The following is a 72,089-nucleotide window of genomic DNA, read 5'->3' on the forward strand; positions in this document are numbered from 1 at the left end:
ACATTACGATTGGTGAAGTTGTTGAAATGTGAGGATTTCATCTGAAACTATTTTCTTAGTTCATCTCAGTTTCAGTCGGAGAAGAAAAAGGTTTTAGCTGACAGGGCAATCCTTCCCATGAGTGGGGAATGAATTGATAAAATGAAAAAATAATAATCAGAAAAAACTGTCTTTGTTTGATCATGGGATTGTATGAGGGCTTGTGAGTTGTCTCGGATTCATTGTTGGACGTGATTATCACTAATGCGTGTATCACAGCAAAAAGTCCATGGGCATAGTAAACACCATAAATACCTGAGCGAAATATTTTTAGATATGGGTTCCACCAAATGTAAATGGCCTGCAAATCTTAAGGTAAGAAAAGTGTCGTAACTGTAAGGCACAGATGAGAAAAAATGAGAAGTACGGATGTTAAGCGTAAGACGTACTAGAGAGGTTGGAACGGGAATACAACTGATAGGGAAATGAAGTACGAGCCCTAAAGAGCAAGGCGTATAGTATCAAAACTAATGCGTGAGCAAAAGTTACGGAGGCCACGAAAAACCCCCCGTGGAGGAAACGTGGTTGCGACCAAGGATACTAAACGAGGGCGCACTCCCTGGCTCCTTGCTCAGACATGAAGGATAAAATGACCGTATGGAGAAAATTAAAAGCGTAAAACAATGAGCAAGCGGGATAAATGAAGCCTTTTAACGCCTGCTAACAAATCTGAGGCGTGAAGTTGGTACAAGATTTGCCTGTTTGGAAAAAAGGCGTCGAGAAAAAACTGGGGTACAAAACGTCGAACTATACGAGATGACATACAAAATGTAACGAAATTCCAAAAAATACTGAAATGTAGGAACTGCTAGATGCGGCCGTTTACGAACATTCAATAATTGAGAATAAACATCGTAATGGGATATATGAGACATATGGAGTGACAGTACAAAACTATATGGGTTATCTGACCAAGAAAATCTAGATACTGGGACGTTCACGAAAAAGAAACTGTGCAAAAGGAAAATGTAATCTTTGCTGTATAGATGGGCTAAAACAAAGCGGTTAAATGCCGAGAGAGGTAGAAGCTAATAGCTTGGACTCTAAATCAATTTGCACGTATTTATTGCGAGCCTTATCGGAGCTCCATCTACCCTGCCTAGAAATCAAAAAAGTAGGAACGTGAGCATTGAATGCGGCTGTAGCGCCGCCGGACCTCATACTGTGAAGCCCGTACCTTGAGATGTCGTGCACGAAAGGCTTAATGGCATCCAATATGATCTCGCGAGTGCGAGAGTAACTTAAAGGATGAGAGGTGGGAATCAGGCCGCGCTTGGAGACCTGCAACCTACGAAGAGCTGGGAGGGGACAATCTAGAGGATCACCGAGAGCGGCAAAATAGCGCTCCGCTACGCGAACTGGACAGGTGTCCTTGCCTGTCCTGGCGATGACTATGTCGCTACCTTGTCTGAATTGATCCGATTTCGAACTTGGTAGGTGGATACTAAGACATTCCTGCGAGAAGGTGCAGCTTTTTCGAGATACCTTTTTGAGATCGTCAAAACGCAGGAATCCGGCGTAGGAGATAAAGGAAATGAACGGGATCCGGAGATCCGCCAAAGACGCGTTGGCTTGGCCGTGCACTTTCCAGATTTCTCGCAAAATATGGGGAGATGACGGTAACTTGCGTGAGGTTGGAGAAGAATGTAGGCGCTTGAAACCCTGAAGGGCAGTCTTGACCATGGGATCGTCGGTGGGCGACGGAAAACCTGCTAAACTGTGAATCCACTTGATGGCGGCTATTGTTGGGTCTGCGACGGACTTGGGACCGGTAGCTGCCAGGTGCGCCAGGTAGAGGGAAAGGTGAAAGGGGGCGACCGGGAAAGCTGGAATGCTTGGATGCGAGGTTGTCCAAGCCTCCCATTTTCTCCAATACGTGAGATAGAGCCTTGTGGTGGAATCGGCTTTGGAAGATGCGAGGAGTGCTGGAAGATCTACGGCTGCCAGACGTTGCAGGGCTGGATCGTGTAAGGAAGCGGTGTACTTAGCTCATTCGCCTGTGAAATCAAGAAGGAAAAAAGAACGACAGACCAGCAACCTTGCTTGGGAACAATCTTGCGGAATATAAAAATAGCATAAATGTGATGATCAACATGATCAAAGCAAACTTGTAAAAATATCAGTATACTAAAGTATATGGAAGACAAACATTAAGTGCAAGGGAGGGGTATGCTGGGTGGGAGTGATGGTGGAATGCTCGACCGAGAATGAAGACTGAAAGGCTAACTAGGAGAATATATAAGCAGGCGAGGAGGAGAATGCGAACAATATTACGCAACAAAAAAAAAATGCGCAACAGAAGGAAGAGGTATGCGCTCACTAGCGAAAATAAATTCCACTTTCTCTCTCCGTTACCGCTACGCTCTCACTCCGAAAGAAAGTTCATTTATTTTCTATATCTCGCTCATACACGCATACGGATGACACACGCACAGACATAATGAAATCATGACGCGTGAAAACGTTGAATTTTGTGAACACCCTGCAATTGGGTTGAGCATACCACGCGCTCTCGAGAAACGCCAAAGAAAGTACGGAAGGGGAAGACATGCAAATTCCGAAGGACGTAACTTCAAGATAGTAAAACTCTGAGAACTGTGGCACCAGAAAAGGATGTGCTTTATGAACAGTTGATGCTCTCAAATCGGCATCGGCCAATATTAATCTGGCTCTCAACATTTCGCTAAGTGCGAAAATGGACCAAAATATTCCATAAAACAGAACAAAAAGTTCTCCCGTTCGGCGCTCAAATGGGCCGTGTAAATAAGGAAGCGTAATGTGTTCCGTTAAACGATCAAAATGATCGTTGCTATTCGGCTCTCAAAAGGAAGCAATAAAATCGAAATCAAAGGATCGGAAATTATTCGAGTCTGTCAACGCTTCTGAAATTTTAGGTGCATGCTGCGCAGTAACCTAATTCGGAGGAACAAAAACCGCGCCTGGTTCTTCTAGGCGGAATCCTAAAGTTGAACCTCAGTGCCAAGGAGAGGAAAGAAGGCTTTTCGCAAAATACGGTAGAGTCCCCCAAGGAAGGGGGAGTGAATGATACACTCAATAGCCTCCAATCGTAACCAACAGAGGATTTCATTTGGTGTGTTGTGTTTTGTGTATAAATTTGTGAATCTAATCTTAGATGTTTGCACATAATAAGAAATAATACAGGTGAACATAAAACGAAGTTATTATTGTTATCATTATTATCATTATTTATTCGACATTTGCAATACAATACAAGTGATAACAGATAAACAAACAAAGCAAACAAATTACTTTAAGGATACAAGATGTCAAGTTTTCCCTGATGGTGAGCTTATGCAGGCATATGAGGTTGTTTAGTTTTTCGTGGCGATGTGCAGCAAGCTTTGCTGCGAAACGACAAGTTTGTAGAGACTTTCGATCGTACGCGATATTTTCGTCTACAGAAAACCACATTCTTCTCCGACAGAAACTTTGATGAACTGAAAAAATAGTTTCAGATGAAATTTTCATATTTAAACAACTTCACCAATCATAATATCGGTGAAAACCGTGAAAAAGGAGTTGCGTTTCGCTCGTATGAATCCGTTGCCACTGTGCTATAAAACAACTGACAGGAATAATACATTTAGTTTGTTTGTTTTGTTTTGTTTTTTTTTTTGGTGTGGGGGGGGGGGTGATCAGAAGTCTCTGAGTTCCTAATCTCTGGATTTTTTATTTTTAAATCTTCTTCTGTCGAACAGAAAAAAAAAAAGATAGAGCTAAGTTAGTGCTATATGAAGACTTTAATGACTGAAATGTCATGTCTGAATATGGCGGATATACAGGGTGCCCTGATAGGGGGGGGGGGGGTGGAGTGGGGTAGGACCATGCAGTAGGAGGCGGAATTTTCACACTTTCAGCATCTTCTTAAAAAAAAGAAGCTATGACAGATTTTCGTCAAACGTGGGAGATAGCATCCCCAGGGTAATAGAATCCAACTTTGTTAGAAGGGGCAACAAGTGGGGGGGGGGGGGGGAGGGGGGAAGGGGGAAGGGGGAGGGGGGAGGGGGGAGGGTTGGGGTGAGACGAAGGCCTGAATTTTAGGGGAATGTTTATGGAAATAAAAGTTTCATTTTAACTAGAAATGAACGAGATGATACGGTGATTTAGTTGTAAGTTATATTTTATGCATGTATAGACTTAAGTTAGCTTTGGCAGATGAGGAGATGCCTAAGGAGGGGGGGGGGGGCAGGACGGAGGCGTAATTTTCACATTTTCAGCTTCTTTTTGAAAACTTAGGACGCATCCCTGGGGTTAATAGAATCCCACTTCAGCTTTTAAGAATAAGAAATCTTTTCTACAGAAGTGATTGAGCTATATTAAGGTAAATTTCACATTTGTAGCTTCTTTTTTAAACCCGTACAGCAGATATTCGCAAACTTGGTAGGTAGGGTATTCAAATTCATGGAATTTTTCCGTCGAGATGTTTTCATTGCAACTGATTGACAAATTGCCCTATATCGACGTAAAAGCACTGAATTGTTCAGTGTTTAGTAGTAGCAATGATAAAAAAAAAAAATCATGGGCGTACATACTCGAGCAGGATTCGAACCTACGACCTCCTGATCTCCTATTGAGATCTCCCAGACATCAGGAGGTCGTAGGTTCGAATCCTGCTCGAGTATTTACGCCCTTGATTTTTTTTTTATCATTGCTACTACTAAACACTGAACAATTCAGTGCTTTTACGTAGATGTAGGGCAAGTTGTCAATCAGTTGCAAAGGTAGGGTTTTTATCGGATGATAGGACCTCGTTTTGTTTAAATGAGCACCGCTTACCCCTAAGATGGGAGGAGGTGAAGCCCCCCCCCCCCCCCCATCTTAGACCCTTGAACGGGGCCAAGACGAGAGGGTGGGGTCGTTCAGGTAGAATTAAAAATTTTAGCTATAACCTACACATGACAGAATGAGACATTTTCTGAACAACCACCAGTGATACAACATAATGATTTTATCACATTTTAGAAGGTAGGCCTACATTGATGAAATATCAAGTCTGCGTATAATGGATGGCGGCAGGAGTGTCGGCCCTCCTCATAGTCCCCACTTTTTTGGGTGGGGGGAGGGAGGGGAAGGAGGAAATTGGGCTTGTTGCCCCTTCGAACAAAGTTGGATTCTATTACCCTATAAAGGGATGTTACCTCCAACGTTTGGTGAAAATCCGTCATAGATTTTTCAACACGATGCAGAAAATGTAGAAAATCCCTCCTACCCTTCACCCCTCCCCCGATCAGGGCAGCACTGAATCCGCCATAATCGAACATGAAATTTCAGCCATTAACGTCTTCATAGCTCTACCTTTTGCATTTTTGAATTTTAATTTTGAATTACTGAAACTGCACTTGTCTTACCCTTGAGACACAGTGAACAGTTCCAGCTGTTTATTTTCATAATTTCACATCACATCTGTATACATGTAGGGCCTACACTTAACAAAAAAGAACAAAAATAGAAACGAGCAATTAGCAAAATACCGTCAAAATATGATATAAGGTTGGTCATTACAAGAAAGTGTCTCAGCATATTATGTATACATAAAAGACAATTCTCTATAACATGTGAAATACGAAAGAACCGCAAAAGTAAAGCTTGTAACTTCGTGTTCCGGGGGAAAAAGTATCGATGTAAATTCGTTTTACAATGGAGATAGGACACAAAGTACTAATGACGAAACTATAATTGAAAGCTAAAACAGCAAGGTGCAAAGAGCAGAAGAAGTAAAAGAAAAGAGAAAGAAAAGAAAAAAGAGAAAAGGAAGGGAATAAGTGCTGATTGATAAAAGACAGCATGAAAATACACTGGTATACGAGCATGACCTATACAACGAGTTCAAAGTATGAGTGATAGCGCAGTAATTATATGGGAGCATAAACACATAAAAGCTGAAACCAGAGGTATAAAGCAAACGTACACTTCAAATTGATCCCCCATGCATTGAAAGAGAATAATGTAAAATAACAGGTTACATAATTCTAATCAGGCAAGTTATACTCATTAAGTAACATTAATTTGATTTTTTGTTTGAAATATAAAAGAGAGAAGAACATTTGACTACATCTGCGGGAAGATCATTCCAGAATTTGGGTCCGGTGAAAGCAATTGTTTTTTTGAGCACTTGGTGTATACATTGTGTAGAATATGATTATAAATTTGTTAGACTAATCTTAGATGTTTGCATAATAAGAAAAAAAAGAAAATTAGAACGAAGTATGTAGCGCAATGGTCTGGTCATAAATAATAAACAAATTCAAAACAGAGTCTCTATAATTATATAGAATTGCTGAATAGGTTTGGAAATGAGAACGGCCTACATTGAATGATTTACCAGTTCCATCCCCCCCCCCCCCCCCCCCCCCCAAGAAAAGCTTTGATTGGTACTATTCTCCCTGTTGTCCTGGTACAGTGACAAAGGAAACGCAACTCCTTTCTCACGGTTTTCACCGACATTATGATTGGTGAAGTTGTTGAAATTCGAGGATTTCATCTAAAACTATTTTCTTAGTTCATATCAGTTTCAGTCGGAGAAGAAAAAGGTTTTCAGTAGATGGAAATATCGCATAATTACGGTAGGAAGTCTCTACAAACTTGTCGTTTCGCAGCAGAGCACGTCGCTACAAAGAGTTACACGCCATGTGCCTGCTGGATAGTTTGATGAGGTGCGTAGCATATCGTAGGTCGTAGCCAAGGTGTAGTCTTCTTCATCTAGACGCTGAATAATACCGAACCGTACCACTGATTTATGTGTCTAAATAAAGTGGCCGTTGGGGGCGGTCTTCAATATCCCGTCGCTCGTTGCAATGGAAAATGGAAAAACGAATATCGAACCGATATCCTGTTTTCCATTTCCTATTTTTTGAAAAGTTCAGAAAATAGGAATTTGAGTCATTTTTTGACATTTCATCATAATGACACGTGAAAAACAGAATTTAAGAGCAAATCCATTATCCTGTGTTTCATTTTCAGTTGAAAATAGGATATTGATATTTTATTCATTTTTCCGTTGGAATAGGCGACAAGCGACGGGATTTCCACGCAATATTCGATTTTTCGACACCAGTTTTCGACCGGTCACTGAATGGTACTTTAATACCCTGATTGTCATGTTCCTAGCTGTCTGGCATATTGAAAGAGCATCTTCAATTATTGTTTGAATGAATGGCCGCAATCAGTCAAAGAGTTCAGCAATATGAGGAAATTTCACTCTTTTTTTTTTCATTGAAGGTATACCGAAGTAAGTTTATGATAATTTCCCATGAACAACAATTGTGTTAGAGTTTTACATGAAAGCAGCATGCCTTAATTTACTGCGATTGATACTATAAATGCCCACTTTTAAGTTAGGCGAAATAGATACGGTAAAACTCTAAAATCGGCGTCAGTGTACTGCTCGGAGGATTTGATTGTGACTAACAAATCGTTAATATTATCTACCATTTTATGTGATGACCCGGACCTTGAACGAAGGGTTTTTGCATTGTTCGTGTCGCGGTTTGGAAATAAATATAATCATTTGTATGGGATTACATCTTTATATGCGTGTCTGTGTGTGTGTGTGTGTGTGTGTGTGTGTGTGTGCGTGCGTGTGTACACATGTATTCGTCCATATGCATACATGACTGTGTGTAGGTGTGTGTATGTGTGTATCCATATGGAACTTTATAAAGGGAAGGGGAGAAAGAGCAAAAAAGTAGACGTCTGCCTAAACATGTTCAGATTCTCGATGTTTGGAAAGATGCACGTGACTAGCGAGTGTTGATTGCGTGGTTGCGGCAGGCAGAGGGCGGTGTTTGTTTCATTTAAGAAGCCTAAGCCACGATGACAACCACCCCCTTTCAAATGCCAGGACTGAAGTGGGATAAGTTGATATATTTGAAAGAGGAGAGACAATGAATTTTTCGTGTATGTAATAATATAATTTGGTGATTAAACGCACGTGTCTGACAGGAATTACGTACAGGAGAGACGCCTGTAATGTCAGATTAAAGAAATTTCATACATGCATTGCGTCTTCAAAAATTTGTTTCATCTGCCAGCTTCACGTTCATTTATAAGTGGCCAGAAATACACAGAGATAATTCAAGTGGGAGTGTTCTGAGGCTTGTATGATACTATAGAAATGTTTCAGTATCTGAACGGATTCAAGTTAGCCAGGTGCCCTTCTGTAGTGCCATGAAAATATAATTATCTTATTGGTATAGCCATATGGGGTGGGGGGGGGGGTAGAGAAGTAAAGAAAGTAGAACAATGGGTGAAACGAGTGCTGATAAGTGGTAACAAGCATTTTGGCAGTTCACCAAAAAGGCATGTTGACGCTAAGTTCACACGCATTCATGTTGAAAGGTTAACTTTCTGATCGACCATTCCTGATTATCTGTCCATCTAAAAACCACCGGAGCTAGAGATTGATCCTCTCGCAGACCTTTCCCCAGTGTGAAGCTGGGCAGACACACGAACTGCAGTCTGAAGGATTCTGGTACCCGCCATTCTGGCAGGCGATCTTGCTGCCGGCGCATCGATCTCTGCATTTGTACATAAGGTTGACGAGTTTCAAGTCGTAGAAACTTGGTTCCGTTCTCCATTCGATCACGTGTTGTGGGTTAGCGTTGACGGTGATGGTTGGTAAAGAGTAATGTTTTGAAAATGCCTGAAAAATTAATGAAACCGAACAAATAAAAGCTTGACAAATGACACCACACGACAAGCATTTATGAACTCTTTTAATTCCCTGAATTAAGACAAATTTGACAAAGGAAGGTTGATGTTGAAAGTGGATAACGTTGTACACCTTGTAATTGTAAAAGAATGTTTCACGGATGCTTATAGCCTACTTGCATGGTGATAAATCATAATGACGCTAAAGATTCTAACTCCTGTGAAACCGACGGAAAGCTGATAGTGAGACTGGGTAAAGAAGGTTGTGCATGAATACAATAAAGACTCTATTATATCAAACAATTCAATGGCTGCATGGGTTTCATCGATACTTAACAATCTAGCGAACTTGACATTGACAACTGAGGCAGGGGTTCCACTCACCATTATGAAAATAATCATAGCAATTAACACGTATACATTCAGAGATCTCCCTGATACGAGTTCGCTCATAAGTAAATGAATTTAGCACAGGTAGATATGAATAGATTCGGAGAGAGCCAGTCTTCACTGATCACATCGAAGTTTCAGAATCATGGCCACGTTAATGATGTGTGATATCACAGGGGTGTGCATGTGTGTGTGTGTGTGTGTGTGTGTGTGTTTGTCCGTCCGTTTGTATGTCTGTCTATCTGTCTGTTTGCTTGTATGTGTGTCTGTGTCTTTTTCAGTGTAAGCCCTAATTCTTTTGTTATTTGTGCCCAACCAAATTACTCTGTTACAGCAGTACGGTACCAGTTTATGATATCGCCTTTGTATTATTTGAATGGTAATGAATAAAAATACCATTGAAAAAAGTGTATGTGTGTGTTTTGAATGTAAGGATGAGTGAGGATACAGCAATGAAAATTGCACACGTGTAATCCATCCTGTGTTTGAAAACTGTGCATTTTCAGTTGACTGCTCCAGCATAATATATGATTTTCATATCAAACGAATAGCAAAACTTGAGAAAGAAACCATAGCCCCTGACATTGAGGTGAAATTAGCAACACTCACACAAAGTCAAACAACTTTGCCCGCCATTCTCGCAGAAATAACGGCAATTTGCAGTTGACTTCAGTTTGTTCTCTCCTTTTGCTATCCGTTTCCTATTTCGAAACAAATTCGAAAATAATCGATTCATCACACCATATACATATTACTTACATTAGATGGATAATGCATGATAGAATCCAAGTCGTAAGGTACTGCTCCCGCCAACGTCTGATCGTAGAGATATGGCGCCCTGACCACGCCGAATGATTGCACGAGATTCACGTGATCGGCGATGTTTTCCCAGTGGATAGTAATGTACTTGTCGCGCTCCGGTGTCTGATGCTGGTGGCGTAGGCCTATGGCGTGACCGAGTTCGTGAACCAGAGTGTAAGTCTGTGTGGAAAATAGAGAGTTCAGATAATAGAGAGTATTTTCTCACTACCCTCATCTGTCTCATTAACGGTCAATCTCTCTCTCTCTCTTTCATCCACGTAAATATTAGTATAAGCACCGAATATTCAGTGATTTAGTATAGAAGCCATAAAAAAATCATGTTCATGCATTCTCGGATTGAAATAAAAACGACTCAACGCAAGAATTCTCTCTCTACTCAGTTTCGTGGATTAAGAGCCCAGTCGACGTATGAGCGGCAAGCTGCTAGTGTTGTGCTAGTCTTTTGTAAATTAATATGACAGTAAAACGTTAACATTGCTCTTACTTTTCCAATGTTTCCGAGAGTCTGGCTTTTGTTTCATGATTGCATTTCTGAATGAATATGTCTAAAGGAATAAATCTTTCTAAATGAGGGATTGAAATTCGACCCTATGTTAGGGTTTGCTTTATTGAAGAGCATGAAATAAAACATGTAGAACTTGTAGAATGGTAGGTTTTTTTTAAGATCACGATTGGACTTAAAGTTAGCAAGTTTGATATTTCAAGATTCACATGCTTGCACATATTGACATTAGTACCAACATATTCAAATTAGATGAGGTAACAATGTCGTGATCCCACGTGTCTCCCATCTGCCCATGGACCTACAAAGTAATCACAAAATATCCCTTTTTGACATGAAATAAGGAAACGGTATCCTTTGCATTAAGCTTTTGTGGTTTTGGAATAAACGAACAATGATGAATTTGGGGGTAAGGTTTGTAGTTGCCAAATAATCAACAAAGACATGATTTTATAATTATGATTTTTTTTCCTTCTTGGAACGAGACTATAACGGTTAATTTTGTCACCCGTCCAACAACGTCAACAACTACAAAAAGCAAAAGAAAATTACATTTACCCATTCTGGGCAGGCCGATACGAGATGACGACCTTTGACCCTCCTCCCTAAAAATGACGTGCAGACTTGGCGCTTCTCGAGAAACAGACGGTCTGAGTGGCCAAGCCGGGTAGCCAGACCCGCATTAAACGGAACGAAGCGTATGCACGTACCCTCCTCCCAAACGGCCATACCGCGAAAAATTTCTTGTAACTCTTTCTCTGTAAAAGGGAACATGAATTAATGGATACTGAATGTGTTTAAACAGTGGCGGATCCAGGAGGGAGCGCACCGGGCGCGCCCTGTCCCCTTTATTTTTTGTCAAAACAAAAGAAATACAAAGAAAAAATGGGAGGGGGGCGTGCGCGCCCCCCCTTTTTTTAAAGGGATCGTATAGTTTTGGTTGGGACCTAATTTCAGGTTTCTAACATTTTGGGATGAGATAATGAGAAACCACTTATGAAATATGAAAAAGCATGTAATCATACAAGGAATTCAATGTTTATTTGATGAAAATTGGTTTTGAAATGGCTGAGATATCAAAAAAGAGCGATTCTAATAATGTGTGGGACCCACACTTCATTACGATCGCTTTGTTTTACTTTGTTTTTTGATGTTCAATTATTCCAAACCCGATTTTCATCAAATAAACTTTGAATTCCTCTTAAAATTGTATGTTCTGTACTATATCATAAGTGTTTCTTGGTATCTCGCAAAAAGTTAAAAGCCCAATTATCATCTTCACCGATACTGTACCATCCCTTTAATTTTGTAAAGGCGCCCCCTCTACAGAAATCCTGGATCCGCCCCTGTCAAACGTCTCTCTATTGTGACGTGTTTCGCATCGATCCCTGCACATGCCCGTATTTTCACTTGGAACCAAGATAGTCAATGTTTGTACCGCTTACTTGGGCCTCTTTCTTTAGTCACTGAAAAAACGAAAACGCGGGAAACATAAAAATTGATTACTTATGAACAAAGACAGTGTCATGTTTAATGTTACCTTTAAATTCAGAGAGGAATAAATGTCCGTAAACAGCTACGTATTTCAACTGTCGAGTAGATTGTAATAGAACAATATGACACATGAGGTTCCAGATATTCACTATAAATGTGTAGAGCGGAACGATATCACTCTTACTGTGCAGGCTGTGTGGCTGTTACATGAACAAGGAGACATTTAAACTAATATTTGGCACGAATTTGACCAGAAGTCAGAGACAAGGGTATTGTCGTCGGTTTTGCTCATTTTGCCAAGATTTGGGAAGGCAACTAGTGATTGGCGTTGTTCCATTCATTGTTTGTGCACAGTAGAGCTTTCGTGTTGCCACAGCATCTCTATATCAGGGAGAAGTTTACCAAATAATAATCATGACTCTTGTTTAATACCTATGCAGACGTTCATATACCTACACCTACCTGTTGAAGACTCTTTCATTCTCTCTCTCTCTCTCTCTCTCTTTCTCTCTTCTCTCTCTGTATATAATATGTACACTCAGCAAAAAAAAAAAAGAAAGTAAACACTTTTCATTCGAGTTCATATTTTTCATAGAAGATTTTGATGACACTCCATGTATATACCATATTAAAGATAATTTAATTGCCTATCAATCTAGTAGGACAATATAAAGGGATACTTTACGCATAAGTAAACACATTCATTTTTGTCCTCAAAGGCACAAATTACAAAGTAAAAATTGCAAAAATTGAGTTTTTTTTTTCTTCATTTGCAAATGCCCTTCAAGGTGACAATGACCAGTTTAACACAATGAGAGACTTTAATTAAATAGCAAAAATAAGTTTCCATTCTCTTTACCCCTTTATAACCTTAAACAAAATTAAAGTGGGAAATTAAAAGGGAAAAATAATAATTTTCTGTCACCTCAAACTTCATATGACATAGGGAGTATAATAAGGACACAAAGATTAAATGAACAGATATCTTTATTTCATTCATTCAATTTAGCAATTTGATAATTCATGAGACAAATTCAAGAACCAAATACTATTCAAAATTTTCTTACTTTGAGAAATCAATTCAAATTCCTACCTTTTTTGTTTTGTTAATATTGCTTCTTCTCTCATTTCTTTTGAATTTAGATTTGACCAAAGATTCTTCGTTTTCCTCCTTTATTTTTAGCCTTTATTAAACTCTTGGGGTTCAAAAATATTATAAAGATCAAAGTGGTTTTTTTTTTCAACTTAAGGTATGTTTTTTATTGTGTTAAATTTGTCTTTTGTTCTTATTGTCACATGAGAGAGCACTTACGCATGAATGACAACTTGTTCATTTTTGAAATTTTTACTTTTGTTCCATAGAAGAAAAAAAGGTGTTCACTCATGCGTAAAGTTTTCCTTTTTATTACCCTATCAGGTTGATAGCCAATTGAATTACCTTTCACATAGTACATAATACATCAACTTTTAGCCGAGTGGTCTATGAGAAATATAAACTTGAAAAAGTGTTTACTTTTCTTGCTGGGTGTGGATATATGTATATGTGTGTGTGTGTGTGTGTGTGTGTGAGCGATAAGGTTTAGCGCGGATTTGTTCAACCGTGAAGAATACGGTCGAAGAATATCAAGTAGCCACTATTATTACTATTATTATTGTTATAATAATAATAATAATAATAATTATTATTATTATTATTATTATTATTATTGTTATTATTATTATTATTATTATTATTATTATTATTATCATTATTATAATTATTATTATTATCATTATCATTATCATTTTGGAACAACACAAGGGAGCACGTGCATTTTGACCGAGTAATAAAAGTACAGGGAAGGTCCACTGAACTTGTTACACAAGGTATGGAAATAAAAACACAATTGAAAAATCAATATTGACATTCCTTCCAAGAATCGTTCAAATCAAAGAAAGAGAGAAGGCGAAGGGAGGGAGAGAATTATGTAGATAACCTTACCATCGTATGTGTTTGTCGTTTCGAAAGGAATGATACCCTGAGGCCAGAAATAACGTGGATTGATTGCTTTCCTCTTTCTCCTTCCAGACTTTATGCGGAAAGAGCTGTGGTAAAGGCCAGCGCCTTCATAAGGTAGACTGAAGTCCATGTCCTGTAATACAAAATACAGCACCCGATAGTAAGCAATTACTGTTCGATCAGATTTTTCATAGTCAATAAGACTAAGAATTGTCTACTGTAATACTGCATGCTCATTAGTGTATTCAGTGGGTATACACAGAACATAGTGCGCTGTTCTTACTTTGATTACTTACTTCTGATTACGACGTGCAAAAGAATAGTGACTAAAGGACGGTGAAATTAGTTGTCCCATGAAAACATGTGCAAAAAGTATAAAAGTCCATAACTTTTCATTTGCTATGAGATTTTCAATGAAATTTCTACTTTTCTGTTTGGTTGAGTTAATTCAATTTATTAAAGTCAATTTAGTGCATTGCACCTGAAAGCAGTCGGTGAATATGGTAGTCTTTGAAGGTATGCCCACGTATAGATTCCTCAAATAGCAAACTAGGAACGCAAGGATTGGAGAGACCAATGAATGGTGCTGTGAAACAACTCTAGTGCGAAAAAAAAAACTGACTCCTCAATAAGGACATGGTTTCAAACAGGAGACCTCATGAGAACTTCCACTTACATCTCTCTCCCTCTCATCCCCACCCCCCCCCCCCCCCCCACACACACACAATCGTGTATGTACAATAAAGCCTAAATGCACGTGCAAACATACATGCACATCAGGGGTTTCCCCGTATTTGACCCAGGGACTGTTTTACATGGAAGTGATCAATTAGGATTTTTTTTTTTTATGATGTTCCCAATTTTAGTAAGTTCAATCATGTCTCCATTGGTATCTTCGGATTAAAGGCATACAGCGACGATTCGTGTTTCAAGGTGCTTGCTATACCATGACGAGCATAATGTGAACTTTGGACAAAGATGGCAGTTACAAAGTTATGTGCGATTAATCTAAAAGGCTGATATTGCCCATTGTGGAATCACGGGATGCAAAAAGATAAATGTGCACACGCACAGTTTGTTTATTTGTTTGTTTGTTTTTTGTTTTTTGGTGTTTCAATAATCTTTGATTTCTATAATTTCACATGACAAAAACATTCATCTTGAATGTATAAGCACGATATACAATCAACAATGTTTAATCAAGTAAAAGGAGAAATTGAAAAAAATCAATTGGTGCGTGACCCGAAATACAGCCTACATTCAACACATAAACTTACACGTAGCTACCCAAATACGAAAAACAAAATACCCCCACCTGTCCTCTTACCTGCCCCCCCCCCCCCCATGCAGTACTAGGATCCCCGCTCGCATCTCAATCTCTGCACTTCAATACAATATTTTTAATCAATCAAATTCCGCAATATATTCATATCCTATCATAACATAATATTATCCCAAATCACAGGCATGAACCATAAGAGAAAGTAGCAGAAAGAAAAAGAGAGAGAAAGAAAAAAAAAGTAGGCGTTAACAGTAAGCCCCAGAGAAAAGAAAGTACAGAAGTTTGAACCCTATAAAACTAATCTATCTCCTTATATACAGACCCTATCCGCACTCTAAAAATCAAAATGAAATAACATCACTTACTAATTTGTTCACGCAATTCAGTTAATCAACACATTCCCACTTCATTAAATGCAAAGCTAATTTTCCCCTCCTAATTGCCAATTTCTTTTCCTCTTCAATACTTTCCCTTATTCTCTTCTGAATTATATTGAAAGATGGTAAAATGCCTGTACTTTTTGACTTACAATCTCAGTAAGATAAGGAAAGAATTAACAAACTTAATCCTCACTGAGCTATCTAACAGTCCAACAAAAATGTATGCCAATTGCCTATAACGTATTTCAACAAGATCATAAAATTGTGATGTCATTTCTCTCCATCCATATATCTTTTACTATCCAACATTGCAGAAATAAAATTTCATAGGTTTATATTTCTTGATTACAAAAAGAACACAAACAATTTGCTGCAAAACAAAATGTTAAAAGTTGCTCTTTAGTATATATCATTCCATGTAAAAACTTAAATTGAAATTCTCTGTGTATATTGAGAAGGGTTGTGGATCCTGGTCTAACAAAATATTTCTTTCATTTTTTTTTTAGTGTACTCAAAATTATTATGAACATTTTTTAATCAATTTTTAATATTTTTATTATTTTTTAAATCATACAATTTCTGCAAATCATAAATAAAGAAATCATACATTTTTCATGAATTTTTCTCTTGTCTATTTTGCCCTAAACTCTTCAATTCTAAATCAAACGTCTCAATATCTTATATGCTGAAATTTAACAATTATCCTCTATTCTTGAAATCATTTGGTACATGTCAATTGATTGTCAATCATTCCTATAGATTTAAAAAATATTGAACCGGCTTAACAGGACCTTTCTTCAATGTATATGTATTCTGTCTATCCCTTTTTCATATAGATTTTGATTTTTTTTTTTAAATCTTTCCTTTCAAACATATCTTCCCTTTCACACACACACACACACACACACACACACACACGCACGCACACACACAAACACACACAGACACACACACGTCCACACAAACACACACACGCTCGCACACATGCACAAACACAATTAGGTTGTTTTTTGAAGAAAACAAAATATCATACATACAGACACATCAAACATATTAATAGACGATCATTGGTGAGAGAATTTGTCAGCAAAACCCCCATAAGAAGAAATATAGATCCGCGAATTTCCGATACATATTGGCTACTACACTCCAACAGAACTCTGTAGTCTGAAAGTTGTAATCAATTAATTTGACAGCCTTTTCTTCTGTATCTCGTCCCTCTCACACTAGCAAAACTACATTTGGTTAATGATTACTTCCTGTGTATTTCAGATTGCAGTGCCCCCAACACCTTACACCCCCCCCCCCCCCCACACACACACACAACCCCCTCTTCCCTTGTCCAGTCTGTAAACCGGAAATGAAAATATTCCGGTGATGTAACTCAACTCCATTTTCCTGGAGTTCTCAGATATGTGCAGCGAAGTGCGTTCCCAAACGAATTAACTTCAAGTGACTCTGATGTGACTGGATTAGGTTCATCACATTCGACACCCTTTGAGATTCGAATTCACTTCGATCCGAGAGAAACTTCAATAGTGACTTTAGTCCCTTTAAATGTAGAACAACCAAAACAAGTTTATCTATCTGAATTAATTCTAATTTCACACGAGAAACGAGACGAGACGAGAAAAATGATGAAAAACTTTAAAGAGTTGCTCAACTTTCCTTTAAAAAATTAGATGAATAAGCTTGAATTATGTCCAACTGAGAGTATAGGGGCACAGAGAGGGGTCCAGGGAAAATGTAGTAGGTGCTCAAATGGTGTGATTCTGACGAAGCAGTTACACTCATCCGGAGCAAGGGAATGATTCTAATTACGAGTCGACTAAAATTAGTATGACTGCAGTATATAGGATAGACATTGGTAAACACGAAATACCAGCATCGCAGTGAAAATTTAAACGTCTGATTGTAAAGATAGTCACACAGAGCATAATTCGCTTTTTGTTTTAAGAAAGCATTCGATATCTACGCAATCTGGACGGCTTGCTGATTAAAGACCCTTTATTGTGCCTTTCGAGGGAATATCTATATGCATCATAAAATCAGTATTCATTAATTTGCAGAGTTATGAGAATATACTTTATAACACTATTCGTGGAAGTGCTGTGGAAATTGTATACAATGTATAACTTTTTATTCGCTTTTTGTACAACAAAGATTGTAAACTTACAGCAACGATGCATAGTAATGGGGTTGAAGTAAAATGAAATAAAGTGAATGGTGATTTAAGAGAAATTGTAGCTGATATCAGTTGCAGACCCATGAAGTAGAATGCTTCTGTCAATCTTTCGACAGAGCAGCATTAAAATACACCGTTTAAAAATCTTTATGTCTTATTATTTGGTTGCCACCTTCAGGTTTCCACAAGGTTGCCATGTCGATAGAGTGTTGTTATTCTGAACTTCATTATGTAGTCTTCAAATCATTATTCTACCGCAATAGTTAAGTTTTATGCATAGTGCTTATCTATTCATCAATTCATTCGTTTATCTATTCCATTATTTATTTATTCATTCATTCATTTATCTATTCATCTATCTATCTATCTATCTATCTATCTCTCGATCTAATCTGTTTTATCGTTAGTAGAAGGATAGGCAAAGCTGAGTCTAGCGTCATTTTGGCGGAGATATCAATTAAGTGATAACGACTAAAAGGGGAAACATTTATTTATACGGTGCCATGTTAGCCACGTTTTTGACACTTATGGCGCCTATATTCATGCACTATACGTCTCCTCATTTCTACTGTATGCTAATGACAAATACGTATTTTATTCTTTTATCTGATCTGACGTTTAAAAAAAGACAGAATCGTTCAGTGACTTTTAGTCATGTAGTCACGTAGATTGAAAAAAAAAAAGTAAATCACCCATTTCGTTCATCCCCCCCCCCCTGTTGTTGCCCTAGGTTGTATATCCTGGTGAATAAAGAATAAAAGAAACACTAATGAGGCCATTCAATACTGCGTCAATGCCCATGTTAGGTACATATTTTTCACACCTCAGTGTGTCCTAGTAGTTCCTGGAAGTCACTTTTGCACGTTATGTCCTCTTGTTTATCACTTTTTATTTACTGTTGTTTCACAGAAATTGTTGTCAGTAACAATGACGCTTTATTCTTACTGTGAATAGGTTATAGATACTTTGGTTTCGATGTATCCATGAGGTGTTTTTACATTACAAATTAGTTGAAATAACTTTCATACAGCTATAAGAAAGGTTGTAAACTTTACGTTTCCTGCTGCATTTTCTTGCACTACCATGCGTTGAAACAAATCATGAAACACTTTAGAACTTTAGAGTGATGCCATCAATATTAAAGACTTACCATAAACGGGGAAAATACAGTGTACCATTGTGAACCCCCCCCCCCCCCCCCGTCTCTAAGGAGAATACTGACGCAAAGATATGTTGCGTCGAGATAATAGAAGGTTGCGATGAACTGAAATCGGGCCTTTCTAGATGTGTCAGTGATGCAAAAGGGTAAAACAATATCATCTCAGGTTGGAATAAGAAAACATAACGTCCTTCTGTTTCACCTGAGGTCGCATTCATATATACATGTGAATCGGGCAAAGGGATGCAACCATATTATGATTGTGGGGCTGATTGCAAAGTCGTAAATGATTGCGTTGTGTGCCAAACAGATATTTGTGTTAAAGGGGATGGCTAGTAACCGATCAGTGGGAATCAGTGGGAATGCTGAGGGATGATTGTTCCAATCCTTGTGGGTTTCATTTAAGAGTACATTACATATCTACTGTTGTGTGAAAATCATTTGCTTCAGAACGGTCTCATATGCAAGTAATGTGCAGTTTAATGTTTCCAGGTTAGCGTGCCTGGTCAGTGACAGGGCATTAATCTGCACATTACTTGAATATGAGACCGTTCTGAAGCAAATAATTTTCACACAACAGTAGTTATATAATAATAATAATAATTGATATGATTTATATAGCGCCAAATCCACTCTGCAGAGTGCTCTAGGCGCGGAAGGAAGAGAAAGTGAAGGAGATAAAGGACATACAAATATCAAGTACATGTAATGAGTAGTCAAATTGAGGCTTTAAACAAGTGAGTAGACTGCTTTTAATGTATATAATGTACTCTTAAATGAATCCCACAAGGATTGGAACAATCATCCCTCAGCATTCCCACTGATTCCCACTGATCAGTTACTAGCCATCCCCTTTAAGACTGGGAATGATTATGAAGCTATAGTGCGATAAAATCTTCAAAGAATTTAAAACAAAACCACGTTGAAAACGTACCATGTAACATCAAGACAATAATTCAATGTTCTTCGCGTTAAGACAACCAGATGTGTCATCAAACATTAACGAATGTTATTCTATGACATTCCTAAGGAATTATTTGTTTCTTGCTGCTGTATATATATATATATATATATATATATATATATATATACTTTAGGTCGATTAGGTCGATATGCAACGCATACTTCTCTGGTGTCATGCAGCAACTGAGATGGATTTTAAAGAAGTATTAAACTCGCTTACAAAAATGATCATGACTTCCCTGTGCAAGAGAAATAATTCCAGAAAACCATCGCCATAGAATACTTACTTGTTTTCTCTCGTCCTCCCTACATTCCTGATGAAATAAATAAGTCGCAAGATTTAATATTGGATGAGCCATCATAATCTATACTACGCTGGACATGTAGAATACGGATACATGGATACATGTCACTATCATGTCTTACACAATGCCACACCCTATCAACGCATTACGGTTGAATGACACACTTTTATCTTCGAGCACATCATATGACATTATGATCATGTGATATCCACCTCCCCTCCCCATTTTCCATTCTTCCCTACCCCCCCCCCCCTTCTAGAATATCTCTGTCAAGTTTCAATGATAACGCAAGCATTCTTCATGTCAGACATCATTTTTAGAGGCTTCTAAAACTTCAGCAGGGTTTAGTTTAGGCTATGTTGAACACACAAGGGATGATAAAATATAAATTCATATCTTTGGAAGAGAAATAGAAATAGTGAAAACTGTTGCATGAGTATAGGCCCTACCGTACATGAAATGAACATCTCATCACCATCTTACATTCATGGGCCGCGTGTTTTGAGGGAGGAGCCTCTCCTGCCCGGGAAGAGGGGGAAGGGAGAGGGAAAATCGTGGTTTGTTGGGTCCATTGTCAATGCATCTTCAGTTCTGAGGGCTGCAGCCACCCCTCCCCCACCCCGTTCTGCGGCCCCTGCAGATATTCGTATAGTGAATCAGGGCTATTAATTTCTATTGAATAACTTTTTTTGGTTGAGAAAGATAATGAGAGTGAGAATTTATGACGTGTATATCTCCACCTGGTATGATGCTCATATAATTATGTTCCAAAGCAAAGGTATACCTACACACGGCTAAAGGACGGTAAGTGCAAGAACGCAATCGACATTTAGAAATGTATGCTTTTTGGTGGGTTTTGAAAGATTAAACAGAGACAATATTCTGATTTTGTTGGGGAAGATTATTTCAGAAAGGTATTTTTCCCCATTTGGTTTTGCTCTTTGATGCGCAAAATATAAATGGTTGAAGTTCAAAGAGATCGTGTCGTCGCTACAGGTCCTAGAATCAAAATTGAAGTACAACTTTTAGTCCACTTCAGAGAATTTACTCATCCAAATGAGGGAGTTTGGTCTCACCTGTTCCTTTCCAAAGGCCTCGAAGTGGTTGATGCGGAAGTTCATGTGCAGACTGTCGTTGGAGGATGGGAGGCCATCCAAGATGGGAGGGGAATTCCCAGATTGTCCACTGGTCGGTTGAGCATGGCGATAACTGTCTATCATATCACACCTTAGGGGTCCCGAGAGTACTTCTCTGCAAAGCAATCCGAGGTATAACAGCGCAAAGTGCAATGTTACACAATTCACTTGTAATGGCATGTTCTGCTTCTGGTTGTCCAAACGTTCGTTCACACTGATGGTTGTGCTATATGCTTGTTAGCACCATGCTAATAAGTTGTTTATTGGCATCACTCGAGCGTCGTCATCATTTAATGATCATCGCAGCATTATGAATAAATCAGCGACTAAAAAGTCATGAAGTAATTGGATTCATCTCCGAATAGCTGTCGTCGGCTGACCATCATAAGCTTCCCTTTCCCCGCATATCGGGATATTTACAGCAAATGGCAGGCATCCACGGCTGTTCGTTTTACGTAATAGCGGCTGCCTCAGGCACATGCGGTTTGAAAACGCAATTTCGTAATTAGCTCGGAACTGTCATGATAAAGTGTTGTTTGGCTTCGCTACCCCCATTGTGCGTTTTCCTGGTCGCTGGAGGGGGCCCAGGAGTTTCCTGCCCTTCAATGAAATTACAAGATGAGCCCCTCACAACAGTGCAACTACGTTTTATGTTGGTTGTTGGGATTTATCCCTGTAATGTGAAGGTTATTTATAAACGATTTATAAATACCCTTTACACACCATATGCGATTATGTCTATCTATGATCACACAGATACACTGTGAATGACGTAAAATCGGGAGGAAAATTTCATAATCATGAAAAGGTGTCCTTTAATGGAGTTTAAACATTTGTTCAAACTTTTGGTTATCATGGCGCTTGCCTTTAACTCTTTACCTGACATCCTCCAGGGTAGTTTTGACATTCTACTGGACAAGAATCAGAGGGGGAAAACCCCAGCAGGCCGTGTGTTGTGTAAGAAAACAGCGAGAAAAGCACAGTGAGTTCATACATGAGTTTAAATGCCATTGCACATCATGTTTACGTTGTAAACGAACATTAATGTAGAAGTTTCATCTCAATCGGACATAAACTAAGAAAGCTATATAGAAGTTCAATGGTTCACATGCCTCACCGAAGAGTTATAGTGGTTGCAAATGCATGATAATTATGCAAATTCACGGAGGTGGTGATGTCATTAACTATCGGCTCTCCCTTTAGTCGGTACGCAAAAATATGGTATAGTTAGAAATTATGGGATCAGGTGAATAAATTGTATTTGTGATTTGTGATTTATTGTATTACACGTGCGGGGGGGGGGGGGGTGCACCCTACAAGCATTGCCTTCAAGCATTCATCCTTATTGCCAGCATTCCCGTATACTTTAAATATATTACAAACTTATGAATTTCATTTATTTTACATTGTAATGTAATTTATGCGTTTATGTGTAACTTCTGTAAATATATATGCTCTTGTTGGAAAAGGAAAAGGAAAATGAATGAATGAATGAATGAATGAATGAATGAATGAATAAAACAAATGCAAGTCCTTATCGCGAAAGGTCCTGAAATGGCACGGCAGAAATTGCAAACATTTGAATGAACTAAATACTGTAACGCCAAACATTGTAATCAAAAATCCGTAGGTGTTGAGAACATCATGCATATTACTATCATTTTCATGCAGGTATAAACATCACGAAATAAAAACATATCGACAACAAACTTAGTCCATTATTCCGTTTTGCCACCTCGTGGTTTCGGCTCTTAATTTGTACTTTCCAAATGCTACCACACATGAAGTACAAAAAAGGCAAGTACATCAGATTCAAAGCTATATGGAATTAGTTCATTTCTTGCAGCGATCATTTCGAACGTAAGCAAAAAATCAGAAGTTGCGTTCCGATCGGGTGTATAAGTAAAACAGAAAAAAAATAAACAGCGCAATCATAATCAGACAAACAAAAGAAACCAACAGAAACCGAAAAGAATATTGTGTGTATGGATTTACGAAATCCACACATTTACCTGTTAACAAATGTGAGAGGTAGGATTTGTGTTCAAAAAAAAAGAAAAAAGAAAAAAGACACTAATCTTTGTGGCCGTGCGTCAGTGTTTGTTTGAGTGTATGGTCAAAATAGCGAACAGGTGTACGATACTTTGAGCTACTGTCAAAGTGTATGTGTGTGCATTGATTCGAGGGTCGAGCTTGATTTTCCCCCCTAATTTCACACACCATGACACATACTATCCAAATTATATGCTTTCACACACGCACATTACTTTCACAAGGAGAGAGAGAGAGAGAGAGAGAGAGAGAGAGGGGTGGATAGGGAGGGAGAGAGATGAACAGAGAGGGAGAGAGAGAGAAGGCATGGCAAGACCAAAGCGATATTGACAAAAAGATAATGCGTCAGTGCCCACGACACAAACCCCTGAACTGGTAAGAGGAATGCACAGCTTTTAATGAATCAAATTGAGGTGGAGATTAGTATATATATTTTTCGTACATTCAGTTATTTTTCATACATTACACATGAGCATTCTTGACAGACTTTTCAAATACAACTCTTGTCTTGAGGCTTTGGTAATTTCATGAAACATTCAACTTTTTTATCTTTACGCTTATATCAATCTACCGTATATATCATTTGTAAACATATCACCTCTCGTAGTTACTATTGATAGTATGATTTATTCACATCTTTTCATATCTAGTTCGATCTAAAAAAAAAAACACACATGAATGGCTCAATGTCACGCATACTTGAATGGCCACAGTGTCCCTCCTCCTTCCGTGGCCCTGGCAAAGTATGGTTGATATACACATGTCAACCTGAATAAAATGTGCAATGTTTAATTTGATTTATTTATTTGATTTGATTTATTTATTCTCTGTATGCCATTTTTTTCAAATACATCAACTTTCTGCAATTTCATTAACAAAGTACAAAATACCAGTAGTATACTTTATACAAATTTCATCATTTTCATCAATTATACAATACATCTGTAGTATAATTACATGAGTAACATGTTAATAATTTGCATACAGAACGATTGCCAATAATAAGCACAACGCTTGACTGTTTGGCAACCGATAACAAATAACATTACAATGAAGAAAAACAAGAGGGTCCAACATGATGCTCGTGGAATAAGGGTTAGGGAGAGAGAGAGAGAGAGAGAGAGAGAGAGAGAGAGAAGAATGGAAGGGGAGGAGATGATAAAAACCTCCGGATACTAGTCTCGCCAGATCAACTCGACGTACCTCTATACCTAGACACATACATACATGCACATACTGTATTTATACTAATAAATTACAGTGATGTATTCACATGATAAGTGTTGCTTTTGTCATGTAAAAGTTATATTGAATGAGAAAGAGAAAAAAAAAAGAGAAGAAGAAGACAAAAAGCAATAATCTGTATACACAGCATAAATTTCTACGTGCCCTTTCAGGGCATGACGTTATAGTGAACCATGATTCGCCCGACATAACATGAATAATGAACAACAGAGAAGGAATGAATCCCAGTGGATCAGAGGAGCACAGTGTACTGCAGGTGCATCCGCACGTGCAGAGACTCAGAGAGAAAGAAACATAATAGATACAACAATGAACAAAGAATGAGTCATCAAGTGTTTCTACAGAAAGTATCACCGGTACTGTGAAATCAAATTTTTCTTTACTACTTTTTTTAATGAATGAATAGACTTAATGTAATTCAAGTGGAAGTCTATTCCAAATATCTGGGCCAGTATGTCTTACGGATTTGTGTGCTAGGAGTGTTTTGGGGTTACTCAAGTGTACATCCATTGCTTGCCTTGTAGGATAAGAATGGATTTCTGAGTTCAGCTGGAACATATCGATAAATGAAGAGGGTAATAAGTCAGTATTAAAGCGGAACATCAAAAGTGCATATTTTGTAAAGTGTGGATGTCGTTCACCTTTAAGATCTTAAAGCAGAAGAAAAGGGGATCTGTGTGATCATTATAACCAGCATTCGCACATATACGAATAACTTTCTTTTGCAATTTTGATATAGTATTGTTAGCAGACACCGAGTTTGCCCATATCATATTACAATAAGAAATGTATGGTAGGATGAGTGCATTATAAAGCATAATCAAAATATCAAAAGATAAGCAACGTCTGAGTTTACATAATATTCCAACATTACGAGCAATAGAAGATGAAATATATTTCACATGATCATTCCAAGTAAGAGTTTCATTGATTATAATTCCAAGAAATTTAGTGGATGTTCTCCTCTCAAGAGGAATACCATCTATTTTTAGAATACATTCAGTGTCACTACAAATCAGTTTCCTTGGATGTTTGAAGTGCATATAATTTGTTTTCTGTAGACTCAAAGATAAGATATTACTTTTGAACCACTGAGACAATTTTGGTAATTCATTATTTAAAGATCTAATAAGACATTGAAAATCTGAATTTGAGAGAAATACATTGGCATCATCAGCAAAAATAACGTACTGTAATAAACTTGATGCATTAGGTAAATCATTAACATATAACAAAAACAATAATGGCCCAAGAATGGACCCTTGTGGTACACCGCATTTGATCAACAATGTATCCGAATTACAGAAATCAAAACATGTAAATTGCTTTCGATCATTTAAATAACTTGCGATCAGTTTCAGAGCAGTTCCTCTTATACCATAAAAATGAAGCTTTGATTGCAAAATAGAATGGTCAAGAGTATCAAATGCCTTGCCTAAGTCCATGAAGACACCAATAACATGCTTTCGGTCAGCTAAGGCATCTGATACTCGATCATACAATTGTGCAAGCGCCAGGTCAGTTGAATGTGATTTCCTGAACCCATACTGATCAGGATTCAAAATATTGTATTTGGTTAAAAAAACTGTCTAATCTATTATATATAATTCTTTCAAGTATTTTAGAAAAGGTATAGGTAATAAAGAAATGGGTCGGTAATTACTAATATTCGAAGAATCATCTTTTTTATACACAGGAATAACTTTGGCTATCTTGAAAGGAGTAGGAAATACTCCAGTTAATAAAGAAAGATTGAAGATACGAGGGGGGGGGGGATAATAATCGATCCGATGATCTGTTTCAGCAAAACACTGCTGATTTCATCACAACCAGTAGAATGTGTTGATTTCAAAGATGATGTTATATGCCGATAATTTCTATATAATCAGTAGGCTTTAAAAAAAGTGAATGATTACACGCATTATGAAGATATTGATGAATATTGGTTCCATGGCTATCAACTTTCTTGGCCTGATTGGGACCAATTTTTACAAAAAACTCATTAAAAGCATTAACTATATTTTGTGGAGATTTAACACAATGATCATTAAGATTGAATATTTTAGGAATAATTTTCTGCTTATTATTCCCTAATATTTCTTTCACAATTTTCCATGTGGTAGACATTTTTCCTTGTGCATTCGCAAATTGATTTTTATAATACAATCTACGCGACGTTCGTATTATTGTTGTCAGTTTATTTCTATACCGTTTATATTCATATACATTTTCATCAGAGTGATCATTTAATTGCAACTTATATAATTCATTTCTCTTTGATATCGATTGCAAAATACCTCTTGTAATCCATGCATTTCTTATTTTTTAATTTCCTGTTTGTTTATTTCGCAATGGGATATTCCTATCAAAATGATAATAAAATTTATTCCAAAATAATTCATATGCTTTATCCACATCATCACAAGCAAGTACGGTCATCCCAGTTTTCTGAAGATAAAGCATCATTCAGGCGTTTAATATTTTGCGTTGTAACCCTACGTAATTTTCCCTTATTTGTTTTCTTGGAATATCTTGTACATCAAATAAGATACAAAAAATGGGGAGATGATCCGAGATCTCACTATAAAGAATACCGGATTGACTTTGCGCTACATTTGTATTTATAAATATATTATCAATTAAAGATAATGATTGCGCACTAATCCTTGTCGGTTTATCGATAGCACAATGGAAAAAAATTAGACTGAAGTATTGTGCAAAGTCTTTGTGAGTTGCTATTTTCAGATAATAAATCAATATTAAAATCACACATTACACATGCTTTCTTATTACTGGTATTGATTTTAGATAATATGATTTCAAAATCATCAAGAAATGAGTCAACACTTGCATCTGGCGGTCGGTAAATAACTACAAAAATTATATTCTTTCCATTTGGTTTTTCAATTTCTACAGATAAAATCTCAGCATTAGACTTTACATGGGATAAATTATGCCGTACAGTAAATGAGTAATTATTTGCAGCGTACAGTGCTAAGCCGTCTCCACGACGGTTTGCTCTATCAGAGCGAATCAAAGAGTAACCATCAACATCAAATATCGGTGGAGATTTGTCATTCAACCAAGTTTCACTTACACCAATAAATGAGAAATCAAAGTTGAGAGATGACAACAAGTTGGTTACATTATCATAATTTTTGGGCAAGCTGCGAGCGTTGATATGTAGAAAACTTAAAACGGAGTTAGATTGGGCATGTTGGCACTGTGAAGCAGTGTACATACGGGTGTTTTCTTCGGGCAAAAAATATTTACAGTTTATTACATATGATATATCAGTTTCTTCTTCAAAATTCATTCAAAGTTATTGGTACAATATCCAAACATGATGCAGCGTGAGATACACAAGGCTGAGCGATTGGCATGATTGGCGAGACAAATGGCATGGAAGCAGAGGAAAGAGAGGGGACGAGCATCATGGGGAAACTTACGAACTACGATTACTACGAATACAAAAACAGTGAACATAAACAGAGAGTACAATAAGCCGATCCCCTCCGATCAGCATTACATTAGTTCATATTTACAGGGAGAGACAGATAGAGAGAGATGGGGAGGGAAAGTAAGAATAATAGTGAGATGGGGAGAAGGAAGAACATGTGAGAGAAGAATGGCACAATTCAGAGTATGTCAATCTGTCACTTACGAATAGTGTGCACTTGCAACTCTTCATTATCATTGTTAAGAGAACGTGTTATGTAACGGACAGCTCCCTCCATGGATGCACAAACAAAAGAATAAGAACGTGGTCAATGTAGACATTGTAGACTGCACTGACGAATGAAGCAAAATGGCGTCCTTAAAGGTAGGGGATACCTTTTACAGACCTCCCAAAATGCAGCAAAATATTAAATATGAACCTCAGGGGACTTGCTTAGGCCACTGCTTAGAAATTTGGAAGTCAACAGTTATCTAAAATTTGAATAATGCACAAAACTCAACTACTCAGTAGTTCTGTGTGTCAGCCACACTTAAGCCTTTTTGTTGCATTCTTCTGTATTTGTGATCTATAAAATAAACAAAAATCTAAAAGTACAAGAGCTGATGTAATAACATAATACAGAGTGTGTGGTAAGAATGTATATAGAAATGTTAGTAAGTGTTGATGAACTTTCTTCACAAAATATACATGATGGACACACATGCAGTACATGGGTCTGCAAAGGTAGCCTAGTAATGTACTGGAATTTACGGTGAGCCCCGAAAACAATTCAATTCAAAATCTAACCGTCAAAAAAATGTACTAAATGTTACCTTCCACTTTCAATACTTTATGGGAGTTTCTAAAATGATATTCTCTTCAACATACTACTGTATTTATACAACTCTTCATTTAAGGCGTGCAAATGGGATTCCCTACCTTTAAAGGTGCAATAAACAAATCAGAATACATGCGGAAGATCACCAGAATTACGCCATTTTCCTGCAAAGAAACGGAGTTTTGTACCCTTGGGCGTAGAGATGCTGGACTTGTTTCGACCACCTTCTTTTCTCATCTAGGTCAGCCCTGGTGAGGTCGTCCGTGATGTAGAAGTTCTCTTTGTCAAGCTTTTTTCGCGCATTTTTCATGATGTCCACCTTCTCTCTGTAGGACAACACTTTCACCAAAATGTGCCTTGGCTTCTCTCCTCTCTTTCCGTCTCGATGAGCTCGCTCTACCTTGATATCCATCTTAAAATGCTGCTTGATGAATTTCTAGACAATGTCGACGCAGTCTTCGCGCTCATCTCTTGCAGCCTCCTCTATCCCGACGATTCTAAAGTTGTAATCGAGCATAGTACTGATTTCCCTCTGCTTCTGCAAGCATTATACATACAAATTTACATCACATAGTACCATACCTGCATACTACTTGAATTCAGACGAAAAGTTTCTCTGCCCGTCAAGAAAGTGTATCAAGAGTACGTGTTTGATTGTAAATGAAATGTCATTGATTGAAATGTCATTTCAGCTCCTGAACACTAGCTCTGTAACGCTAAGTGTGATTTCAAACGAAATCTTTTGTCAGTTGTGACTGCCCTCTAAATGCAGCGAATCAATTTCTATGTGCTAAAGGTCATTAGCTACCAGTCCACGCAAGACTCGAATAAGTCGATCTGCAAGATAATTATCACTCTTCTTTTCTAAAACATTTCAAGCTATGAAAGCGTTCAATGCGTTTCTTTCACATTTTAAGATAACAAAATTTGATTGAAAGGTTTGTGCACACAATCATCATTGCATGAACCGCTTATGAAGGCTGCGAAGACCGCGGCATCATGGCCTGGCGATGAATTACAGCGTTCAAACAACTTTACCATCTTTATGATAGATTAGAAAGATCAAAGATTCTTAACTTTTGATATAAAGCATTTCAAGTAGTCTTTCAATGCCTCAATATCCCTCTGTTTGAACGAACTTCAGTTTAAACTTCGAGTCCAACAAGACCTACTAGGCAGGTTTCTGGAGTACTGCTGCATGTTTGTGTCGTCTCAAATACAGTACGTATTTCCCTTTTCCGCCATCGCGTATTGCTCTTTTGAGTCGTATGTCCCCGACGGGATGGTGGACTGCGTGTTGACAGCGGACAGGGAATGGGTAGAGACCACGTCGTCAGACTTTCGGGAGGAAGAGAGGCATGGTACGGAGAGGTTCACTCGACGAACCAGACGCGGGAATCGCCGTCGCAGCGATTCGCGATACTGTCCCATACGATCGCGAAAGTGCTGCTGTCGCAGACAGTAGAGAACGAAGATGAAGAACCCCTGCAGAGAGTTGAGGATGACGAAGAGGACGTGGATCACGAGGTTGTCGTCCCTGATGAGGGTGAAATAACCCAAGACCCAGGTGAGTCCGAGGAGGAGGAAAATGCTGACAGCGTTTTGGCAGCGGCGTAAGACGTCGCGATAACCGTCTTCCTTGCTGCGGGAGCACGCTCGCGTTGCGATGTTCGTCCGAGTCAGTCGGTAGATGACCATGACAAAGATTACCATGTTGACGAGGAGGATGATCCCCATAGGGACCATGAGACCGCTCACCATCGACCATCTGCCCAGGAAACAGCTGACACAAAATTTGATAGTTCGTTACAACTTGTAGAACTTTCTCCTTTGTAGAGTAAAATTTTGCCCAAAGCCTGAAGGTTTTACAACGAATTAAAACTCAATGGCAATCCTTTGCTCTGATCACACCGTAATAAAAAGTCTGAAAGTTATGTTTTGTTTCTGTGGAAGTTTTATATACTTTCATTGATATAAGCATCAATAACTAAAAAACAGGAGCACATTTTCCACACTTAAAGGGAAATACTCAGTTTCAACAAGCATACAAGATGCGAGCATCTTCACATGTATACTGACTAAACAAGTGAAAAGGAGGTACACAGAGGGTGAGATATACTTACAAATGCTTCGAGATGTAGTTCTTTTTAGCGATAGCTCCTGTGAGAATTACGATGAGCGCCGGAACACCTGTCATAAGAAAGAAATAATATCACAAATGAGAATTTACGTTCTTCCTTTTGATCATGGCATATTACTGTGAGATTTCCATTCTTTGGGCTCTATAAATCGTTGGTCACCTAGCAATGAACATGCTTTCACTGGTGTTTATTTTGCGAATCCTTTGCTCGGTCTGCAATTCTGTTTGATGTACATTTTCACGTGAGAAAAGGAAAACAGTGTAAACGGAAGAACAAAGATATGAATTAAATAGCATGACACACATAAGTGTATTACGTGTTATTAGGGACAGATGCTTGTTGGTCTTCAAACTGAGGTTAATGTGGCAGTCACAGTGGTATGTGCATTCTTTAAGATGTCAGAGGAAAGATTTTGTCTCTTTATGAAAATAATAATTAGATGAAATCTGACGTCATTATGATATCTTTGTTGTTGTGTTTTTTAAGACGCCCACTGATCGACGAAAAGGAAGAGTTCACATGAGCAACTTGCTAGTGAAGAGTTTTTTTCTTCATGGCAATTGATAGTGAAAACCACAAATAAACACTGGAGCGACAAGAGTGTCAACTCGCGATACCTTCCGTTATAGTACAATGTATTGTATTATTTCGAACACGGTCTGCATCACGACGACAAGAAAAAATTCAGGAAAAACCCCATTTATCCTATGACGTGATGCTAGGGTAATGTGAAGCAACTTTTTTATTATCATTATTAGCGGGAAGCTTATCAGTTATTTCGTATGACATTATATAGGTAAGTGCACAAAGTTTGTGTATAACAGTATTGTCTAATACTATTGTTGTGAGTAATCGAACATTGTCTCATAAAATGCTCACCCCATGCGACGACTCCTGCCTTGAGCATGAAACGCGGGATGTACGAGTTCACAACACGGACGAGCAGATAAAACATGTTGACCCCCTCTACGCCCATCCACGCGACAGCGGACAGCATGGAAAAGTGCACCAGGCCCGCTACCAAGCCGCAGACACCGGCTTTCGTCTTCAGATGTCGCTCCACCAGGCTCATGATGATGAACAAAACGTAGAGACTCAGCAGAGTCCCACAAAGACACATGAGGATGCGATTAGGCTGTGATTTTTCGGAGCTTCCTGGAGAATGGAACGCACAAACTTCATGCATGACAAACTGATCATCACTTCTGTGATGGACAGGGAAAGCGATTTTGTATTTCATTCTGCTTTCATAAAACAAGGGAAAATAAGACTCGTAACCAGGAAACACACACAAAAAAACAGCATTCCCAGGTCAACACAAAGAACATTCCGCAGAATCAGTGTGGTAACCTTGCCAGAAAGAGTGTGTGCGCAAGTTAGTCGACCAAGTGGCCGATGCAATGTGTTCAGCTGATTCTAGTCTACGAGATATAGGTTACTCACATTTTGGTGTACACATATAGCATCTCTTAATATTGTTAAGTGTGATATCATCACTGTTGAGATGCCAGTGTCAGCTGGTACATTTTGCTTAAAAACACGATGGTGATTTGAAGTTCACAAGAAATCATGATCAATAGGTCGATATCGTTGGGAATAGCAACCTGTTGGCAACATAATGTAATTCTGCTTATGGCATGACTGAGAATAGACGACACAGAAAATCATACTGACGAAAGTTGACATTTACCTGTTGCTTAGATATGTAGCCAAGGTGACCATAAGACCAAAGATGGAGAAAGCGCAGCCGACGTAGGTCAGGATCTCATACACTTTGTCCACTGTCGTGCCAACCCACCTTCCGGCATGTATATCCTAAGGCAGTGTAATTTTGACCAAATTAATGTAGAAATAGTTGTATGCTCATCGTGTATGTGCGTCTAAGTAAATTTATTTGGGGACATGCATATGTCAAGATTTGTAGACAAACAAACCAACGGAACCTGAAACATACAACATGTCTCTTTCAAGGTTTGAATAAATAAGCCACTGCCACGACTGCTATCAAAGCAAGGCCTTGGGACTTGGTAGTTGAGGCAACAAGCCTCTGCTACCCAAGCAGCGGCAAAGGATCTATTCCTACTTCACAACTGCCTTCAAAAACCCCAAGAAATAAAATGTCTTCCATGGTTATAAGCATCTGTAGTTCAAAACTCAAACACCTACATCTATGCAATTGGAATAAAACTTGGGGAACATTTTTAAAAAAAGAACCAAACTGCATGAGGTTTGTTTTCGCACTGTGACCGCTGCTCACCTCCTTAAGGAGCGAAATCTCAGTATCTATGGGTTAAGCATTGCCCTTTATAAAAACCAGGAGATCAAAGGGAGTCGCTGACTTTGTCTTTAAGATAACAACGTACGATGACTCTCTGACTCACGATTCCACTCCATTTCAAAGTGACTTTTACACAGTGAGTAGAAGGTCAGATCCGTAGAATGGTAGATTTTTCTTATCAAAATCGAACTTGAACCGAGGAACTATTGGAACGCAAGGATTTCCACTGAATAATTATATTGATCGCAGTCACATCATTATAATCAGCTGAGGTAATGATGTCATTAACTCACCACTCTTCCGTAAGTTTGTACACAAAAATATATAAAATCATTTTTTTTAATATTTCAGCCACTATATGGCCTCATTGTCACTTCATAACAATACGATAAAAAGGACACACACAAAAAAAAAATGATGAGCAGGATATAATTTGTTCTGTTTGATTTCACGTCAAAGTTAGGAAGGAAGTAAAGATTGTGTGTAGGTCAATTAGAGACTTGTGAGGCCGTGACATTGTCGCTTCATCTAATCTGGACATAAGGTTGCCATTGATGTCAATCTCTCCTTCAAAAAAGTTGATCCATTACAATTTAAGGACTCTTAAGGGACTATCTCACAGAAGGAGACTTCGCCGCAACCACCGGAACACGTGCGCCTCTAAAGACCAAAACATGACATCTCCAAACAAGGTGACAGCTAAATCGCCTGGAAGTCGCGGAGATGTCGCCGGGACGTATCCGAGACGTCTTCTCAGTCGTGGAGATGTCTCCGCGACGTCTCCGGTAGGTCGCCAATGGATCTCCGCAAGGTCAGGGAGACGTCTCGGAGACGTCACGGACAAAATTAGTCTCCGCAACTAAGGAGTGATCTCAGAGACGTCGAGGAGACGTCTCTGAGACCAGTTGGAGACTGGAAAAAGTCTCGAACATATTCGATTCTCTCTCAACCCCCGAAGACCAAACTAGCCTCGAGGAGACGTCGCGAAGACGTCTCCGCGACCACTCCGCGATGAGCTAGATTCGAGTCGCCACCATGTCGCCTCCTAGTCTCCAAGCAAACGAGATGCCAACTTTACCTTACTTTCGATTTTGATGAGACATCTATAATTTTGTTCGTGTGACTTTAGTTGCACAGTGAGCTTACCATTAGGACTGCGAAATTTGTCAGGTGGTTGCACTCGCATTCAGAGCGTGCTTCCGAACTGGTGTTTTTCAGGGTACAGCCGCAGTGGACCAGGAATTATCCGTGTAGTTCCAGAAGACACAGCGAGGGTTGCTTGCATTCTATAATCAAAACAAAACAAAACAAAATAAAACAAAAACACACGGAATGGTCGTTGGCACATTCATCTATACTTTTATATAATTAATAATATATTTAATATAATAAAAAAAAAACCGAACAGGTGAATTACTGGGTATTTGAGTGCTGTGCAGCATTAAGCATTTCACATTTCAAATAGTGCCATCTTGATTTGATCATTAGTTAAACATCCGTATCGGATAGGTCAGGATGGAAACATTGTGTAGTGTCATGATTTCCTGTTCTTACTGTATTCTTAAATTGCAACGCGGTGGCGGTGAGTTAGCTCAGTGGGCAACGCGTCTGCCTCACGATCCAAAAGATCCGGGTTCGATTCCCGAGTCCCACTGAGCAATGTTGTATGTAATCACACCGTCCCCTCTAGTAAGCTGAGGCAAAACACGCTGTCCCTATAGGACATAAAATGGAGGTCCCGAACAAGGTGTGTAACCAGGTGAAGTGATCCCGCCCAACATCCAACTGGGCCCCATGGAAATCAGCCATTGCAGCCGAATATGGGCTACCCTGGAGCCGCCACTGAGCCATTTGCATGACATGTGGTTACTACTAGTAGGCTCTATCATTCACATGTGAAGCCTGTGCAGTCACACAGTGTTCTTATGTTACTTTAATATGCAGTGGAACTGCACTTTATGCCACCGAATACTAATTAGGCCGACAAGTTTAGATATCACATTTACACAGGCTTACACTATAGAAACAACTATCATGACATGCGAATGTTTTCTGTAACTTGTTATAGACTCGTAAGTTTTCCCCTCTAGAATGACGGAATTCCACAATTTGCACGACCCGTCTTCCTACGTGCACGTCCCATGATAACTTGCGATGTACCTTCTTGTGAGACAGGACTATTGTCACAGGAGTATCCAAGCTGCGTGATGTACCCGCCTGTTCCCCGAAGCTGGCAGCAATGACGTTGGTGTTGATCTGACGGAAAAAATTTTGCCCCGTGTCGCCCCTATCGGAGGGGACGACGAACTGTTCTGATGTGTTCTCGCGCTGTACGAAAAGGGAATCGTCCTGAAAGACGGTGAGGGCGATGTTCCCATCCTTGCCGTGACTGAGGACCTCGGGTGGGATGACGATGGCGGCTACTTGTTGTACTACGTCCACCGGTGCCTCCTCGAATTCATCGATGGCGAGCTGCTTCACGGTGCTCTCAGTGAGTGCGGCAGTGACGTCCCCGAATGAAGCGAAGACCAAACCAGTCTTCGCTTTTGGTGAAGAGAGGCTTAGTACCTGCAATAGAGGACATCATTTTGAGTTTAATCAATGCTGGAAAAAGCCGGATTACACGGTGTTTGCATCCCTGCTGCATGTGCTAGCTTCTATTTTTTTTTAAAGGGGAAGGGGTTCTCTTATTTTTGCCTTTTCTCTAGAATCATTTTGTGAAGCAGAAGTCAGAGAGCAAGCTCGATTTAAGAAAAGCGAGACTAATAAAATATGTTTGTGATGAGCTTTACAAAATCAGTGACAGAACTTGAGTGACATGTTTCTACAGGACTCCAATTGACACAAAGAAGAAATGTGAAAGGGACAAGCAAAATTTGCTAACAATTGCTCCAAAACAAAGCGCACAGGATTGGTACTACCATATGAAAAAAGGTGGTTTTATCCTTGACCTGAGGATAGCAAAATGCATAAGGAAACAAAAGAGAAAGGGAAGAAAGGACCGAGGGGAAATGTAAAGAAAAGAGAGAAAGAAGCAGAATTAGCAAAAGGTGAATAAAAACAGAAGAATGTTATGAAGAAGGGAAGCTTTGGAGAGAGAGAAAAAAGCTTGATTGGTGACCCGTCGACACTACAAAAGTGAATTTTGTGGTGTTTGTCTTTTAATACTTGCCTGGACAGCAATGTTGGGCTCAACGTTTTGAAAAGTTTCATTGGCTGACACATTCAAGTTTAAAAGCACTGACTCTAGCGATTGAGTTGCAACGTTGGGGGCGTTATCAGACTCTTGAGCTTCTTCAAGCGCATCGTCATCGACGTCTGCTAGATTGTTAAGTATGGACACAACTTCTCCGGCACTCTGGATGGTACAAGTCAATGACATCAGGGCCAATTCAAGAGTTTATTCAAAATACAGGAGAGAATACTGTCAATCTGTCAGATACATTTCTTGTTTGCTATGGATTGTCTTAGCAGAGCTTTGAAAGAAACTTTAATATATCATAGGTATTCGCAATTCATAAGTCTTATTTTTCCACAGAAAAAAAAAACGTATCAGAAAGGAATGTAATGAAAAAAAAAAAACGTGTTCGGAATATTTCGAAGGGAGGAGATTATGCACATCCAAGAATCCTGTAAGTGGGGTATCACCTTTTGATGTGAGATAAAACTTGTCTGTTCTTCGGAAATTTTGTTTGGGGTAAAGTCATATTACCACAACAGGAATGATATCTTACGTTCGTAACGCTTGTTTACAACAAAATTTCAAATGATTGGGTAATTGGTACGCGTTTGAATTTCCACAATGTGCAACAAACAATGAGTGCGAATTAAAAAAAAATCATGACCACATGGAGATGTATGACGGTGTGTTTTACACTTATGTGCTTATATAGCGGTCTGTAACAACATTTCTGTGTGCATTGCAACTGCATACTACGTGAGTAGATGGATGTCTTACACTACAACGCAATTTCTTGGGGATGGGTAAAAGCGGTGTACGCCCTGCTTTTATAGTATGTCAGTCACATGAACTATTATATTGATAATGGTGTTCTTTATAATGGTAATGACAGTGATGAAAATAGTGAAAATGGCAATGATAATCATCATTATCATTATCATTATCATTATCATAGTTATCATCATCATCATAATCGTCATCATCATCATCATCATCATCATCATCAGTAATACAGCTGTACTTAAAATAGTAAGAATGATAGTTCTGAGATGATAAAGAAAAATGGCTGCTACTACCTGTATCTGCAACGCTTTCGCTACTACTGCTACTAGCAATGGTGGTTGTATGAGCAGCAGTAGTGGGAGGAGGAGAAAAATAAGTACGATAAAGCTTGAACTGGTGATAAGGTCAGACTTTGAGTATACATTACAGAATACAGTGGGAAGAGCCAGAGCGCACCTGCGTAGACGTTGTCTCCAGATTGGCAGCTTCCTTCAGAATGCCGCTGACGGCCTGCACACCGGCCGACGAGATCTCGGCAGACTCCTCGGTGATCGATGCAACCTGTGACAGCACAGCCTGGGGGTTTTCTTCCAGCGAGTGATCCTCAAGCGACTGGGTAAGAAAGTTTACACGTTGAGATACGATCGACAAACACATACATACACACATACATACATATCATGTATATTTCTACCTGAAATGTCATTTTATGACAACATTTTAGGCAACGGAAAGAAATATACTTCGTGTATAATATCTCTGTACATATTGTATAAGATATATCTACTGGGCGTCCCAGTCAAGGTTTAAATAGCTTATTATATGACGATCCACGCAAAGATGTATGACATATTCTATGTAGAAACTCTTTACATATTTGTGTATAATGTACAGTATGTATATTCATAGTGTGAATAAATCAAACCAAATCAAATCAAATGTTTCCATTTACTGAAAGAATGTATCTCTTAGTTCGGGGAAAATGGGTGTCGATCAGATATGATGTAATTGCTGACGAGTCGTCAAGAAAATACAAACACACATCCTCTTCCTCATGAAATACATACCTGTTCTAAGTACTTGATCTGTTCGTCTGCTGTAATGTTTTTCCCGCAGTAGTCCTCCGGTTGCCACAGGCAGGCAGATATGTAGTCGCCATGGCACAGAGCACGAGCGATAGGTTGTTCCGCTGTAGGACAATCATTGTTTGAGAAAATCAATTAGTGTAGACAGTTTAAAACCGACGGGGTAGCTGATAAAGGATCAATGTGGTGTCGTGGATACGGTTCCACATTCTCATTTTGCATTGTCTCATCTTTGTAGGCTAATGCACTGCATGACAGATTAAAGATGACTAAGAATATACCAACATTGCAAGAAGGTCCATGCTTTAATTTTGCTGATTTACTCTATAATTTCTGAAATGCTCAACACAATAAAATATCTGAATATATGTAATATAAATTATAAATTATGAGACTGACACCCACCAAGTCTATTCCCACCGACAAGGGCGCGGGGGGGGGGGGGGGGGGGCCAGGGGTGGCACTTGCCCCACCCCACCCCCCCCCCCAAAAAAAAAAAAAAAAATGTTGTTTTTTTTTTGGGGGGGGGGGCAAAACGAGTTTCCCCCAAAGTGCCCCCTGTAACAAATAATTAAAGCAATTATTTAAAGACCAAAATGAACAATAAAGGGACTTTTCTTTCTAAAAGTTGTCAATTTCATAGCTGAAAGAAAATCATAATTCCTTGATATACAGTATAATATCTATACACTAATATTTACTTATGAGTAAATTTAGTGTATATTTGGTAGCCTCGTGTCCTCGAGTGTGTCCCCTGAAACATACCTTTAGTAAACCTTACATTTTTCCTTTCTTCTATGCTTTTTAGCAATATAAGAATAATTTTTCTTGCTCGAACAATGCAATCACGTTTAAGATTTTAATGAATACATTTCAGACGAATGGCGAAGTGAAAGCGGCTCGCTCGCTCTGCCCGTACATATATATAGTAAAATTAACAGTTTTCATAAGTTATGATGATAGTCCTTCGCAGTGATGTTTGTTTTACTATGTTTAATTCCCTATAAATTTGAATTAAAATGTTCTGTAAACGCGACTTTTAGACTCTGTTTTTACAAAAAGTCCCTACCATGATACCCCTGTGGAGCTGGGAAATGTGCAAACGCCTGGAAATGTGCAAACGTCTCGCCGGGAAATGTGCAAAAAAGATAGAGCTAAGTTAGTGCTATATGAAAACATTAACGTGATTAATGAATGAAATTTCATGTTTGATTATGGCGGATCAAGGGGTGCCCAGATCGGGGGGGGGGGGGAGGGGAATATTCCACATTTTTAGCATCTTCTTGAAATATCTATGAGGGATTTTCACCAAACATGACAGATAGCAAGATTATGGTAATAATTATGATCTTAATTTGTTCAAATGAGCCCCCCCCCCCTTCGCCCACCGCCGAAGGGGGGGGGGGGGTTGTGGGGCTGCGGGGAGTTGAAGCTTCAGCGTCCCTAAACTCTGGAATTTTGTTAGTCTTTCTCTGTCAAACCGATAAAGATAGAAGTTTGGTTATGGCGGATCAAGGGGTCTCCAGATCGAGGGGGGGGGGGTGAGGGCAAGGAGAGGAATTTTCCACATTTTCAGCATCTTCTAGAAAAATCTACGACGGATTTTCACCAAAATTGGCAGATTGCCTCTTTACGGTGATATGCACTTAATTTGTTAAAATGAGCCCCCCCCCCCATACACACACACACACACACACACACACACACCGCCGAAGGGGGGGGGGGGGGGTGTTGAAGCCTCGGAGTCCCGAAACTCTGAAATTTTTATCTTCTTCTGTCAAACCGGAAAAGATAGAGCTTAGTTAATGAAATTTTATTTCACGTTTGATTGTGGCGGATCGAGGGGTGTCCTTGATATGGGGGGGAGGGGGGGAGGGGTGAGGGGGAGGAGGGGGATTTATACATATTCTGCATCCTCTTGAGAAATTTTTGACGGATTTTCATCGAACGTGGGAGGTAGCATTTCTAGGGTAATAGAATCCCACTTTGTTCGAAAGGGCAACAAGTCCAATTTGTTCTCCTTCCCCAAAGCTAGGGATAAGACCAGGGTAGCCCCCACGTCATAAGCAGACGTGAAATTTCATCAAAGTATAGGTCTACCTTCTAAAAATGCGATTAAATTGTGTTCTATTACTCTTGGCTGTATAGAAAATGTCTTTAAAAAGTATGTATTCCGTTTTTCATATGCATAGTTTCTTCAATAAAATTCTGAATTCCACCCGAACGACTCCATCCCCTCGTCTTGGTCCCTTTCAAGTTCAAGGGGCGGAGATGGGAGGGGGGGGGGGGCTCCATCTCCTCCCACCTTAGGGGTTGGGGCAGTGCTCATTTAGACAAATTGAGGTCATATCACCAGATAAATACGCTACGCTACATGTCAAGCTTGGCAAATATCTATTATATAAGGGTTTCAAGAAGAAGCTGAATATGTGACAAATCCGACTCCGCCGCATTTAACATAAATTCATGAATCAACTTACTATAACAAGCACAAGCACTCTATTAGCTCCATCATTTTTGTATACAAGGCTTTTTTTAAAAGCTGATATGTAATTTTATTACCCGAAGGATGCGTCCTGAGGTTTCAGGAAAAAGACAAAAATGTGAAAATTAAGCTTCCTTCCTACCCCTGCCCTTTTTGGGCACTCCTTCATCTGTCATAGTAAACTTTCACCTATGCATTAACTGTACTTACAGTACTATCACCATAAAGATGCTATCTGCCAAGTTTGGTGAAAATTCGTCATAGATTTTTCAAGAAGATGGAGAACATTTTGAAAATCCCCCTCCTCCCCCTCACCCTCACCTACCCCGATCAGAGCACCCCTAGACCTGCCATAATCAAACATGAGATTTCGGTCATTAATGTCTTTATAGCATTAACTTTTTCGGTTCGACAGAAGTAAAAAAAAAAAATCAAGAGAATAGGGACTCTTAGGGTTCAACCATAAATCTACTATCTGCCAAGTTTTGTGAAAATCCGTCATAGATTTTACAAGACTATGCAGAAAATGTGGAAAATCCCCCTCCTCCCCCTCACATCCCTTATCAGGGCACTCCTGGACCCGTCATAATCAAATCTGATATTTTAGTAACTAGTGTCTTCATATAACGTAGTTCTATATTCTTCGGTTCAACAGAAGAAGAAATTCCAGAGTTTAGGGACCCCTGAAGCTTCAACTCTTCCTCCCCCCCCCCCCCCCTTGGCGGTGGGAGGGGGTGGGGATCATTTTACCATATAAGACCATATCACCGTAAGAATGGTATCTGCCAAGATTGGTAAAAATCCTTCTTGAGATTTATCAAGAAGATGCAGTAAATGTGGACAATCCCCCGCCTCTCCATCACCCCCCCCCCCAATCAGGGCGCCCCTGGATCCGCCATAATCAAACATGAAATTTCAGTCAGTAATGTCTTCAAGGCACTAACTTAGCTCTATCTTTTTTGTTCGACAGAAAAAGATAAAAAAATCCAGAGTTTAGGGACTCTGAGGCTTCAACTCCCCCCCCCCCCCCCACCCCCTTTCGGCCTGGGCGGGGGGAGGATCGGGGGCTTATTTCAATTTATAAAGATCATATCACCGTAATGAGGCTATCTAACAAGTTTAGTGAAAATCTGTCGTAGACTTTTCAAGAAGATACTGAACATGTAGAAAATCCCTCTCCTCCCCTCACCCCCCCCCCCCCCCCGCGATCCGGGCACCCCTGAATCTGTCATAATCAAACATGCAATTTCAGTCATTAATGTCTTCATAACACTAGTTAGGGACTCTGAGGCTTCAATTTGAAGACTCCTCCCCACCTATGGCGCCGTGCCCTGCATCCCTGGATCTGCCATTAAACGTGAACTCCTATCATCAATGTCTTTAAAGAACCCAACCTAGCTCATTCTTATTTGGTTATATAATACAAGAAGAATTTCGATGATACCGTAGTTCTGGGACTTTGAGGCCCCCTCCCCACTTATGGCGCCGTGCCCTGCATCCCTGGATCTGCCATTAAACGTGAACTCCTGTCATCAATGTCTTTAAAGAACCAACCTAGCTCATTCTTATTTGGTTATGTATTACAAGAAGAATTTCGATAATACCGTAGTTCTGGGACTTTGAGGCCCCCTCCCCTTTTTCAGGGGGGGGGGGGGGCTAATATAAACAAATTGAGATCCCATTGCCATAATCGTGCTACCTGCCAATTTTGTTGAAAATCTGTCAAGAATTTCATTAAGAAAATCTAATTGGTGGAAGTTCATGGGCAGTTTTGATATGGAGTTTATCTATATACATGTGCCTGATATTTTTAAGAGCCGATAGTTTCGCGTTTGTAATAATAGGTATTATTATATACCTCATTTCTAGAATCCTCTCATCTGATTGGTTAAAAGGGGAGTCATGAAAATAGCTGTGCCCTATTTTTTAGTTACTGTGACCGGGCATGGCATGGTTACGGTTTTCACATCACCTTGGGCCCATAATTTTAACTGTGCCCCTCATAGCAGTCATTATTTGTATACTGGAGTATTGGTGACAGCGCCCGTCCGTGGGATGTCATCGCTTGCCTTGAAGAGCCCACCTCTGGTAAATAGGAACATATCATTAGCATTTTTATTGCCGTGCAAGATAAACGAAAAAAGTCTCACTTGTCGTTTCAAGTGTAAGTAGAATGTAAAATCATATACTTTCCTTTTCTGCTTGTAAGAAAAATGGAAAGAGGCTAACGTTCGTTCTAAATTTAAAGATCATGAAGAAAAATCCTACGATTCAGCAATTAAGCAGAACTAAATTTACAGCAACACACGATAAATAATAGTGATATTCCCAGGAGGAGGAAAGAGCACTTCCCTGGCAGTCCATGAAGACATGGTTGCAATGTATTACGTGTTATTTGTGACAATTTGCCATGATTTTGTAGTATTCAAGGAAAGTATCCTTTCAGAATCGTATCAATATACAGTGACTGCTTGTATTTATAATACACAGTGGAAACAAATGAGCAGCACAACATTCCATATTGAAGTAAATATGATAATGATCATGAATAATAATAATGATAATAATGCCTTTAAAGATAGTACTATTAAAAACTATGAACATCGAGTCATGCAATTATGATAAAAAACGGTCATATTGTGCAGTTGCTGTCTCGTTAGATTCTTTGCTATATACCTGACCAAAAATAGAAAAAAGTAACCTATGTAATGAAAATTAATCTAGAGCAATGCAAAAAATCTCAAGACCTGACTGACCGTTGATGGTGTACCAGGGACATTTTCCGGACGAGCTGGTCCATGAGTGAATAGGTCCGGCTGGAAACACTACAGTGCCATACGCGGAGAGCCAGGATGTCTGTAAGCAAACCTCTGTTGAAGGACACATAATATTTCAACTTTACAATATGCTGATCACTATATCGGTCAATTTTTACTTTTTTACGTCTTTGGTCTCCACTTTCGTTGATTTCTCGAGGCTAAGATGTTGACTCGAATTCCTCCGTACACACCCTGTCTTACTTGTTATTAATCAATCTTTTGTGCCATCCTTCTTCCAGTTGTCATTATTATTCTTATAGTATCTAATATCACTATCATGTGACTATCAGTCACGATAAAGGATAAGTCATGACAATTTTTCGGTTTAAAGGAGAGTTACATATATATGGGACACTTCGAAGCAAATCAAATCAACTTCAAGGAACACGAAATCACTTTAAATATGTTGCGCTGATAGTCATGTTTATGCGTCGTTGTGATAACAGCTGGAATTAGTCATGTTAGAGTTTTGTTTAATAATCACAACGACCCTGCATAACTAACATATTCATAGTTTCATTTCACATGTCTGTGTTTAAAACAAATGGAAAAATTATGAAACAAGAGCCGCGCGGGTCCAGCGCTCACCTGACACATGCCTGAGCATCAGCACTTTGCCTGAGGCAAACTACATACACTGTATTTCAAAAATTCTGAGATTCGGGATTGCTGCTGGGCCTCTTGGGCAACATCCTTCTAATTTTCATCGGGGACTGTCTATAGGGGCCCCTGGAAACACCATCATAATTGGTACAAAATATAACTCCTCCCTACTTTTGATTCCAGCTAAGTTTGGACAAAGTCCAGTCACCCTTTTTTTAAGTAGAAGATAAAAGGTGACAATTTTCACCGAACGACGGACAACGCATGCTGGACACCGAACTGTGAGTGAACGCAGTACCTCGTGCACTAATTGAGCCACTTGGCTCGGGTAAGATACCTAGAGAAGATGTTTTTAAAGGTTTGTCAATAACAGTAGGGCTTTGGGGTGGTATAGGGAGGGGTATCCAAGGGGATTCGTGATGGCCTTTTGTACACACATTAATTCCATCTCCCTATATACCATTTGTGGATTCTGGTAAAAAGACGTTAATTTCAAGATGAAGATGAATACCTAACAGCTTTATAAGATTTTGCCCTAAAATTTGTTCCCTCACCATCTTTTTAGAGATTGCCTATAGGGGTGCTCCAGGGTATCACAGTACTCATTTGTACGACTGTAATTCCATCACCCTCTGCATGATAACTTCGAAGTTTGGTAAACATTTGACACTGCATTCTCAAGGAAAAGAAAAAAAATGTGAAAATGAGTTAAAAATTATACATAAAATACATGAATAAATGAAATAGCCAGAGTAGTTCAAACTCTGATTACATGGCTGATTGGTATATACTTCTCTACAAATAGAAGCTACAACCATGAAACCTTAGAATGATGATGACATTATCTGTATATTCCAGAGATAAGGAAAATGGTAAAGAAGAGGGGCATTCATAATTTAAATGTAGGAAGCGATTTGACCTTAGGAAACTGACATAGAGACAGATTTCCTAACGTCAACTTATCTGGAACGTTCTAGAATTCACTGAGGATTCTTCTATGGATACCTATCATGGCCTTACTGCATCTTGTCTACCACGGTAGTGACGGTACTCACCGGTGCTTCTTACGTTGATCGACGTCACATTTATCTCCAGCAAAGTGTAGTTTGCCATTTCTCTCAGCCAGTTACGCACTGCCTTACTGACGTTGGCCGGCAGCAAGAGGGAGCTGTTTCCAATGTAGACGGTCATATTCACGGCAGTGACGCTATGACTATGCCGGTGCAGTCTATTGACATGGAGAAAAAACTGTGCTCCCAATGTCCAATTTTCGCTCCAGTTCACTCTTTACGGAATCCTATGGGGATATATGGCAGTCAAAACATAATCATCAACATGTTTATATCCGTTTCAGTGAGATATATTCTTTCCCGATCGGTCATTGCTTGACGAACCCGACACAGACCGCATCAATACAACAGTTAGCATACACAATACACATTTTGCAAATGCAAGGAAAGCTAGCCAACAGATTAGCGCAGCGTTCGACTGTCGCACGAATATCGAGAATGTCATGACAATACATAATGTATTGAACGTCGGTATGTCAATACGAATATTGCTCTTCGGGCGTGAAAAGGAAGAAAGAAAGAAAGAGAGAAAGATAGTGAGAGATAGAGAGACGTCTTGATGACGTGGCTTTGACATTATTTGCGTCATACTCATGGAATTTTGTTCTGTTAATGATATTTTTCATTTTCTCTATGGATCAACTCAAAGCACATGAAAATGTAGGCCTACTTGATAATGTGTCATTGATATAATATCACATGATATATATTCATGGACATAATAAAATGAATAAAAAAAAAGTTATTGCAGTGTGATCATAGTCCATTATCACCTTTTCTTAAATGTTCAGAGTTGCTGAATTTTCATCTCAAATTTGAAAATATGTATGGAATTTTGATGTTTCACGTGTTTTTACTGAATAGTGATATTTTTGAAAACCAAGGACGTGAAATTGAAATAATGACATCACTTCACAATATGTTTAATTGTACTGTGTTCATGAAAATCCTAGTTCATCAAATACCAATTGGCTTATTGTTCCCATGGAAAAGTACCACTCTTGGTGGAATCAATACTTTACATATTATGATATGCTGGACCACATTTCAGGAATGGACAACCTACAAACATTTATCTCAACTTTGGAAACTACAATTGGGATCTCAAATTAAGGATCTAAAATGTTATATCTTTGTAAAAACATTTGATTAAACAAAGCACAAGTCTCACCTATCATTAACTTTCAAAGGAATGGTATAGTTTTGGTTCAGATGGGGCTTTACTTTTCCAAATTTTTCGTGAGATAATGAGAAACCTCTCATCAAAATATGAAAGAGCATACAATTCTATGAGGGATTCAAAGTTTATTTGATGAAAATTGGTTTTGAAATGGCTGAGATTTTCAAAAGAAAGTGATCCTGTCCCACCTTTTATTAGGATCGCTTTGTTATGCTCTGTTTTGGATATCTCAGTCATTTCAAAACCGGTTTTCATCAAATAAACTTTCCTTAAATTCCTGTTAGAATTGTATGTTCTGTAACATTTCATAAGTGGTTTCCTGGTATCTCACAAAAAAGTTACAAGCTCAATCGTCATCTCAACCAATACTATACCATCCCTTTTACATATAATTACTACTACTAAAATCATCACTGTTTTTAATACTACTATCGTTACCGTCATCATTACTCATAATGTTATCATTATAATGCCTATGTCCTCGACGACAACCGAGCTACGGTGTACTTCAAATCAGAAAAGTTTGATGGGTTCGTCAATTTAGGAAGGTGGTAAAAATAGCTGTTATCTCCAAAGTCAAATCAAGTGAATTGCACTTACGCTCGTGAGATTCCTAACAATGTTTTTATAATCTTCCGATTCCGGGTCAACGAGAGATGGCGTAAACATACGTAGGAGTTTCATTGTGATGGGAAACGTCATCAGGCCTGTGAAGATGATAAAAATGTGAAATGAATCAAGGATATGATACCATGCAGGTATTGAAATATGTAATGAAGGAAGCCAGTGTGCTTGTTACAAGCAGACTCTATGATATGATAGCTACGAGTTCTGAATCGTTCATACAATGACCGATCATTTCAACAATTTCAACGCTTAGAATGCAAGAAATATTATCATCTCAATAAACTGAAGCACTTCAAAGCCTCACTCAAGACTCGCATTTTTCACCAGGCATTCAACTGCTAACTCTCTTCGAGGAGTTTGCGTCTTTGAATGTTTCTACAAGAGATACATGGCGCTATACAAATGCTATGGTGGATCATCATCATCATCATCATCACGTCATTTAATTTAAAATTGCTACTAAAATCACACGATAAGACCAAAAACCCACAAACACCAGACTTGGTAGTTATTTGGTTCACGCGTTTAGATTTATATTTGTTTTTCTATTACATCGGATGATACGGAAGTTGTGAGGGTTCATCCTTTTTCTGTTTCAATATTTGTTCTTCATTCATAGTTGGAAGTAGGGACTGTCGATACAATGATGACATTGCATTAAAATGATGGTTTCTTTCTTTACCAGTTATCCTGACAAGGGCTTGGTCAGATTTGACTCGTTGCCCGTCTGCAGTTGTGCCAACGCATCGATAGTAACCCTGGTCTTGCGGCGCTACGTGCTCAATCACTAACGACTCTCTGTCGGCTGTATCTGGAAACTCCAGCGAGCCCTTCTGCCAGTGGAAGCGGACAACGCCTTCGAAAGAACACTGAAGCTCAACTCGCACATGTACGTCGTCGACCGGACTGGAAATAGGATGCTGTGTGACCTTTGGGATTCCTGTAATGCAACCAGATTTGATGGAATATCATATCGAGATCTGTTCAAGGTAGCTAATGAACGTATCTATTCTATGCTGTTGTAAAGGTTTTGAAGTCATTACGCTTAAATGTCTCTCTTCTCTCTCTTCAGGGCAGGATGATGGGAAGAGCTGCACTGTGAATTGAATATGTATTATAAATATGTTTACAAAATATCTTGATAATGACTAGCTAATCGTCACAACAAGGACACAGAAGAGCAATGTGTAGATTGCTCCATCTCAGCTTTAAAACTAAAGAACGATCGGAACATGTAAAGAACTTTCTCAGCCCATCTTCGAGCAAGACTATTTTACTCAAATTCTCCTCTTGGGCCCTGGTGTATAAATGGATACCTATCAATACTGTGGTACATGATACGGACAAGAACTTCTGCAAACACAGTGGTGCACTGAAGAGGCTACCTCGGTATGACTAGACCATCATTGATATAATATTATGATGTAGTATATGGCCGGGATTTACCATCTCGGGCCACCGGAATGGTGCACGTTCCACCAGCAAACAACCCGGTGCAAATACATTCGTCGGTGGATGGCAGGCAGGTGGCACCATTCGCGCAAGGGTTGGAGGCGCAGAATCCAGTCACTGAAGTGGGAGACAAAGACGATGTGCAACTACATAAAAGACGGGTGCAACTCAGTGGCTAGCTGGTATATTTCCTTTTAAAGAACTGGGGCATTTCATGAAGCCTTTGTCAGATATTTTTCTGACAAACTGTTATAAGCTACTGAACCGCATCTGGGGGTGTTTCATAAAGCTGTTCTTAAAGTTACGAACGACTTAAGAACGACTAGTGATCAAGTTTGAGTCTGGATCTATTTCACGTGGATACAAGGCAAGAGAGTGAATTCTTTGAAATACGCAACTAATATACTGACGGATTCAAATCCCCTCCGAAGGAGTGGGCAATGAGGATGACATGCCCTTTCTAAGGACCTTTAATTGTGCCGCTGCGAGTGTACTCTAATCGGGAAAGTCACGATTAAGATCTCGGAAAGTTCTATTCAGATCTCGTGAAGTTCCATTCACTAAGCCACAACAGATTTTTTTTTTCGCCAGGAACAAAGGAAGAATAGGTGATAACTTAAGTGTTACTTTGTTGACGCTTTAAGAACACAAGCATAAAAAACGCCCCGCCATTTTCGTCTGCATATCTATCTGAATATTGATTCATTTAGCTTACTTCTTTATCCACAGCATGAGTGCAATCTTTACTTACCGACTATTGATAACAGAAACCTGTAGACGATTAATTCAAGTGTATGACATCGATACATTACTTCGAATATAAAGTTGATCCCTTCTTAGGTCACATTCTTGTCAGATTTGTGTGACAATTTGATATTAAAGGCATCAATGTTCAAACAAGGCTACTCAGAAAAGAATTTAATTTTCTTTGCATTATAGTACATGAAAGGATGGTCAAAATATAAATCAGCACAAGTGAGGATCGTTTGCCTTCTGTGCGATAATCGAGTTCTTGTTCTTTACTCATTGCGGATTCCCCCCCCCCCCCCCCCCCCCAAGTGTTTTCATTCAAGCTGTAATACCTGTTTGGCATCGTTCTCCGGACCAGCCCCGAGAACAGTTGCAGGAGAAATTGTCGTGGAGATTCTCACAGCTCCCACCGTTGAGACAGGGTTCCGACATGCATTCATCAATGTCTGAAATAACAATTAAAATGGAAAGAATTTTTTTCTACATAATAATATCAGCTTTACCTGTTGATTCCGCAACATTAACTTCGCTTTGAATATATGGTATATAGCATATGTAAATAGCAATATGTATGAAATTTCCACATACTATGCAAAAACACTAAATAACTTCATTAAGATATTCGCGTATTATAGCTAGAGCGTGAAAAATATTTCAGAACTAGTCTGTGATCTGCCTTAAATTCATGGCGTAAGTATGAGGGAAAAGTGAAATTTGGAAGAGCTAACCTTGGCCTTTGACCCCAAGACCAAAAAATTCCCTAGATAATCACTGCCAGTCAGTACATACATATATATTAAGTTCAATGAAGATATCCTGAACCATTTCCGAGATATGGAGGAAAAAGAGAAATTCTAACATTTTCACTTGACCTTTGACCTTTGAACTTTGACCTCATGACCCAAACCTCTGTCTAGAGAGAATCTTCATTTGTATTGGTATTACATGTAATGGTCCTACACTACGTTTCAAGTGAATACCTTCAGGTATCGCATAGATAGTGACATTTTGAGCATTTGACCTTGACCTTTGACGTTTTGCCTCGAGCATGTGCACCCAAAAGTTGATAGGCACGATTTCGTCCACTCAAGCATATACATGCCAAGTTTCATTAGGATATCTCAAGCGGTTTTTAAGTTGCGCTGTCCACAAACTTGATTACGGACGGACGGAGGGAAGGACGGAAGGACGGACAAACCGAAAACATAATGCCTCTGGTGACACTTCGTAGCGGAGGCATAAAAAGGCATATTTCCATAAATATTAGGAAAATTATGGATCAGGGCCCACAAACAGAGTGTTTTTTGTCTATACACTGCAACAATGATCCCATTCACTATACTTCCATGCGCATATTGATGTGTCTTCTTCTTAGAAAAAAAACCCCGCAATAACAAAATAGGGCATGGTTTGTAATCATCGCGAGAAAAAAAAAACCCGCCTCATTAATGTTATCTCTCGCTGTAGGCCACGGGGTGAAGCTAAAAAAGAGGCTTAGAAAATGAGTTTCGTTCCAGCAACACTGGCACTACTTTTTGAATGCGGAAATGTGATGTTTTGTACATCCTAAATATACTGTAAAAAGTTCTCCTCGAAATATCCTGTAGTTTTTGCAAAAATCCATATTTTATAAACTGCGACCAGCAGCCCAATACACATATCGTAATGGGGCTGCGGATTGTAGCATTTAGGATCATGACAGGGTAGTATTGCGAACAAACGTCAACCTTTAATCAAAAGAAAATTCTTCAATTTGAAGACTTACAAGTAAGGTTGAAGTATTGACAACAGGGTTCGTGCAAGGTTTGGTTCTACAAATAGTCATTTTCTGTTCGAATTGATGACTTAAAGGACAAGCTCACCTTCATAGACATAAGGATTGAGGGAATGCAGCAATATTAGAAGAACACATCAGTGAAAGTTTGAGGAAAATTGGACAATCGATGCAAAAGTTATGAATTTTTCAAATTTTTGTGTTGGAACCGCTGGATGAGGAGATTACTACAGCTTGTAATGTCATGTGCGTACAACAGTATAAAGAAAATATAAAGAAAATTCGACGTATTTTCACTTTTTTCGCATAATAAAAAAGCAATTGACTTGCCTCTTTCTAAAGGCCAGGGGAATAATATTACCCATTACATATGTCAGTAACGAGTCAAGGGAATGTGTACTTTTTTCAAAAGATGAAATTTTGTGAAATTCTCTTTATATTTTCCTTATATTGTTGTACGCATGTCACATCATACACTGCAGTAGTCTTCTCATCCAGCGGTGACTGCACAAAAACTTCAAAAATTCATAACTTTTGAACGGATTGTCTGATTTTCCTCAAACTTTCAATGATGTGTTCTACTAATATTGCTACATTCTCTCAATCCTTATGTTTATGAAGGTGAACTTGTCCTTTAATATGACTAGGTCGAGAGGAATCTGGGAGAGCTACGCTAAATTGACGGTCAGCGCAGGCGCACACATCACTGCGCACAAATTTCGAATTCATTGACTGGATACCCTAAGATGGTCTGTGTGCGCATGCGCTGGCCGTCAATTCAGTGTAGCTCTCCCAGTTTCCTCTCGACCGAGTCACATTTAGTCATCAATTTGAACAGAAAGGAACTATTTGCAGAAGCAAACCTTGCACGAACTCTGTTATCAATACTTCAAATTTATTATTAAGTCTTCAAATTGAAGAATTTTCACCGATTTTAAGTTGATATTTGTCCGCGATATTACTTCGTCACGATCCTGTATGCTACAGTTCACAGCCCCATGACGCTATGCATATGGGGCTGCTGGCCGCAGTTACCAGTACATGTATGCGTATGGGGCTGCTAGCCGCAGTTAGTTCCCATAGTGTTTCTAAGCTGAAATACATATACACATTTGGAAAGCACTGCTTTTAGCCATATACCTAGAAAAAAGTGAAGTTTTGGTTTAATAGTTGCATTATATTTTATGTTTCAGCTTTTCCTGATGCTGCCTATGTAAAGGAGGACAAGAGCAAAGTGGTTCGAGACCATGAGAGAGAGCACTGACTGACCGTCAGAGGTCAAGGCAAATGCCTTATATTCTGTTCAAAGACATGTTATTAATCAAATGACTAATCATTCAAGGCAAAAAAAAAGGACAAAAAATCAGTGCGTTTGTTTGTGTGAGTGTCCGCGTGCATGTGGGAGAATCTTATTGTATTATACACACACACACACACACACACACACACGCACGTACACGCACTCACATGCACACACACATACGCACACACATAGTTATGAAGATTCAATATACCCAAGTGTATTAAAATATTGTTCTACATGCCTTGGCCATTTATCACATCAGCATCATAAAAAAGATTATCATAAACATTAACACACACAATGATATAATACATGTATTGATCAGTGCATTACACATACACAGGTGCATAAAAACACTGACATGTTTGTATTATATACACTCACACCCACACATAAAAACTCATTTACACACATGAGACATTGTTATCAAACAGATCATATTGTTTATCAGTAAACATGTTTTTCTTTTCTTCTTCTTCTTAAGAAGCTTTAATATATTTAGATCACATAGCAATCATGTTGTTCATGAAATATTATACAGTACTTTAGAAAATTTAATCTTCATAAAATTTCCTGAAGTTTTCATTGCTATCATTAGGTTACAACATGGTGGGACACTACCTCTTTTCATGTAAGATAGCTCAAAATGATAATCAGTCAAATTTTCTAGTTTTAATAAATTTCCTGGAACATTCCATGGTCCAAATATCCTTGAAAGGGTGTAAAAGTTTTGAAAAATGCCAATATATAAAATAAAGGTAAAATTATAGTTTACCCATTCATGAGTGAAAACTGTTGGATTCTGTATTGGAGGCAATGTGTACCTGAAAATCTTGGAGAGAATAAAACAGGTTTGGCATCAAAAATTATGATAACATTGCAATTAACTTCCAATATCAGAGGATCTGTGCAAACCTGACTCAACTTATGCACAATTTTCATTTGGCTTGTATTAGTTTTAGCAAACTGATTTTGTACTCACACCTACATTGTACTGACCTTTCTACATGAACATTCTGTTTCAGTATTAATAATAGTTACATTTTTTTTTTCCAGTGTGGGAGAAACAAATTTTAATTGTAGTCATTCAGTTTTATGAAAAAAAAAACACACTTAGGAAAACATCTTTGTTCTTAGAATAATTCAACCCTAATCAAATCATAATAGTGGGCAGAAATGTTTGCTACAGGGCGAACAATCACATACTGAGGCAAGGAGTCAAAACATGTTGCATAAACATTGGCATTCAAAATACAGGAAACAATCTGTATTACAAAGACATTTTATCATGCACAACTTTGGTAAGATGTCAACTCTTGAATATTAATCACATTGACCAAAACATTGGTGCATATACAGTACATTCTGTTGTTTCTGAACTTTGCACTGAAGTTCTTTGTGTATGTGTGTGAATGTTTCAGTGGTGTATATATATTGCTCCATGTTATCATGGACAACTTATAGTAACATGACAATGTTTTCATGCTTCAATATTAATCATATTGACCTATTTCCCTTGGCAAGTAATAAGCAGGTTGACTCTGTTGCAAATGATGCATTTTACAGGCAACACAGAAGAACCTGAAGAGCTTCCAGAAGAAAATCTTGATCTTGATGAGAGCGTCTTAGGGGAGGAAACAGATGCTCCTGCTGACGGACCAGGCTCCTCCTTCAGCTTTCGTTTCATAGCAAGATTCAGGCGTTTGCTATCTATCTCTTGTAGCACGTTTCATGGAATCCTATTTAATACAATGGAGAAATGAATAGCAATGATTAGCCGTTGGATTTTGTTAGAGGGGAAAAAAGGCTAAACGCTAGGGGAAGGGGTTGAACATTATACTCAATAAATGTACGGTAGACTATTTACTGCCAATATTTGAATCTTGTAATTACCAATAGGCCCTAGTACTACGCCAGGTATCAGATTTACCATAGCAAATTAATCATGAACAACTCATGATCATTGTCATCATCAACTACTTCAACTTGTAGTTGCAGTGCAATTACTGATTTTAAATTACATCTTCAGCTTTCAGCACCTGATCACAATATCAATTTCGACTAGTATCATAATTATGAATACAACTGCCTTATCATCATTAATACTAGTAATCCTTGTCCTTTCACTATCACCACTACCCACTGCTTTATAATTTGGCGCAACATAATGGTACCGGGTCTTTAGGGAGTTTAATTGTTGAAATTATGTCATTGTCATTGTTGTTGTTTTTTTAGACCTATTTATATCAAATATTAATAAGTTAATTTAATGAGATGCTAAATGTGTGTTTTGAGGGGGGATTCGCCAATTTCGGGGTGAGAGAGACAAGATGGATTTTTGATATTAATACTCCATGGCCATGATTATGAAAATATAAATTTACATGCAGTTTAGACCTTTTTCAATCCAGCTCCAGTCCTGTGTGTCAAGATTTTTACAAAACAATATCACTGATAGCTACATCAACCTAACCTGGGCTGTACATAGAACAACATGTAAAATTACATCTAGGCTACATTATAACGGCGCTATGCCATGCCAAGGTGAAATTCAAGATATCTAAGACATCATGGTAATTAACATTACGCATATGACTATTAGAGAGAGACTGCACTGCAGTGTCGACTGCTACGACTGTACGCACGTAAACTAACCTGTAAATTATCCTATGTAGGTTGCAGTCTGTCCCCCTGAGCAGCTGAATCACTTCGTTCTGGTCTGCGATTTCACGGTCTCTTCCACTCAATTTGATCCACTCTTTGGCACACAAAATAGGTTTCGTCTATCTTAGGTTTGTCATAGCCGTGAAATTTTCAAACTTCATCGATGTTACATGCATAATAACGCATCTTAAAAGTTTCGGCAGAGCAGACGACGTAGACGCGTCGACAGGCTCACAGGGGGCGGCCATTTTGACTCGGAAACAATAATCCTCGGTTCGGATTGGATAACATTCATCACATGATCGTTCGCGAATGAATATCGTACACGGCAAAGTGTACATATTCAGCTCCTCAGTGACAAAAAAGTTCACTGTTTCACCCTAAATTACCAAAATACTACAGGAAGGTTTGTGTCGAACTTTTTCCTGTAGCCTCTTTGGTTATTTGTTTACACGTAGCTGCGGAGAAATTCTAGTGCCGCAGTTGTCGGAACGAAACAAGTGAAAAAACCGGCTCACCCCATGGCCTACTGCAATCTCTCGCTGCATGACTTATTGATCGATTTATTCCCATGATTACGTAGGCATACAAAGAGGATCTTGAGAATGCCGTCATAAACACGAAAAGTGTGAATTAGCCATACGAGCATATACACTCAGGCAAAAAAGAAAAGACAAAAAGTATGGTGATGTGCCGTCATCTATTGCAACTCTTTGACTCCTTGAGTCAACAAACTTTGAATGTTTGCATACAAATCAAGATGCAACCTCCAACGAAATACACTCATACATACTCATACACTAAACAAATAAAAACATGAACAGACAAAGTTCATTTGAATGGCATTCTTTATTATATCGCGTTTAGCAAGCCTGTAACACTAATCATTAAGGACATGCGTAGACTTCAACAGATATATCAGTCAAAATGGAGAAATTCAGATTTAAATCATGCACGAAAGTAACGCATTCATGAATGTCGGATGTTTCAAGTAAAACAGCATGTTCCGAAAAGAAAGAAAAATAGTTCACATTAACTTTTGATACCAACACAAATTTAGCAGAGTATTAACATTTTGACAAGGAGCTCTTTACTTGGTTTACGCACCAAAAGTACACCTTTGTGAGAAAAATCAATGATGCTGCATGGAGATACAACATGATTCCATTAAAAAAATCTGAATATACAGAACGAGATCATGAAAAAAAAAACAGCACAAAAGATAAATGATGTTAATAAATGCCAGAAAAAAAAAATTACGAATAGTACTATAGTCTTGCAGGAACGAATGGAAATGGGAAAAGGAGGGGGCAAGAGAGAAAGTGCCTTAAAATAAAATTCATTTTTTAAGCTTGAAACCATTCCTGATTCATGAATCTTGACAAATCTTCAGACGTTTTACACAGGAAGAGTTACCTCTTTAACACAGTTTTCCTTCATATCCCGAGGGACATTCGCACTCAAAGCCATCGAGAAGGTCCCGACATATACCCGCATTCAAACATGGCTTGGAGAAACATCCGTAGATATCTTTAGGGGAAAAATGAAATCTCGGTCATTAGTAATAACACTGACAGCTGTCACGATGTACATTCATTGGCGACTATTATATGAAAACTATGAAAGCTCAAAATGGGGGGGGGGGGGATTCTTAGTCCACGGTGTTAAACAGTAAAAGAACAGTCATAATAAGCTCCCCAAGCACAGATATCAAGAATGTTGGATGATAAAAGTCACTCAGATCACCTATTCCACAGTTATCTCCCGTCCAGTTTGTAGACCAGTTGCACGAGAACCCATTGATTTGGTCAACGCAGGTCCCACCATTTAGACACGGGTTCGAGGCACATTCGTCTATTGCTGTGAAGAGAAGCGGACACAACGTCATGGATTTGTATTCAATTCCTACGTTTAATCACACTTTTTTACATTCAACGTTGCTTTCCGATGAGTAAATGGTACATATTCACGAAAGTACGATTTAAAGAATATCGATTTAATCGTGGTTTTTATTGACACACTACCTCGGCCTTAGTTTTTTTTTTTTTTTTTTTTTTTTTTGCATGGATTACAGGGATGTGTGCGTTGATGTTTGGAAAAAATTAGAGATATCCTAAAATCAAACAAAATCTGGCTGCATGCGTGCATGATTGTAATGTTATTATTTTTGGCACCGCATTGGAATACTGGTCGCAACGACTGATTCAAATATCACCAGAAAAGGCGATGTCTTCATTTGCTTCAAACTATTCAATTGATTTTTACACAAAACGTTTCAGCATTTACGTGTTTGATCTACCACATAGCAATTGCGAACCCTTCAGTCCTCGATGTTATTGTTGCAAGGTACTTTCAAGACTATAATAATTTATACGAATTTCGCATTAAAAAAAAGAAAATTCATTGAAGATATGTGCACAGATCGAATAGATATTTGTGAGGTAATAACATCAAGACTTCCTCCATTATGGTTGATGGTTGAGTTAGTGCGAGATTTAGGATTGTAGAGTGAACTATTATAATCCATGTATTCGGTAACTTTCTGTTTTTAGGTTCGATTTCTATCATTCTTTCTTGGTCTCGTACATCTCATTTGACTTATATTATAACATTCAAATAGAAAATGATTTGGAAATAGTTTAAAGTTAATTTATAAATAAGAATGGGGCAGTTGGGTTCATCTGCGCAAGGACTGAACATGATACATGCATGAAAATTGCAAATTTTCCTAATGTCTGTTAAATCAAGAAATCATTAAGATATCATCGATAACATTTTTGGACAGCGAATACTTGACTGATACTTGATGAAGATATCAATTCACATTACCTGTTCCACAGTTCTCCCCTGTCCACCCTGCTGAGCAGTCGCATGAAAATCCGTTTATTAGTTCATTACAGGTACCACCATTCAGACACGGGTTCGAGACACATTCGTCAACTTCTGCGGTAAGAGTTTGGAGTAACGAGATTGTATCAGACTATTGTCACAGGATGATGCATTGAACTACGATTTTCCGATGTCCAGTTGTGATGTGTCTTGAAATTCAGATTGGAAAGTACAAATTCTAACGTAAAAGCTACGATGGCCTGGACTTTTACCTGACAGAGGAACGCTGGTTGATGTGTGGTTAGAACAAGCACACTTACAAAAAAAAAAAATTCAAAATGAACAGTGAGTAGTCGTGGATCTTAATACAAACCAAATTTTATGCTCAGTTCATATGAATTACATTTGATGTTTGGTAAGAACGAGAGATGTCCTATACAATGAAGCAAAACCCGTTTACATGCAATATCAAATGTAAAGGTATTAAATAGTTTTCTACTCATTATCAAGTTCTTACAACGCTACATATACTTTTACAATTTAGAATTCATATCTATTCTTAATGATATCGGTACTGAAATATAGAATCTGGACTTAATGGAAATAGTCAAAATCAATAACGTTAACTCCCACATACAAGAATACAATTTAGCTGTTCATCAAGAAAATATAGATTTTGTTGTTTATGTGTAATTCTATGGTTACATACGTTTTAGTACCACCAAGCGAACACGAGGGTATAATTTAAGTTTTATCAAAATTGGGGATTTCTATTCACAAAGTCATGGATTTTGGAGTTCAAATGTTTTCACCGGATTGAAATATTGGTCGTAACGACTGACTCAAATATTAGAATAACGATGTCTTCACCTCAAACTGTTCAACTGATTTTGACTCAAAAAGTTCTAGCGTTTTCATGTTTGCTTTACCACATAGCAATTGTTCATCCTTATGGCCTCGAAGTCATTGTTGAAAGGTAATTACAATATTATGATAATTTGATACGAATTTCACCTCAAAAAAGAAAATTCAGTGAAGATTTATGTACAGATGAATGAGAAATTTGTGAGGTAATTAATCATCACTTAGACGACACCAATTTACATCACCTATTCCACAGTACTCCCCTGTCCACCCTGCTGAGCAGTTGCATGAAAATCCGTTTATTAGTTCATTACAGGTACCACCATTCAGATAAGGGTTCTAGAGACATTCATTCAGGTCTGAGGAGAGAGAGAGAGATAAAAATAAAACATACGGATTTAGATTTTGATCAGATTGTGTCTCATTTTTCGTGACAAAAGCAAAGTTACTAAAATTTCTACAATGTTTTAAATGTCAAATTCTTAATTTCTTGCCAACTCTTTTGAGTAGGAGAGTGGATCGTATCACCGGACACTTTTATTCGTGGCTCTGAATTCCGTACTCAGAGGATGATATTTCGGCCAAAAATAGCACCAGTTATTCCCAACGTCCTGCAAATTATGAAAATTATTTACTCCGATTTTGGGAAACTAGACTTCAAATAGACCCCTCTCCAAAAAGTTGTCTTTTAGTGCTGTGTAAAATCGCATTATAATTCCGGACACGATTTTCGACATGGAATAATTGACGTCTTTCGCATCTTGTCCTTGCACCAGAATCACAATTCATACCCACAATTCACCGTACACATTCCTATCGATCGGACGACAAAGAAAAAAAAATAGGCAAATGAGGCTTAGATTTCGTATTTTACTGGAAAATGTCTAGCATGAAAAAAAAAATCTAATGATAAATCGACATCTTCTTCTTAGGGGACCTCAGGATGATTTTCAGACTTTTACATCTGAACAACTATAAATCGGCTAAACTGAGTACAGAGTTTCAGAATTTATAGTGATTGGGATGAGGAATGAGAATGTTTTCAAAATCTATAACAAATTGCAATGAGCAAGGATGATGGCATGGCAGCCTCACCATAAGAATGCATGAGTTGGGGCTCACGGAAGCAGAACAAAAGAAAAAGGCATGCATAGATTCTTCACAGGTGAACTTGTTAAGCAAGTGGTATTGTAATGGAATTGCACTGCTGCATTTCTGAAATATATGAGGCTCTGATGTCATCAACACTGTTCAGTATAATTTGTTTGAGATTTTCAATTTATTGGTTTCTCTGCTCAAGGACCACAACAATTCCAAGAATCTATACATGGAGCAGTTGATTTATGTACTACATGATGTGAAATTATGAAAATCGTCCGGAATGTCCCTTTAACTAGCGTTTATTACATTTTTGTGTCGCATTTTTTACGATTTCAGTCCATACAACGCTCTATGAGGCTAGTCCAAGAAGTACCGCGCGTATTGAATGTCATAAGTATGCAGAAAATGGGCGCGTCGGGAATTACCATGCTGTCCGGTGATACCATACCGGTACTATAGTCATTGGTATTCATGCACACATTAGACTAAAATTCTTTGATGCGTGATATTGTATGAACGAAGTTAGAGATCTCGTCACTGCAATAAAGCATAAGCAGAACAACGTAACATTAGATAACGATACTCGAAACCGATGAAGACATTTATTCACATTACCTATTCCACAGTCCTCCCCAATCCACCCTGCTGAACAGTGGCATGAAAACCCGTTTATTAGGTCATTACACCAACCACCATTCCGTCACGGGTTTGAGGCACATTCGTCAACTTCTGCAGTGAGAGTTTGGAGTAACGAGTTTGTATCAGACTATTGTCACAGGATGATGCATTAAACTTCGATTTTCCGATGTCCAATTGTGATTTTTCGCGAAATTGAGATTAAAATCATAAAATGTAACATAAAATGTGACAATGTGCTAGATGGCCTGGACTTAAAAGTCTGCCATTAGAGGAAGTTAACACAAGAGAATTTCCAAAAAGAAACATAGTGAGAAGTCGTCAATCTAAATACAAAAGAAATTTACTGCCTAACTCATATGAACGACGTTTTCAATTGTAAAAAGGATATTTACTCTTCCTTGCAATGACATTCAAAGTTTAAGACAACATTTTCTAAAACTTTGCCTATTATCAGCCAGAAAAAATCTTGGAGAGCCCAGCCTCTATCAAGCAGCTCGTGTCCACCCATATTGTGATTACCGCCCTGTATTATTTAGTCCTTTACCAGACGGTGATCCGGATCACTGGCGAAATTTGATTAATAATATGTTCCTTGTGTCATAATCATTTTCCTGCAAATTTCATTTAAAACCGTTCAAAACGTTTTATATGGTTATTTTGCAAACAGACATTAATCATAAACATAAGAACAGCCTTGCGGACATGGCATGTCTATATCGGAAAGCGCTATCTTATAGATACAAAGGTGTATGATATAGACGGAAAGAAATGTATTTAATGAACAAACTTGTAGAAGATACCTATTTCACACATATCCCCAGTTAAATATTTTGGGCAGTCACGTGAGAATCTCATTAGTGTATATTCCATTATTTAATCATTGCCTGATAAACAATGGTCATCGTCTCAAATGAAAAATAAAGGAAATTGAAGAAGAGGTTACAGCATATTTCAAAATCATCGTTTTTACTAACATCATAATGTGGTGGACACTATAATGTAAGTCATTACCACTAAACTCTCAACATTAACACCGAAAAGGGGAATCTTATTCATTAGCGCAGGTTGCAGAACCAGTAAATGAAAAATATTATATTCAAAATATCATATTAGGAATGATACGCATAATATGTTATATATATATATATACATATTAGGTAGTCCACGTGTTGCCGTGATAATAAGAAAAAAACAACAAAACTGGAACAAAGTTCATGCTGTATTCATCAACAGTTTGTTTCTACACACAAATTTTCGAGCGATTTGCTCTTTCTCAACCATTGTCAAGTGTCCACACTTGAGAAAGAGCGTATCGCTCGAAAATTTGTGTGCAGAGATAAACCGTTGGTGAATACAGCATGAACTTTGTTCCAGTTTTGTTTTTGATCTTATATATATATATATATATATATATATATATATATATTTAATATATACGTATTCCAACAACCCATTATAATGTTCTGAACATTCAGTGTTGTCACTTTGTTTAGTTGTCCACTAGCCCATCCCCGCTTTATGTTTTTCTCCAATACCACCAGAATGTTCCGGTTCCCCACAACCGGCTGCAAATTGACTGCTGGCATGGTAACCGGGCCAAATGTGAAGTGTGCACCTCACACCGTACGTATTTATAGATCCTGTAACCCTGAATGCTGTTAAACACATTATTATACACTCATTCCCGGTTAAGAACGCTACTTATGTGCTCTTTTTGTGTGTACCTATGTTCCGCTTATTCATACATACACTCCTTGATCTAATTACTCTTATGATTTCATTAATTGCCGTTATTGTTTATATGGTTGCCTGCTTTGACATGCGCGAGGAGTTTCACATGTGTGTTTGTGCGCACACATCCGTATCCATTGTGTGTGTGCAGATGTTTAGTCATACGTACACTGTATTTGTAAATGCTTATATTCTGTACGCTTGTTTGTGATTGTATATCTGCAAGTTATATTATGCAAGATTGATGCATATACACTCCCACCTGTGCAATTATTCCCTGCCGTCACATTATTATACACTCATTCCCGGTTAAGAACGCTACTTATGTGCTCTTTCTGTGTGTACCTATGTTCCGCTTATTCATACATACACTCCTTGATTTAATTACTATTATGATTTCATTAATTGCCGTTATTGTTTATATTATGGTTGCCTGCTTTGACATGCGCGAGGAGTTTCACATGTGTGATTGTGCGCACACATCCGTATCCATTGTGTGTGTGCAGATGTTTAGTCATCCGTACACTGTATTTGTAAATGTTTATATTTTGTATGCTTGTTTGTGATTGTATATCTGCATGTTATATTATGCAAGATTGATGCATATATTCACCCCCACCGGTGTAATTATTCCCTGCCGTCTCTGCCTCCTTCATTGTAGTTACCAGTTCCGCTATTGTTTTGATCATCATTATTATTTTCTATTTGTGTATATGATATCCATGTTTTGTATCTTGTCCCCAGTCTTGACAAGGGCAGGAAGCCCGAAAGCTTGGGTAAACTCACTTGTGAGGATTAAGCAACGTCTACCGCCTCTTTACTCTCGTTTACATACACACTCCAAAAAGATGCGACGACCCAGGGGTTCATCATTAGCTGAAGACACACGACTCAAACCTATATATATATATATATATATATATATATATATATATATATATAAGTAACAAAGCTGCAACAATGTTCATGCTGTATTCACCAACGGTTTATTTCTTCACACAAATTTTCGAGCGTCTCGCCGCCCTTTCTCACACTTGAGAAAGGGCGGCGAGACGCTCGAAAATTTGTGTGAAGAAATAAACCGTTGGTGAATACAGCATGAACTTTGTTGCAGCTTTGTTACTTATCTTTTTATCTTGCCAACACGTGGACTACCTTATCAACATATATATATATATATATATATATATATATATATATAAAGACACACGACTCAAACCTATATATATATATATATATATGTATATTTGTGTAAAGTTCAATTTTTGTACACAGGGTTCAAATTTGACAAAAATCTGGAACTTAACTTTGAAATTAATCATGGATTAATTTAACGAAACTGATTCGTGCTCTCATATTCAAATCACTTTCAAATAAGTTGTACACTATGCAGCTATTCATCACATCAATGACAGCGTTATCTGATGTTTGGTTTTCGAACTATTAGGGATCAATATTAGAAGTTTTTTTTGTAACACCTAGTATTATGGTGTATGTGTGTGTGTCCAAAAATAAAAGCGTGTTCTACATACTGAAACTTCTGCTGTACATTAAGAACCACATTACCATTTAACTCTGGCTTCACAGCTGTATTATGTACACACACACACACACACACACACACATACACACACACACACACACACACACACACATATATATATATATATATATATATATATATATATATATGTATGTGTGTGTGTGTATAATGTCTTTTAAATAAAAAGTTTCAGAATACTTGGAAGGAAATAGGAGTTATTGAATAGTCTACCAGCCCATCCCCTGCCGCTGGTAGCCCCATCAGCCCAGGGCGGTGAGCTGGGTCGGGAGTGGCAGGTTATATATATATATATATATATATATATATATATATATATATAGGGCCTACATATATATGTGGGATATGAGAAAGGAAGGAGAAAACAGTGCGTAGCTTTATTACTGCTAAGACTCCCGTCCCCATATCTAAGCAGTTTCGCTTTCTGTACTGATCAAAGAAACACATTAATAAATGTCAACTTAGTATTTGTTACCAAGGTCAATATTTAGAGCGCGTGTCTGGTCTATGATACTTAGGTGTATATTTTGACGAAAACCTTAACTGGTCACGACATATTTCCCAAATCATAAGCAAAATTTCTCGAGCTATATAAGGAGGATTCGAAATTTCTTACCGAAATATATGTTGATACAGTTATATCAACTCTGATCTTATCTCACATAGATTACTGTTCAGTGGTATGGGGGAATTACACAAAAGGTAATATATCAAAGTTACAAAGGCTTCAAAACAAATACGCAAGACTAATTCTGAAGACCGATTATACTACTCCAAAAGCTGTTTTACTAAACTCATTGAAATGGCAGTCTGTAGATCGGAGAATAAAATACCAGTATTGTGTTACAGTTTTTAAAATCTTGAACGATTTAGCCCCTCCGTACTTAAACCCTTTAGTTGAAAGACGCCCTGTGTTATATTATACCACACACGCCCTCAATAGTCCACTATTCATACCGCACCCGCGTACTTAAGGTTCAATGGGTCAGCAAACAAAACGCTAGGCTACAAGAGAGCTCCCTGTGCTAATCTCCTAACCCAAAATGGTTGTCCCAGCGAGCCACGAGAGCTTCCGAATGGACGCACACTCTCAGTGCGCATGCGCATGAAGAGAGGCCAGAAGAGCCACGCGTCTTCTGGCCTCTCTCCTCCAATCACCGCAGCTCGCTGTGACAATATTTGTGTATGTTGCGTACACACACACGGACACACACACACACACACACACACACGTCTTCTGGCCTCTCTCCTCCAATCACCGCAGCTCGCGGTGACAATGGTTGTGTATGATGCGTACACACACACGCCCACACACACACTTGTCTCAGTGGTGGCATTGTCCCACACGTTTATGGATATAGCACCGAGTCTGGCATTGCGCAATTGCATGCACAAACTTCGGTAGTTCGGAGTTTACGTACCATTAGGGATGGCGATCGGCTGCCTTTAAGAAACGCTCCTTTTCGTACATAGCATGCTCTTTATACAACAATCTACCAAGTACTGTTCAAACGTGTCCATCACTGTCAATATTCAAAACGCAGATTACATTAATGTTTTAATAAGTTTATTTGGCAGTAGTGTATATTGTAACATGTTAATGAAACGCATTATTTATCATTATGGATCTTCTGCAGACAGATGTGTCTGTGTCCGTATGCATGTGTGCGTCTGCGTGTCTGTGTGTCTGCGTGTGTGTGTATGATGTGCATGAGCGCATGATGTGCTTGTGTGTGTATATGTAAGGTTTTGACTATGTCTATTTCTTTAATCTTTTGTATTTTGAATTGTCATTTGTTGTATTATCTTCTATTTCATTGTTATCATGATATGCAAAATGTATCTGTGCAAGTACAGGGCTCTCTTGAAAAGCAGGCCTCTGGCTAGAACGAGACTTCCCCTACATTTTTAAAGAAAGGGTGAATGAATAAATAAATACCTGTTAATACGACGTCCACGGGCAAGTATACATCTCCTGCTCTCTGTAAAGCATGGTTGATGCATCTGCCACCTTCATCATGCCGTACGGTTGAGTAGATGTCTTGGTTAAGGGTGCACTTATTCTTGCCCTCTGGCTGAGTAATGTAATCGATGAATTTGTGAATCTTAGTACACGATGAGAACGAAACAATAGCAATCCTTGTCTTGTCTGGTGAGACTGGTAAAATCTGGGAGGTCGCCTTGACGCGTATCCGGGCACTTACCCCCTGGGCAACTACCCTCCGGATAACTACCACCCGGATAATTACCCCCCAGGTCTATTCCCCCTTAGGGCAACTACCCCCCGGACAACTACCCTCCCAGGGCAATCACCCTCAGGGCCATTACCCCCTAGGAAAACTACCACCCGGTCATCTACCCTCCTAGGGCAACTACCCCCAAGGGCAATTACCCCTAGGACATCTACCCCCGGATAACTACCCCCTGGGTAACTACCCCTTGGATGACTACCCCCGGATAACTACCCCCCAGATAACTACCACCCGGATAACTACCCCCTGGATAACTACCCCCCGGATAACTACCCCCTGGATAACTACCCCCCGGAGAACTACCCCCTGGGTAACTACCCCCCGGAGAACTACCCCCCGGATAACTACCCCCCGGATATCTACCCCCCGGATAACTACCCCCCGGATAACTACCCCCAGGATAACTACCACCCGGATAATTACTCCCCGGATAACTACCCCCAGGATAACTACCACCCGGATTACTACCCCCCCCCCCCATTAACAATACCCCGAACCCCCCCCCCCCCGCCCCCTCCTGATACTTACCTACTGGACAACCCTCCCTCCCCGCCCCCCGAAAGTTACCACCCGTCGTATATTTTCCATAAGTTCATAACACCATATCAGAAGATGCACCTTTCTCTTACACTGTCATCACTCTTTTGGCTTGTCATTTATTTTCTACCGTTATAACACATGATAGACGATAAACATAAGAAAAGGAGAGTTGATTTCACTGCAATTCATATTCCCTTAACATTAGCGAGGGACTCTTCGATATAAAGCCATAATTTCTGATAGGATCCGGGCACGGTTTTATGAAAGTCCTGACAAGCTGTCAGTTCCACACAATTACCAATCGTTGTAGGTCGATCAAAGCAGGTCCATGGTAACAAGTCAGTGACTCGAGCTTATCAATCAAGCAGAACCCATGGTTTTATTGAAATTATTAGATACTAACAAGATGTCATAACTGGCAACTTTTATCAAAAGGTGCCTTAATCTGTCATGAGAGTAAAATTACAGCTTGTTTTACATACAAGTAGAATTGTGCTAGTTTTCAAATTAAATGTTCTCGACACTTTGAGAGGAAATCCAGTTCAAATATAAGTTAGTCTCATTAGAAAGAGTAAAATATTACGAGTTTAACGGTATTTTTTTTTTTTTTACAAAACACCCCTAGTTGTTAACGAAGTCTTTTGTCCTGCACCCTCTTTTTGAATAGATCTAGGGAGAGTTGTAGTTGACAGAATCCTTTTTACATTATAGGGCTGCTCTGTTTTATCCCGGCCATTTCAAGAGTATTTTTTTTTTCTCAAAAAATTGAATCCTTCTTGGAATAACATGCTCTTTAATATTTCGTAAGGGGTTTCTAATTATCTCACCCAAAAGATGTTTAAAACCTGAAGTTAGGTCTCGACCAAAACCAGACGATATGAAAAAATGTTGGGTTTTTTTTTCAATTCAAATAGGCTAATGTGTTCGAAAATAACAATGAGAGACGTAATTTTCTGGGGGAGAGTTATTGTAAGAGGGGTGATTGTTTGGAGCCTAATTTTAATAAGGAGTAATTGTCAAGGGAGGTAATGTTCTGCAGTGATCATACCAAGGAGGTGACAATCTCTTCCCACATCCTTGATATACTAGTTGTTAATATGCCCAATAATGCAGTAGGGCAATTCTGAAATGAGCGTTAACGGTATAACAGTAAAATAGTTACAAAATTGATGAAACAATGCAAAGAAAGCAAATTAAGACAGAGACGAAGTACACAAATAAAGATACAGTGCACTCCCGTTACAACGAACACGGTTATAACGAAATTTCGTTATAACGAAGCAAAACTTCTGGTCCCAAAATTATCGCCATTAAAGTCTATGGTACAAAATTCGCTTATAACGAAGACGGTTATAACAAAATTTTCGTTATCACGAAGTCTTTTCTGAGCGCCACTGACAAAGAAAAACAAAAGAAATGCGCTCCGTTATAACGAAATGCGGATCGCATTCGAAAATGCGTAGCGGAACAAGCATTATTAAAGCGTCTCTGCATGAGCGAACGCATCATTAAATGTTCACTCCGTGTATCACGCACAGTTTCCGAGGGGAACTTGCGTTGTTGTAATAAAATAATTTGAATTCAGATAAGGTTTGTTTCATTGTTCCGAAGTCCTTTAATACAAAACACACAGATTCTGATACAACTAAATGTCCGTTAGTTCGGAAATGAAAGAGGGTTTGTTATTAAGCACATTTTGGCGTTATTCCAAAGGTTCGTTAATTCGATAATAAAATATGGTCCTTATTCTTATTCTTATACGGTTCGTTAGTCCGAAAATGATAGGAATTCAAAACGTTCGTTAATCGGAACATTACAAAAAGTATCGTTAATCCATGGTGGAAAAAGGAGAGTACACTAACAAAACTTAAGAATTGCAATCTTTATAATCGTCTTAAGATAAATAAATCTTCGAAATAACTAACCTTTCTCATCTTTTTTTTTCATTAACAAAATTTCTTCGGAATAACGAACCTTATTTCATTTTCGGATGAAAAAGCCTTCGGAACAACGGACTTTCTGACTAGTGAACCTTTTTCTTTTTTTTTTGGATTTATAAACCTTCAGAATGACGAACCTCATTTCATTTTCAGATCAACGAACCTTCGGAAAATGAACAATATATTATTTTGATCTAGATTATGAACTTTCGGAATGATGATTCTGCGGAAATGCGAACCTTCACATAAACAAACCATCGGAATCCCGGGAATGGCGAAACTTCGGAATAAGGAGTCTTCGGAGTAACGTACTTTAGTAAGAAAAGAACCTTTGGAATAGCGAACTGTAACCAAATCCTACACCGTCATTTTCTACACATGTGTGACAACACAAACAACTTTATGCTCTTTTTAAAATGTAATATTTAAACGAAATTAAAAAGGTATTCTCCCATTTCACATAGCTTTCCAGCGTATGATGAGGATTCAACAAACAAAATTTTTTTTATGCGTGGTTTCCTTCTTTTCGTTATACATTGCATATTATATTTGTTCGGTTACAACGAAATTTCGTTAAAACGAAAAAAAAAAAACAAACTGCCGGTCCTGAGCATTTCGTTTTAACTGGAGTGCACTGCACATGAACACACACGAGATAAATCCCTTGTAATGAGAGAAAGAGGAAAGGTGAGTTATGAATGACAGGAATAGACTACCTTCACAGTGGACAGAGAAAAGCGAGAGGGAAGAGGAAGATGATGGGTCAAAACCAGGGCACGTGAGGCATGAGATATAAGCTCCTCAAAATAAAGAAGTGTTACATGGAGTTGTGGTAAACGATAGACAATTGTGGTTAAAAAATATTGCAAAAAGTTTAACTCATTCTGAAGTGTAACATTTCTTCAAAATGTCTTTAGTTCAATGGTAAAGGCATTCAAACTTAAAACTTCTTTTATACTATACTATCAAGAGAAATCCGAAATTTCGGAACAGTAAAAGAAAATACAGATTTAGCGAAAATAGTTTGGTTAAAGGCATTGACATTTACTGGATTACCGGGTAGGATATGAAGGGACAGCTTCGTTTTTTATGAACATAGAGTCAAAATACAGAGGGAGAAATTAAGCTTTTACATAAATTGTCCTAAGTGCAAACTATACAAATCGTAAATCTTTAAGATGTTGTTTTCATAAAATGATGTATCAGTATGGCATCTCCGTGATTCCTGGCAAATAATACAAAGAACTTCGTTTCCTGTAGTAATGATATTCTTTTTATTAAAGGTAAGATGGGGGGGGGGGGGCAATGACCCGGGAGGTAGTTACACAGGGGGTAATTGGCGTGGTGCACTGTCCTGGGGTAATTTTCGTCTTGATAGTTATAGGGGAGGGGGAGTTGTAGGCTTGCTTATCCGGGGTAATCATCCTCGGGAAGTTATCGGAGGGTGTAGTTATCGGGTGGAAGTTATCTGGGGTCTAGTTATCGGAGGAGGGGGTAATTAACCTGGGGATAATTATCCTGGTGGTAATTATCGGGGGGGGGGGGGGTAGTTATCCGGAGGGTAATTATCCGGGGGGGGGGTGATTATCCGGGGGGGGGTAATTATCCGGGGGGTAATTATCCGAGGGGTAATTATCCGGGGGGGTAGTTATCCGGGGGGTAGTTATCCGGGGGGTAGTTATCCTGGGGGTAGTTACCCAGGGGGTAGTTCTCCGGGGGGTAGTTACCCAGGGGGTAGTTCTCCGGGGGGTAGTTATCCAGGGGGTAGTTCTCCGGGGGGTAGTTATCCAGGGGGTAGTTATCCGGGTGGTAGTTATCCAGGGGGTAGTTATCCGACGGGGTAGTTATCCAGGGGTAGTTATCCGAGGGGTAGTTATCCAGGTGGTAGTTTTCCTAAGGGGGAATTGCCCTGGGGGGTGATTGCCCTTGGAGGGTAGTTGTCCGGGGGGTAGTTGTCCTAGGGGGTAATTACCCTGGAGGGTAATTGCCCTTGGAGGGTAGTTGTCCGGGGGGTAGTTGCCCTAGGGGGGAATTGTCCTGGGGGGTAATTATCCGGGTGGTAGTTATCCGGAGGGTGGTTTTCCAGGGGGTACTGTTCCTAGAACCGCCTTGACGAAGTAGACGAGTCTTGCGTAGTACACCGCTCCGATGCTTGAAGACGAGTCGAGCACGAAAACGAGATCGGTAGGGGCGTCACCAATGGTCGACAGCATATATCTGAATCTTGTCCCTTCATGAGAGACCTGCTGCAGGTTTCCTGCGACATGATAATGAGTTATCAACTGGAAGCATGCAAAGACTATCAACCCGCGGGACAGCATGATCTATGTGCTTGTAGTTAACATGAAAAGTCCAAAAGAAACTGGGTGGGGGCTAATCATTTGACCTCTTTATATATCAGCATGATCAGTGCCAGGAGAATCTTCTCTGCCTTCCCTATAGATCAATCATTAAATTGAATACAAAAGTGGGTAACCCGCCACTTTCCGTTTGTAAGACTTGGACTCTCGGCGTTTGTCTACACTACTGACAGACATCAGTCATCAGAACCCGTCGAGACGACTCTTGTGTGGGCGATACTTTACGTGGCGCCTGAATGCACTTTCACTCTATACGCATACACTATGACAGAAAAAAAAGAAGAAAAAAATACATGTGAGAGGGCTAATTTCCTTCCTTGTTGGCAATACCTCAGGCTTTAAAAAAAAAGAAACTTTGAAGTATTTCATATCCTTTAGTTTGACGGCCCAATTTCTCATTGGTCGGATAATTCACAGGTCTCAAGCTGTCATCGGATATCCCCCCCCCCCCCCCCCCTTCGGGAAGCAGATGGGATATTCTGATATCCAAAACAGCCCCTCTGAACGATTCGGTGTAAAAATGTCAGAAGTAAAAATGTCAAAGGTAAAAATATCAGAAGTGATACGTATGTCATGTGTCAGTGTGCCTGTCTTGAATGATTTTCATGCGACCCCTGCTGGATATAATGACATCCATGTCATTTTCTTTTCCTGATATACGAATCATCTGGAAATTACTTTTCTTGGTATATGGTATAGGTATCACAGTGGACCTATAAGTAGGTAAATTGTCTCAACAGTGGCTCATCGCAGCGATGCACCAATCAACATCGCGGTAAACACGTACAATTGTTGTTCAACAGAGTATATTATAGACAGGAAGGAATTGTTAGTACTACGTACCATAGGTATCTATGTGCCTATATACTGCCATTCTCATCATAATAAGTTTGGAAACTCGATTGTGATCTCTAATATTACTGTAATATGACAATGATAGTCGTTATGTCTGGTATCATCTTAAAGCTTGAACATCGTTCTTACAAAAAGTAAGAAATAGATCTTATCGAATTTGATCAATTATCTTTCAGGGGACCGTTCCATGAAACTTTTTGTCAGTGATTTACACTGACAACTGTTAAAAACTACTGAAATCCTTGCGTCTGATTGGCTGATAGCAAATATGTCGGTGAAAACCTCCGACGAACTCGTTGATGAAACGCCCCCCTGTAATATC

At 38.8% G+C, this 72,089-nt stretch overlaps 4 protein-coding genes across 4 annotated transcripts; all 4 read right to left on the minus strand.

Moving 5' to 3' along the window:
• Window positions 1-1,044: 1,044 nt before the first annotated feature.
• Window positions 1,045-5,321, minus strand: LOC139712519 (integrase/recombinase xerD homolog). Its single transcript, XM_071624334.1, has 2 exons — window positions 5,270-5,321; window positions 1,045-1,997 (listed from the first exon to the last, which is right to left on the minus strand). The coding sequence occupies exons 1-2, from the start codon at window positions 5,319-5,321 to the stop codon at window positions 1,045-1,047; spliced, it is 1,005 nt and encodes a 334-aa protein (XP_071480435.1).
• A 3,131-nt stretch (window positions 5,322-8,452) lies between these two features.
• On the minus strand, window positions 8,453-29,312 carry LOC139712520 (protein SpAN-like). The gene is made up of 6 exons (XM_071624335.1): window positions 29,089-29,312; window positions 21,267-21,441; window positions 13,899-14,049; window positions 10,982-11,181; window positions 9,859-10,080; window positions 8,453-8,701 (listed from the first exon to the last, which is right to left on the minus strand). The coding sequence occupies exons 1-6, from the start codon at window positions 29,310-29,312 to the stop codon at window positions 8,453-8,455; spliced, it is 1,221 nt and encodes a 406-aa protein (XP_071480436.1).
• On the minus strand, window positions 29,053-32,162 carry LOC139712510 (adhesion G-protein coupled receptor G2-like). The gene is made up of 3 exons (XM_071624325.1): window positions 31,921-32,162; window positions 31,024-31,090; window positions 29,053-30,683 (listed from the first exon to the last, which is right to left on the minus strand). Exons 1-3 carry the CDS (start codon window positions 32,159-32,161, stop codon window positions 30,113-30,115), a joined length of 879 nt encoding a protein of 292 aa, XP_071480426.1. The 5' UTR covers window position 32,162; the 3' UTR covers window positions 29,053-30,112.
• A 2,371-nt stretch (window positions 32,163-34,533) lies between these two features.
• On the minus strand, window positions 34,534-45,546 carry LOC139712521 (uncharacterized). The gene is made up of 7 exons (XM_071624336.1): window positions 45,331-45,546; window positions 43,610-43,723; window positions 38,351-38,472; window positions 37,740-37,895; window positions 36,492-36,677; window positions 35,480-35,887; window positions 34,534-34,605 (listed from the first exon to the last, which is right to left on the minus strand). Exons 1-7 carry the CDS (start codon window positions 45,464-45,466, stop codon window positions 34,534-34,536), a joined length of 1,194 nt encoding a protein of 397 aa, XP_071480437.1. The 5' UTR covers window positions 45,467-45,546.
• Window positions 45,547-72,089: the final 26,543 nt, after the last annotated feature.

Source organism: Diadema antillarum, unplaced genomic scaffold, assembly GCF_040938485.1.
Source record: "Diadema antillarum isolate AM-2024a unplaced genomic scaffold, OU_Dant_1.0 seq00001815_RagTag, whole genome shotgun sequence".
In the NCBI taxonomy this organism is placed as follows: domain Eukaryota; kingdom Metazoa; phylum Echinodermata; class Echinoidea; order Diadematoida; family Diadematidae; genus Diadema; species Diadema antillarum.

Excerpts from the sequence above, each read along its gene's own strand:
- LOC139712519 (XM_071624334.1), bottom strand. The coding sequence starts at position 5,321 with ATGTTCGATTATGGCGGATTCAGTGCTGCCCTGATCGGGGGAGGGGTG. Across the intron at positions 1,998-5,269 it reads GATCGGGGGAGGGGTGAAGG|CCCTGCAACGTCTGGCAGCC; the intron begins GTAGGAGGGATT and ends TACACGATCCAG.
- LOC139712521 (XM_071624336.1), bottom strand. The coding sequence starts at position 45,466 with ATGACCGTCTACATTGGAAACAGCTCCCTCTTGCTGCCGGCCAACGTC. Across the intron at positions 38,473-43,609 it reads TCCCTGGTACACCATCAACG|CGGAACAACCTATCGCTCGT; the intron begins GTCAGTCAGGTC and ends ATTGTCCTACAG. Across the intron at positions 37,896-38,350 it reads AGATCAAGTACTTAGAACAG|TCGCTTGAGGATCACTCGCT; the intron begins GTATGTATTTCA and ends TTTCTTACCCAG.
- LOC139712510 (XM_071624325.1), bottom strand. The coding sequence starts at position 32,161 with ATGTGTCTTTGTGGGACTCTGCTGAGTCTCTACGTTTTGTTCATCATC. Across the intron at positions 31,091-31,920 it reads GGCAGGAGTCGTCGCATGGG|GTGTTCCGGCGCTCATCGTA; the intron begins GTGAGCATTTTA and ends TTCTTATGACAG. Across the intron at positions 30,684-31,023 it reads AACTACATCTCGAAGCATTT|CTGTTTCCTGGGCAGATGGT; the intron begins GTAAGTATATCT and ends ATTTTGTGTCAG.
- LOC139712520 (XM_071624335.1), bottom strand. The coding sequence starts at position 29,312 with ATGGATATCAAGGTAGAGCGAGCTCATCGAGACGGAAAGAGAGGAGAG. Across the intron at positions 11,182-13,898 it reads AACGACAAACACATACGATG|AGAAAGAGTTACAAGAAATT; the intron begins GTAAGGTTATCT and ends TCCCTTTTACAG. Across the intron at positions 10,081-10,981 it reads TATCGGCCTGCCCAGAATGG|ACTTACACTCTGGTTCACGA; the intron begins GTAAATGTAATT and ends TTTTCCACACAG.